The sequence below is a fragment of the Canis aureus genome, chromosome 1 (assembly GCF_053574225.1).
Source record: "Canis aureus isolate CA01 chromosome 1, VMU_Caureus_v.1.0, whole genome shotgun sequence".
NCBI lineage: Eukaryota > Metazoa > Chordata > Mammalia > Carnivora > Canidae > Canis > Canis aureus.
The window spans coordinates 97,432,651-97,493,598 of record NC_135611.1 but is presented as its reverse complement, the minus strand read 5'-3'; the positions used below and the strand labels follow the sequence as shown (position 1 = coordinate 97,493,598).

Here is a 60,948-nt window from a genome sequence, read left to right as displayed (position 1 = left end):
TCACCTTTTCCCCTTTAATCTGGTGTCTGATAACTTAATGAATTACAAGAATTTTAAGCTGATTCTCTTGTTTTAAGTACATTGCTCTGTTACCTTCCAATGGCGATAATTTTATTTCCACCTTTTAAAAAAATTTTACATCTTGCTCCTGTTTTGTTTACTTTTCCATCTTTTGCATTGGCTAAAACTTGCAGGGAAATGTTAATTAATAGGGGCAACAGGCAATTCTGTGCTGTTTCTAATTAAAAGGAGACTCTCTCTGAAGTATGGTTTTGGTTGTTGCTCAAAGGGCGGGAAGATCTTCTTTTTAGATATTTCTAAAAAGGTTTCTCAACTTTTGGCCAGGAGGCATAACATGTTATTAAATTACTTTTGGTGACGTTTTTGCTAGAAACACTTTCTACTAGACCTTTACTAGACGAGAAGAGTCCAGGTCTGTGACTTGTTAGATGCACACGGTTCACCAGATGATGATGATGGGCTAAATGCACGACTGGGCCACTAGGTGGTAGTGTGTCCTCAGTTTTGGATTCCCCAGCGTCGCATTACTGCTGATTCATTGTTAGTTTACACCTTTCAAATTGAATCTGATCCTCCAACTATTGCCCTTCTTTTAACTTTCTCCAAACTGGACTTAAATTAAGAATATATTTGAGGGCTTCCCAACTGGCTCAGTCTGTAAAGCCTGTGACTCTTGATCTGGAGGTGGTGAGTTCAAGCCCTTACGTGGGGCATAGAGATCACTTGAAAAAAAATTAAAAAGATAAAGACTATGCTTAAAAGAATGCTCTTTTCTTCTGATGCTTAAAAGAATGCTCTTTTCTTCTCCTCATTTGGTTGGTTTTATGGGGGTGTAATTAGACATAATGAGATGCACCATTATTTTAAAAGATGTTTATTTTGCAGGGGGAGAGAGAATCTCAAGCAGACTCCCCACGGAATGTGGAGCCGGACACAAGGCTCCATCCCACGATCCTGAAATCGTGATCCGAACCCAAACCAAGAGCGTAACCGGCTGCACCGCTGTGGTGCCCGAGATGGACCAGATTAACCACTCGGTGCAGACAGTTCTGACAAGTGGGTGTAGTCTTGCGACCACCTCGGTTATAAACGGGACATCTGCATCGCCCCAGTCAGTCCCCTCCCGTGAATTCGCCAGCCACGAATCTGCTTTGTCACTCACTTGTCCTTGTCTGTGGGTTCACGGCGCGCAGCGTGCGCACTGTGCGGTCTGTTGCCTCTGGCAAGTGGGTTTAGACATGGTTTCTTTGTTTTGTGGACGGTGGTCCACTGTGGGGACCCTGGGCAGTGTGTGTAACCGTTCACCGGGTGAGGAACGTTTGGGTTGTATCTAACTTTTGGATCTTATGAGTAAATCCAAGCGTCCGCACTCAGTTCTCACGCTGACACGTCACCCGAATCTCTCTCTCTCTCGATGCATGGCACTGGGGTCTCTGAGTCAGCCTGTCAGTATAGGTTTACTTCTAGGAGGTGCTGTGTTCCCAAAGTGGTTGCACCATTTTACATCCCTACTAGCAGCGTCTGAGGGCTCCGGCCCCGCCCCACACGTTCACCAGCACTTAGCATCACATCTTGTCAGCTCTGGTTGGGGAGTAGAGACAGGTCATTGTGACTTTCCTCTGCATTTCTTGCACATCTAATGATGCTGAGCTTCTTTTTGCCGCCCCTTGATTGCTTCTTTCATGAACTGCTTGCTCAAATCTTTTGCTCCTTTAAAATAAAATTGGACTATCTCCTCATTGCTGAGTTGTAACCGCTCTTTATATATTGTGGATAGAAGGCCTTTACATGTGTTACAAATATTTTCCCACAGTCTATGGCTTGCCTTTTCACTTGGCTTAATGGTGTCTTTTGAAGACCGAATGTTCTTAATTTTGTTGAAGACTAAATTACTACATTTTAGAATATGATTTTGGGGCCCAGTTTAAGAAATCTTTGCCTAACTCCAGGCACCCAAGACTTCTCCTATTGTTTATCTCTAAAGGTTCAAACTTTTCACATTTACATGTAGATCTATGACCCAATTCAAGGGGATCTTTTTCATTCTGTGAGGTAGGAGTTGACCTTTTTTCTTTCTCTTTTTTTTTTTAGAATAAGATTTTATTTATTTGAGTGAGAGAGAGAATATGAGCAGGGGGAGGGGAAGAGGGAGAGGGAGAAGCAGACTTTGCACTGAGCAGGGAGCCTGACAGAGGACTGGATCCCAGGATCCTGAGGTCATGACCTGAGCCGAAGGCAGATGCTTCACCCACTGAGTCCCCCAGGAACCCTTAGCAGCTGACTTTAATTGTTTTGTTTTGCGTGTGCATGTGCAACTGTGTCAGTGCCACTGGCTGACAAGATTACCCTTTCAAAAATTCACTGGCTGCTTGGGTGGGTGTGCCTCCCTCCCCTGCTCACTCCCTACCGTCTCGGTGACCACTGATTCACAGCTAATGGTTCCCACTCCAGGTCTCACGCACTGGGGACACACCAGCTGCTGGGTGTCCCCCGATTCAACTCCCTTCTGACACAGCCTAAGGACAGTATTGGATCCTGCAGGGTGCAGGCCAGGGCAGGAACCAGAAGGGCCCGGGGGTCAGTGTGAGTGTGCACTGACCCGATCCCATCCTGGAGCCCTTCCCTGCTTCACTCCTGCACACACTGACCCGATCCTGTCTGCAGCACATGCTCCAAGTGTGCGCCCATCACTGGGGGCTGAATGGCTGGACGCATCTGGGTCAGATGACCACCAATGTGGGGCAGTGAACAAGGAAGGACAGATCAATTAGAGTGGGTGTGACACCTGTCCGGGAGGACATGGCATCTTCCAACATGAGGGCCCTGAATGTGTAAGGTGTCAAAACACGTCCATGTCAGGGCACATGGGTGGCTCAGCGGTTGAGCCTTGGCCTTTGGCTCAGGGCGTGATCCTGTGGTCCTGGGATCGAGTCCCACATCGGGCTCCCTGCATGGAGCCTGCTTCTCTGTCTGCCTGTGTCTCTGCTTCTCTCTCTCTCTCTCTGTCTCTCATGAATAAATAAATAAGATCTTAAGAAATAAAAAATAAAAAAATAAAAAGACCTCCAAACACAGCAGCGGAAGACAGAACTCATGTCACACACCCCACGGAGACAGCCTGGGTAGATGGGCCAGCAGGGCAGCTCTGCCCCACATGGCCAGGTGGGGACCCAGCACTGTCCCCTGGGGCTGTCCTCACCCCTCCTCCACCACTGCAGGGAGGAAAATGTGGGGAGAGTCAGAGTCAAAGCATCCCTAATCTGAAAGGAAGCAGGTGCATGGGCTGCTGGGCTCGCCCCAAGCATGACAGAGCACTGTGGGGGCTGTGTCCCGGGGCAGCTGCTCCGGGGGAGTCCAGGTCCCACCTCCCAGGGGGCAGCATGAATCTGAGGTTTGTGTGAGGTCTGGCAGGGAGTGGCCAGGTCCCCAGCTCCCTCATTAGTTGTATGACCCCGATACCCGCTTTTCCTCTGCTTCACAGGCAAGAGCATCACCACTGACACAAGGTTCCTGGGGGGTGGGTTCTGCTCCCCCGATGTTGGGGTTCACCCCGCCTCTCTACTGTGGACAAACCTTACAGAAGCATCATCCTCTGGGCTGGCCTGACTTCCACTCACAATCTAACCCGTGGACTGCAGGGCAGGGTCGGAGGTCCTTGCTGCTGGGGGGTAGGGAGATGAGGTGCTGCCCCTGCGCATCACAGGTGGCACCTAGCCAGAGCCTGTGGCTCCTGGCTCCCGGGAAGCACCGAAGAGTTTAGATGCCGAGGAAGAGGCTGCTTTTCAGAGCTGGAGGCTGTATTTGCTCTGACCACAAGATGGCACTCTGCAGTCACATACCAGGGACCAGCGCCGCTGGGCGGGGCTCCTCAGGAAAGCCAGGTTTTCGGAAAAAATCTTTTTCCTTAGATAATCTCCTTGTCATTCGTGGACCAAACAGGTGGTCCCAAAGGCTCTAGAAAAGGTTTAACAGAGAAGCGTGTCTCTCCCTTCCCTGCGATGAGCTCCAGGGCCAGTGGCTCTGTGTTCTAAGCCGAGCCCGGCCACCTCCTGGCTGTGCGACCTTGGCTGAGTTGCTTACCCTCTCGGTGCCCACGTTCCCTTATCTGACAATGCTGACAACCGTGCCCACCCAGCGGAGTCACCATGAGGGCTCAGCGATGTTTTTAAAGTGCTCGGACTTGTGCCTGACACAGAATAAGCATTCTAGGAGTCTGGTAAATAAAACCACACCATGAATACCAGTGGTGACCACCTACTAAAGACATGCACGGGTCTTCTTCTTCTTCTTTTTTTAAGGATTTTATTCATTTATTCATGAGACACACACACAGAGAGAGAGAGAGAGAGAGAGAGGGGCAGAGACAGGCAGAGGGAGAGGGAGAGGCAGGCTCCATGCAGGGAGCCCGACGTGGGACTTGATCCCGGGTCTCCAGGATCAGGCCCTGGGCTGAAGGCGGCGCCAAACCACTGCGCCACCCGGGCTGCCCTGTATGGTTCTTCTGGGATGAGAGCAAGTAGGCCCTGAAAAACAGAATTGCACTTGCAAGAGTCTCAAAAATAGATTGAGTACACTCACATATTTTAAATTTCTAGAATTCCTAGTTACATAAACAATGGAAAACAGTTTTCACAATTTATTGCTGTAATTCACACCTGGGAAGTAGACATTTTTACGAAAAGGGGTGGAGGGTGGGAGCATTTGGCCCATTGCTACTTGCTAAAATGTGCATCCTGGTGACCCGCGCGTTTCTGGGAAGGTGTTTGGGGGCTGTGTGTCCGTCCTTCCTGCCTCTACTGCGCCATCTGAGATCTTTATCTCGGTCATTCTAGAGTTAACCTCCCAGGGCGATACAGCCACAGCTCCCCTCGGCCTCCTTCGGCCTCAGCCACAAAAGGACCAGAATCAAATGGCCAGACGAGCAGCTCAGGAGTCAAAGGTCATGCTGGGGCCTCTCCCTCCCTGCAAGCACAGCCCTGCAGCCGTCTGGCTTCTTGATCTGTTACCATATGGCCAACAATCATTCGGCCCAGTGCCCGACGCACGAGTCAGGTGGATGACGTCTGGCACCAAGGCTGTCATTCGGGAGAAGTTTGAATTTGTCTTACCTAAGGTTGAGCTGCAGAAAGTTTGTAGAAAAGCACAAAGAAGGAGAGCAGCGATCCTCTGTCATCACAGCCCTCCCCCCACGGCCATTCAGCTGTGTCATGCGTGCAGTGGGGGTCAGGTGCGCTGAGGCTTACACGTTCCTGGTGTCGCACAGTTAGTGCTCTCTGTCCCTTGCTTCTCCACGTTGTGTCTGGGGCTCTATGGTGCCAAGAGATTCTCTTCAGAATGTCTTTTATGGCCACATATGTTTCTTTTAGGTGCAACCCTCCAGTGTAGCACCCACCTCCCATGGTGGCTTCTGATTTTCATCATTAGGAAGAAATATTGCCGCAAACATTTCCTTATAATACGCACTTTGGAGGACGCACTTCTTTAGAAGAACTCAAGAAGGGTAGAGTAGATGGGTCAGCAAGCCGGGACTGTTTTCACCTTACACTTTAGGTCATGCACTAACTTTTTGCTTGGGGTTGAAGCTAAGTAAGCAGCGTACACCTAGATCCGAGCCCGTGGTGCTAACAGCACCTCCAATGTCATGTTCCCCTTTCTGGGTGTTTATACACTCGCTCTGAATTACCTTTCAGATCGTAAAGGAGGACTTTCGGTTCAGAAATTCTGTGGTTCTAGCACCTATTCTTTATGTACAGTAATGTCTCCAGCAGGGCGACCACAGCTCTCGGCTTCCTGTGTGCCGCTGGAGGAGAGAGAGGGTTACGCGCCAGCTCGAGGGCCCACAGAGGCTGGCTGGGGGGCTTTGGGACACATCTAGGGTGACATGGAAAGTGCCAGCCACCCATTCCCACCTACACAAACAAGTCAGACTCTATTTGCAAGCCATTCTAGAACACTGTCCAGCAAACCAAACTGGAGTGTGGGCCAAATGGTGACCCGCTGTGACCTTTAGAAACTCCCAGTGAGGCCCATGGAAGGCAAAGGGCAGATCTTCTTTTCATGGGATGGGGGGGCGGGGGGAATCCCAGGCTCAGAAGACTTGGCACATGGCCACGCCGGGAAGGACAGCACATCTGTGGCTTCTGGGGGTGGGGGTGGGGGTGAGGCCACAGTGAGAGCCACGGGGTTAATGCCTGTGGCTATGACACGTGTCACACATCATTGCGTACTCATGCTAGGGAAAGTGCCAAGCTCAGGAATGACCTGCCCCCAGCCCATCAGGGGCTTCAGGGGGTTTCACTGAGCCAGGAGTAACTGCTCCTTCCAGAAACTCGTCTTGACACAGAGACTGACTACAGATGTCCGGCCTGTGCTCTGTGGGGATTTCCCTTTCTTGGTTTCCCAATCCTGTCTCGGAAGCCTCCCTACCCACTGACCACACAGCTCCTCGGGGTGGGGTTCCCGCATAGCCCCCCAGGGGTGGCGGTGGGTGGGTTGGTCTCTGTGCTCCTTAGATGCCAGGGCGCATTCGAGAAGCTGCTGCTGGGTTTTAGGTAATAGGTGTGTGTCTTGTACAAAAATTTGGTTTTTATTTATTTATTTTTTGAGTTAATGTAGTATTGCCACCAACTGATGCCCTCACTACCCTCTGTGACTTCTTGGGGGAAAAAACCCAACACTTTTTCTGGAAACCCCGGAGGCCTGTCCTGCCTTGTGGAGAGGCTGAACAAAGGGGTGGGGGCGACGTAAGAGGAGCCATGGGACCCTTTGGAAAGGGGTCCACCCGCACTGCTCCTGGAGCCCCGGGCCAACATTGGAGATACAGTCCTGCACAGTGTGGGACACAGATGGTGCTTACCCTGTTTGAGCTCATCTTTTAAGAACCCGGCCCCTTTTATTTTGCTTTTCAAACTTGTTTCTGTTTGAAGTTTGCAAAAGCCCTGCCGGGGACAAGCAGGTGATGTAAACGAGTGTAGCAGCTGGCTGTCCTCAGAGAGCTGTGGTGAAGTGCAGGGGAGGTGCCAGTCCGGGGGACCCAGTGCGCCTCCCTCCAGTTGATAGTTACTTGGGGTGCGGTTGGGGGTGGGGGACCACAGGCACTTGGTGGCCAAATCTTCCCATTTTCCAAGAGAAGCTGGACATGCAGATTTTCATGTGAGAGCTGCTGGTTTTGAAAGGTGGCTCCGACTCTGCTCTGAGCAGCCCCCTGTGTCCTGCCGGTCTCGGGGTGAGGGGGTGGGGGGCTTGCTATGTCGTGAACACTGTGTTTACTCCAGAAGCAAATGGTTTGAGAAACTGCGCAGGGAATGTCCCTGAGGCTTACTGCTCACGTGAAGCCACTTCTTACCATCCTTCGGTGTTGGGTAATTCCCCACCAACATTTTAGTCAGGCCACGAGAAAGAATGTGTTAGCAAAACAGTTAAATAACATTTCCAAAGGGGCTTGAAAATAGAGCATCCCTGAGAACATGCACTTCATCGAGTCACCACTGCCTGTATTATTAAGGTTCGGGGGGGGTGTTTAGGGGTATAGTCACGGGAAGTTTGGATGACCTCATGGCGTCCTAGGACTTGGGGCTCCAGCAGGCTGAGGCAGTGGCTGAATGCAGTGTGGCAGTGCTGGGGTGACACAGTGGGGCAGCGGGGAGCATGTGGTCTACTTTGGGGTAGGTAACCAGGGTTGGGGTGCAGGCATTGCCTGCTCTTTTCCTGCAGTCTGCCCAGCACATGCGCAGCAGCTTGTGCATTTGTCCAGACCCCAAGATGGTGGTGGGGTCTGGTGGAGCCCAAATTTGCCTCCAGATAAAAAAATGTTTCAGGGTGCCTGGGTGGCTCAGCGGTTGAGCATCTGCCTTCAGCTCAGGTCGTGATCCGGGGATCCTGGGATCGGGTCCTGCATTGGGCTCCCCGCAGGGAGCCTGCTTCTCCCTCTGCCTGTGTCTCTGCCTCTCTGTGTCTGTCATGAATAAATGAATAAAATCTTTAAAAAAAGAAAAGTATTTCTTTCCCAATTGAGATGAAGGCTTTGTGGCGGTTTGGAATGACCTAATAAATCCATGTGAAGCCGTATCTTATGTCAAAAAGGCGGTTTTCCTGAAACTGAATACCTTAAAAATGTGAGTAAAGTAGAACAGCCCCAAGGGGTTGTCAAGCAGCCCTCTTCCTGCAGGTTGGCTCAGTGCCAACTGGAAATGCTACCCCCTCCTCCCCCCCTCCTGGTTCAGGCCTGTCCAGGGGTCTTTCTGTAGGAGGAGGCGCTATGAGTTGGTGAGCCCCCAAGCTTGTACTGTTACAAACAGGAACAGGGGCAGGGGTGGGGCCGGGGTAAGATGTGAAATAAGCCCCATTTGCAACGCTTCCTGGGGACCTGTAGCTGATACATTTTAAGAAAACTTGATACATAAAAAAAGAGCAATAACTAAGCCGCCCTCACGTAAAAATAAACAATTTATCGCATCAAGGCACACTGTCATGTCATAGGCCACCAATAAAGAGAGAAAGGAAACAGCAGCGCGTGAAGGCTGCGGGTGCTGCGGGCACCTGGGATGTCAAGGACACCGGGGAGCGCACCCTCGCTGGGACTCGGGAGGCGGTGGCTGTGCAGCGTCGCCGTCCACTGGAGGGCGCAGGACGCCGGCTCGCGCGCTCCTCACTCGCCCGGAATGTCCTGTCCGGGCCCGGGCCGCGCCCACCACAGGGGGCCACGGAGGGCACCCTCGCGCCAGTGTCCAAGTAGCACGGAGAGATGCAGCCACCCTAGTGATGCTCTCCGTGGGCGCGAGGTCTCCGAGTGCTGGCTTACCTGCCCCAGAGCGGTGACACCGCAGCACTGTTCACCTCCTCTAGGTTTATTACGATATAATTGGAAAACAAGCTTTCATACATGTATGTTTGGGTAATTTCAAACGTTTCAAAACAGCAAGAAATACGGGCTCTGCCTCCATCAGGCCTGGGTCGGAGTGTCCTTTTGCCCTCCCCTCCCCGGGCAGGTTCTGCAGCCCTTGCTGCGGCTTCCCTGAGCGCGCAGGTGGGATGGGGCGCCGCAGACCCGCCAGGGCCGTTGGGTGACCGCAGGGGCCCAGGCTGGCACCCTAGGAGGCAGGGCCGCAGGGCCCCAGGCTAGCACCCTAGGAGGCAATGCAAGTGGGGGCGGGGTGCCCCGTGTTTCTGGACAGCCTGCAGATGGCGCCCCGGGAAAGGGATTGAGAGCTGCGTTCTTCAAGCTGCGTAGACTGTGCGGCAGCCGCTGCGAGGACCCGGGGGGCAGTGGGGGGGGAGGGTGGGGGCGGAATTACATGCACAGGGGCCTGGGGTGCAGCGGCCCCCGTGCCGGGGAGGAGCACCAAGGGGGCGCGGGAGCGACACGTGGCCCGCCCCCCACGCGCCGGGCAGCCCCGCGACCCCCACGCGCGGCGGGGCCCTAGCCACCCCACCCTGCGGCAGGTGGGTAGTGTCGCTATGAAGAGAAAGCCTCGATTGTCCCTCTTGCAAACCGCCACACGCCAGACCTCCGCTATTGTGCTTTCTCCATAGAAATGCAAACGAGCCGCGTGCGCCGGCCGCAATCTGCTCGCGCGTCCCAGCGCCCCGCGGCGCTCGGCTGCGGGCGGGGAGGTGGGCCCGGACCCTCCGGCGCGGCGGGGTCCCGGCGCGGGGCGTGCGGCGAGGCCTCCGGGCGCGCTCCGGTCGTGCGGCGGCTGGAGGGGGCTGTGCCCCTGGGCCTTTGGCTTGCAAGCGGAAAGCCCGCGCTGGCTATTTTTACTTGAAATTCCGGTTGAAAAACAACGGTCTTACAAACTTCCAATTACAAGTAAAGAAAAAAATAGAAACGTAGTCACAAAAATACATGCAAAAAAAAAAAAAAAAAAAGAAATCTTCAGTTTCCCCAAAGGTGCATTTCATAAAGTGCTGCGTCTTATTATATTAGCAAGCTAAGGTTTTTTTTTTTTAACTTTTTCCTTTTAAGGACTTGAAACAACAAAAAGGCGAGTGAAATCTGCAGGCTCCCGTCTGCCTGGTAACACGCCGACAAAAGCGGCAGATTTGAGGCATTGTCATCCCCCGCACCCCTCCCCACGTGGCCTTCTGGCACGAGCCGCGGCGGCCGCCTCATTTGCATCAGAAAGCGGGCGCCGGCCAATGGGCGCGCAGCCTCGGGCCAGCTGGCGGCGCCCGGGCTCGGCCTATATAAGGGGGCGCGGCGCGCCGGGGCGCACTCGCCAGCCGTGCGCTCCCCGCTCCTCGGCCTCCCGCCTCTCCCGCGTCCGCGCCGCTCGCTCCTTGCGTGGATACTAGCTGTTCCCGACCGCACCATGACTCTGGAGGAGATCCGAGGCCAAGACACGGTCCCCGAGAGCACCGCCAGGTGGGTCGGCGCGGGGCGCAGGACGTCTCGGCGCGCGGGGCGCCTGTGCCCGTGCGGGCTGCAGCGGGTCGGGCGGCCGCCGCGGGGGCCCGCCGGGATGGGGAGCTCGCTGGGCGGGGGCTGGGGCACGGACGGGGGTGCGTCCCCGGGGCCGGGTCGCCGCAGGGGCTGGGGATCCCTGGCCGCTCCCCGCGCGCTCACGGCGCTGGCTCGTCCGCAGGATGCAGGGCGCCGGGAAAGCACTCCACGAGCTGCTGCTGTCCGCGCAGCGCCAGGGCTGCCTCACCGCCGGCGTCTATGAGTCCGCCAAAGTCCTGAATGTGTGAGTGTGGACGCGGCCCCGGTGGGGTGACCGGGGGCGGCGGCGGCGGCGGGGGCGCCCCGGGCTCGCCGCCCTGCCCTCACCGCCCCCCCCGCCCGCGCAGGGACCCCGACAACGTGACCTTCTGCGTGCTGGCCGCCGACGCGGAGGACGAGGGCGACATCGCGCTTCAGATCCACTTCACCCTGATCCAGGCGTTCTGCTGCGAGAACGACATAGACATCGTGCGCGTGGGCGACGTGCAGAGGCTGGCGGCGATCGTGGGCGCGGGCGACGAGGCGGCCGCCCCGGGGGACCTGCACTGCATCCTCATCTCGGTGAGTGTGGCCTCGCCCCAGCGCCGCCCGCCCCGCCGCGCCGCGCCAGCGGCCAGCGGCCGGCCAGGCTGACCTCTGCGCCCTCCCCGCAGAACCCCAATGAGGACGCGTGGAAGGACCCCGCCTTGGAGAAGCTCAGCGTGTTCTGCGAGGAGAGCCGCAGCGTCAACGACTGGGTGCCCAGTATCACCCTCCCCGAGTGACAGCGCGGAGGGGGCCTTGGTCTGATCGACGACGTGGTGACACCGGGGCGCCTAGCGCGCGGCTGGCTCTGTGGATGCGCCCTCGGAGCGCGCGGGCCCGCAGTGCTGCGCGGAGAGCGGCGAGGAGGGCGGCCCCTGCAGGAGGGGCCCGGCGGCGGGGGCGCGGGGGCGCGAGGGCGGGCTGGCCCCCAGCCCGGGACTCCGCGAGTGTGGACTCCGCGAGTGTGGGCGGCGGCGGCCTGCCCGGGAAGGCCGGAGGCGGGCCGTGGGCCCCGGGCCGGGAAGGCCGGACCGGCCGGGCGGGCGTGACTCAGCAGCCTGCGCTCTGCGCAGGAAGGAGGGGAGAGGCCAGGCAGGCGAGGCCTGGACTCCGGACTCTGGACTCGGACAGTTACAGGAGCTCTGACCCACTGAGCGGCCTGCACCGCTGCACCAAGCGGACGGGGCGATGCTCCGGTTTCTAAAGGATTCTGCTGCTGCAGCTTTGGAGTTTTGTTTTTTAAACAATAAACTAAGTGAAACAGACTTCTTCTCTTTCTTGAGGGTGGAGGGTCCCTGTCCGAGGGGAGGCGGTGTGCAGGGCCCCAGGCGGTCCCGGAAGGCCCGGCGGGGTGACCCGGCGGGCACCTACTCCGTCCTCCCGCGGGGCTGAGTGCGCGCGGAGTGGGGGAGGGGACGCTGGCGAGAACTTGAGCCCTGCCCCCAGTTCTCTTTTTAGGGAGAGACTTTTGAACTTGCAAGACAGGAGCACGCTTGCGATAAGACATCAGCGCAGGAGCTCAAGGCTGGCCCTCCAGCCCGATAACAGCCGCCTCTGCCTCCCCCCCCCTCCCCCTCCCCCTCCCCGGCCCGCAGCCCCCTCCCTCCCGACAGCTGCTTATCAGAACAGCTTGCAGGATGCAGGCGGCGCCCCCCTTCACAATGGGTCCTGCCTTCTGCAGCGCTGCCCTTTGTGGTCCCAGGGGATGGTGGTGGCTGGCTCTCAGGAACCTTTTCCTCTGAAAGGCGGGCGCTGACGGCAGTGTCACGGCGGTATTAATATCATGTGTGACATGATGACTGGATTTAAGTATGAGTCATCATTTTGTCACGGCTCTGTTAGAACCTTCAGAGATCTGAGCAAAAATGGGAAGACGGCGTCCACACAAAAGGGGTGAGCAATTGTGAGCGAAGCCAGCCTCTGCTGCCCGCGATTCTGAGTGTCCTCTGCCCACGGCCCAGGGAGGAGGACCCTGCGCGGTTCACAGCCCGTTCGCAGACTTCCCACGGAAGCGACAGAATTTACATCTTTCCCACAAAGCCTTTCTTGAGAAACATTTAGGGGGAAGATGTCCTGAGTGAATCAAATTTTTTTTTTTTTAATTAGGCCAGCTCGTCTGGACCCCGCCTCGGTGCTTGACCGGAACCCCGGCCCCCAGGGGAATTCGCAGGGGGGCTGGCGTGCCCTTAGCAGGCTGCCGGGCAGTCCAGGGAGCCTTCTGGGCAAGGGAGGAGGTGCTGTGTTGTTTTTTCTAAGAAGAAAGTTCTACTGATTTACCAGCAGCCCCAGGTGGCTGATTCACCCTGTTGGCTCCACTTTTTAAACTCTCTCCAAATCCCGGAAGCGTTCACAGGAACACAGGACTGTGGGAGCTTAATTTTTCTTCCCAGAATGAAAGCATCCTGTTTCACATTTATCAACCCTTCACGACGTTTTCCCCTTCATGAGGAGGAGGCCCAAGGAAAGAATTCAGCTGTGGTTGTGCGCCTGGTTTCATTAATATCTTACCTGTTTGCTTCTCAGAGGCTTGAGGACTTCCTCCTCAGGGTGGGGTCCCACGGGGTGGGGGGCCACACCAGTCTGCATCCTGGCAAACGGCCATTTGCCACAGCACGCTATAGTGAACACAAATGGGGCATGATCACTTTAGAATGTACCCTTCAATGAATAAATTTAGCAGAACAGGGCAGTGCAGGCAGGCGGACCCTCCTGCTGGCCTACTGACCCCTGTAGGACATTCAGCTGGCAGCTCCTAAGAAATGTGGCTTTCTTGGATTAGAATCTACAGCAAGGGCACCTGTTGGAAGCCCAGGGGCTAGGAGAATTTGCCAGCAAAAAAAATGCATGCTTGGACACAGTGCCAGCCCCAAAGCTGCTGGTTTGTTTGTTTGTTTGTTTGTTTCTTCCATGAAAGGGATTTTATGCAATTAAAATAAAATACTCCAGAGGACAGGTAATAAAATGCACAGTGCTTTTAGACACATTATTGCCTTCATGCTTCCAATAGCCCTCAGTGGCAAGGCATAGATAAGCTAATTATCACACGCATGGTGAAGTGATCCATATGGACCGTTGGACACAATGCCCTGTGTCTAGAAAAGTGCTAGATGGATATTAATGACAACACTCCTTAAAGGTTAATGAAGGCATTTGCTACAGATCACAGAGCTCAAAGTGGACCGGTGGATTTAGGCCCCGGGCATCTGGTTTCAGGGCCCTGCATTTGACCTACTGGGACCCACAGCCAGTCCCAGCATGCTGACTTTGCAAGGAAGCCTACTTTCACAAGATAATTTGTAAGTCGATAAAAGTTTTGTGTGTTCATCGTAGGAAAAATGTAAAATACCAAAAAAAAAAAAAAAACAAAAGGAAGAAGAATGAAAGAAAGAGGTAGAAGGACGGGCATGGGCCATCCCCATACCTCTGAGGGGTACACAACCCATCGTACACAAACCCACACAGCACTTTCTAAGCTGGTGTCTCCCTGCTTGTGCTGCCGCTTCTCTCCTTGGCGTCTTGTTGCGTATCCCCATGTCCCTCAGCAGCCTCCGGGACTGGGGTCTTTTCACACTGCAGCCGCATGCACCCTGAAGCAAGGTATCCAGGCACGGCACCTTCTTTCCCCTGGAAGGCCAATCTCTCCAGCCGAGGCCTCCATCCTTTCCCTGGTGGGACTGAGGCTGAATACATCTGTGAGGCTCTCGAGCATTTACAGCCTGCGGTCCTGTGGGTTCTGTGTTTTATGAAACTGTTAGGAGAAGCAGCACAGGGAACATCACTGCTCCTGTTGCTTGCAGAAAGCCACTTGAGGCAAAGGTGATAAAAAGAAATTTTCAGGGGGAGCAAACAGGTTGGCAGATAGAGTGACACTGTGGGGTCCATGAAGGGGGCAGATATGCGTTTTTGATTTTTAAAAAGTTCCACTGGGTGTTATGCTATATGTTGGCAAATTGAACTCCAATAAAAAAATTTAAAAATAAAAAAATAAAAAAAAATAAAAAGTTCTTGAGCTTAGATGTTGGGTCTTCTGAGCTCTGAGCTCCTGTCTTCATTTGGGTGTATCCTCCCTCCCCCAAAGGTCAAAGAGAATTATTCCTCCCCAGCCACTGCGGAGAGACTTTGGCTTCAGTTGATTGGGAGGCATGGGGGAGGGGGTTGGGAGGTTGGGGATAGGGGTGGGGAGGGCAGTGGGACATGATTCCCCACGGCGCCCAAGTCCTGCTGGTGATAGCTACATGCCTTCAATTTCTCTTTGAGGGCAGAGTTACCCTTGGTCTTTGTAAGCAGTCCTGTTTCCTGGTCTAGCTCAAGCTTTCTAGAAAATAATTGGTAGAGAATTTCACTTCTGAGAAGTGAGGTATATTCAAAGATCCCCTGAAGACCTCTCTTCCAGGTAGAGAGGTGGGCATGCCTGGCGGCATCGGCAAAGGGCCAGGATTGGATTCTGGGAGGAGGTACATGCTAGAAGCTGCCAGAAACTGCTGGAAGCTGCTAGAAGCACCTCCAGGGTTGCACCGCTCAGCCCAAAAGGCGGCAAAGATCTTCTGAGGCATGTGAGCAGGACCTGAAAGGGAAGGCCTTCAGAGGCCTGTGAGCAGGCCCTTCCTCATGGTGGGGAGGAAGGCAGTGCTCTCAGCTGCTGGGTGGGGAGACGGGCTGTTGATTCATTCCCTCATGCATTCAGCTGGTGCTTACTGTGTGGGGCACAGACTCATGCCGGGGTTCTTTCCACCTGGACTCTTGCTCCAGCAGAAAACAGGCTAACTCTGTCAGGCTGCAAATCGGAGAAGATCACAGAAAGAGTTGCTCTCTGTTGGGGAGCGAGAGGGCCTCACAAAACACTCTCTGAGCGGAGCAGCTTTATATTGGCAGGAATTCTGTAACTCTCTCAGGAGGACCTGGGACGCCCTGTGTCCCTCCCCATCCTGACCCGGGACAGGCGGCTGCCTCTGAGCAGGGCCAGCCCACCACTGGGCATCTCACCTGGAAGCCCGGCTGAGGAGGAAGCTGGCGTGTGCTGTGCCCCTCTGCGGCTTCCCAGAAGCTGGCATGTCCAGCATGTCCTGCCCCCGTGCAGGTTCCTCCCAGGTGGAAGGCGGGATTCCACCTTGGTCCCCTGACCTCCACCCTCTGAGGTCACTCCCCCGAGGATGGGATTAAGGGATTCTGCAGATGCAATCAAGGTTGCAGATTTTGCAGATGCAATCAAGGTTGCTAATCAGTTGACCCCAAAACAGGGAGATGCTCTGCGTGGGCCGAGCCTAATTCCCGTGAAGCAGAGGGTTTTCTCTGATTGGTCGCAGAAGAGGAAGCCAGCCTTCCCCCCACCCCTCTCCCCTGACACCAAACGTTTGGTGTTTTTCACACCAGTTCTCCAAATATCTGATGCCAACAGGGTGTCCGACAATTCAATTCACTTCTGACCACCCAGAGGTCATAGCATCAGAACTGACAGGTGACAACTTTCCCCACTTTGGACACCAGCCACAAACAGAGTGCCCAGACTACCCCCATCTCTGCCTGGCCAAGTACAAATTCGGGGGTTCCCACGATGCCTCCCAGGTTTGATAATTGGCTGGATCGATTTACAGAGCCCAGGAAAAACAGTTTATGTAATAAATTACCAGCTTATCATGAAGGATACAACTCCAGAATAGCCAGTGAAAGAGATCCACAGCACAGGGGGGCATGGAGACCCATGGCCCCTTGGGCTCCCCTTGGGCACCCCACCCTCCTGACACCTGGGTGCACTCACCATCCCACCAGCTCTGCAAACACAGCGAGGGAATGGACTGAATGAATCATTGGCCGTTGGTGCTGGAGCTCAATCTCCAGCTCCTCTCCTCTCCCTGGAGGTAAAAGTGGGGCTGAATGTTCCAACTTGCTAGTCACAGCTTGGTCTTTCTGGTGACAGGCCCCGTCCCAAAGTCCCAAAGCTGTGAAGGGTCCTCCAACAGCCGCATCTTCCTCCTCAATTCAGGTGTGGCCTAACGGGGTCAGTTATGGGTAACAGAGGAAGCTCTGCTCACTCCTGCCAAGAGGGATCCTACAAGCTCTGTGCCAGGAATTAGGAAACAAAGACTGAATATAATTTCCTAGTACCGTTGACCCTTTTACAACGAGGGCTTGAGCGGCCTGGGTCCGCTTCTATGAGGATCTTTTCGGGTAAATACAGGACAGTCCTGCAAATATATTTTCTCTTTGTTATGATTTTCCTAACGATGTTTTCTTTTCTCCAGCTTCCTCTATCGTAAAAATATAGCAAATAGTACAGGTAACATGCAAAATACTTGTAAATCAATCATTGTTATCTTCTGTCCGAAGTAGGCTCTTTGCGTTTCGGGGGTAAAGAGTTACACATGGATTTTTGATGCAGGTGCAGAGGGTGGGTGCCCCCAATCCCTGCATCATTCAGGGTCAACTGTATACCGCAGGATGCAAGAAGTCCTGAGCTGAGAGCCAGTTCTGGCCCCCTCGCTGTCCCTTACCTTCTCCAGGGGAGTCAACACCGGAGGACCGTTGACATTTGGTTTTTACCCCATCCTCTCTCCTTACAGGAAATCTTCAAGTGCCTCTGAGTTACACATTCTCAGTGTGGGAAGTCTAGTTCATGTTTATTCCTCATTCTGCAGATGGGAAACCGGCCCGAGGCAAATGAAGGGCTGTTGCAGGTCAGCTATTGGGAGGCCCCAGCCATGTTCCAGTGCCCAGGAGACCCGCGTGCTCAAGGCTGGCCAAGGGCCGCGTGGCCCTGCACGCCTGCCCCCACAGGGGCCGGTCTGTCCCAGGCCCAGCTGATGTGCCCCATGGCGGCACCTCAGAGTCCTCCAGCAAGAAGAAAGCGGCTGGGAGCACATGGTTGAAGCCACAAGGGTCCTACCTGCCCATGACCTTTGGAGCCCGGGCTGATTGTCTGGAAATGCAGTCTTTTGGTGAAAGCCAAGCTTTTTCTTACTATTGCTTGTGGTTTCCTGTTCCTCAGAGTAGACACACAGGTCTGTCTCTCTGGCCTCTGCTTGCGGGGACAGCAGGTCAGTGACAAACGGGAAAGTCGACTGTGGTCTGCAAGTCAAGGCCTCGAGAGAAAGTCAGTTAGGGCAACATCGTCAATATGATGTAGAAGCTTTTTTGGTTTCTTTTCTTCCACTGAAGCAGGCTCTGATCCTACAACCACTGGCCATTTTTTTATCTCCAACCACGCAGTTGATGTGGTTTTACTTCCTCACCTCAAGGGGAGGTGGGATTCGCAGCTGGGTTTCATGATTCATTTTTTTTTTCAGGCTTCTAGGTTGGCCTTGGAATGAAGTCACGAGCCCCGCGGTCATGCGGCAAAGGGGTGGAATTGATTCAGCTCTTTGGCGGGGTCTGGGTCTGATGGGCCATCCCCAGTCTTTGTGACGGTGGCCCCGGGCCGCATTTGCATACATTCAACCTTCCCCAGATGGGAATCATTCAGGAGGAAGGTCTAATCATCCAGGAAGACCCACCGAAAACTGTTGTGCATTCAGTTTCTGCCCTGGGATTTCTGCAAATCTCGAGTGTTCTGGTTCCATAGGGGCCCCCGAGGACAATAAGGGGGAAGCCCAGCGAATGGAGCCTTGGTGTTTCGGGTCCCTCCAGGCAGCCTCGGAGCTGAGGCTCAGGCCCCCCGGGGGCCAGGGTGAGAGCTAGCTGATTTGGCCCCCAGGCCAGCCTCAACAAGGGCCCCAAGAGACTTGGTGGGGGGAACCACACTACCCCCGTAGGTGCAGCTGAGGGGCCAGAGACACATGGGGTGGAGGGCGAAACTCCACGTCTTTGCTGTAGCCAGGAGCCTTGGCCATGCAGAGCTGGTCTGTCTGGTCCTTTGCCCTGAATCTTGGTTATGTTGATGGAGAAGCAACCCCGCCCCCCACCCCAATGGGCCATTCCAGGACTTGGGGCATCCCATCCTCAGAGTTGCATGTCATGTCCAGCAGCTGGGCTCGGGTCTGGGCTGGGACCCCTGCTGGCTCCTGCTCGGGTCACAGGCCACCAGCAGCACCCACACACGTTCAACAGCAGCAGCAGCCCAGTGGTGGGAGAAAGATGGGGACCAGAGGCCCCTTTCGGAGCAGGGGATGCAGGCCCGCACCCTCATCCTGCCCGTGACTGTCATCACCCACAGGACACTGCAGCCCAGAGGACAACGTGGGAGCCTGTTGGAGAAGGGGCTTGCATGCAGAGGTTGGGGGGACCTGAGGCAGGTAGGAGTGACCTGGGGCTTTAAAAGTGGAGCCTGACTCAGGCAGGTGGAGCTCAGGGCACAGCCCCAGGACTGTCATTGCCCTGGGCTGTGCTCTGAATTCGCCTCGAAGTGCCTCCCAGAGCAACCACTGGGCTTCCCCATTCAGGGCGCTGCACTCAGGAGTTCTTGGGACAGGAGAGGTTCAAGGGGCAAATCTAGGGCTGAATGGAGAGAGAGGGAGGAAGGGACAGGGCAGGGGGAGAGGTTCCCAGGCTGTCTGAAGGCAGCATCTCCCCTCCTTATGATTGGACCTGCTCTTTCTGCAGAATGTCTCTCTCCCCGTCCCTGTCTCTCTCCCCCACACCTTCTGTGCAGCTGCCCTCCCAGATCTACGACCTTGACCTTCCCTCCGTCCCACCTTCCACACCGCTGGCTGCCAGTTACCAGCCTGTGCCACTGGCATCTCCCTTGCTCTGTGGACAACCAGACTGAGTATTGCCACGGCTCCAAGGGCCCCGGGGTGGGACCCTCCTACTTTACAGGCCTCCTCCTCCCCCGTGCAAGGCTCTCCTTCATACTATGGACATCTGTCCGCGAGCCTGGGGGTTCCTCACAGAGAGGGACAGGGTTTCACCTGAAACATCTCGACTTGATGCGATGCCCGGGGACATGCTCAGTAAGGATGGCACCTTGAATGCTCAACAAAAGAGGTTGAAGCAGAGCCACCCAGGCGGGGACACTCGTGTGGTGTGTGTTGTGGGACTGGCGCAGGGTGTGCCCCTTTGTCCTGCTGGTTGGCGTGATCATCATCAGCCTCCAACCCATTTGCCAAGTACCCGTCTGGGATTGGAATCTAAGTGCTGGACAACTGGAAGATCAACACAGGTTTTTTCATCACTGGCAGAAGCACCAATTCCATGGGGGACAGAGGACTGGAGAGGGAGCCAGAGGCGAGCCTCTGAGCTGGGAGGGAGGGTCTTGGCTCCCTTCTGTGGGAAGCTGGGGAGCAGTGCATTCCAGGGAGGGGGTGGCGGCCAGCTGTTGACGAGTACCTGTGAAGGTCAGCCTGTATGTGAGGGTTCAAGGATGGGCAGTGGGCTCTGCAGGGGTACACCCCAGCATGCCCTAGATGGCTAGGGCCTGGGCAGGCCTGACAGCAGGTATTGGAGGGAAGGCATGGCCGGGATGCTCAGATCCAGGGCTCTGGCTCCCCACGTGCCTCCCCCAGAGTAGCCTTATGGCTCTCTGCCGGCTAGCTGGAGCCCCTGACCCGCAGTAGACCCGGGAGCTGGGAGGGTAGTCCTGGGCGCGATGTTTGCAGCACATTTCAGAGCCAGGTTGAGGCAGCGAGCCGCCTGCAGCTGTATTGAGGTTATAGAACTCACTTTGCAAGAGAGACCCTGGGAAGTACAAGCTGAGGGTGTCTGTGATGCTGCTGGTGGAGGGCCTCCCCGTGGGATGTCCACAGACATTAGAAACCACCAAGAGAAACCCCACAGAGGACACCCCACCAGCTTAGTGCAGGGGGTGCTCAGTGGCTGAGTGTTAGGGCACTCGTGGTCTCAACACCCAGGACCCAGGGCACCAGACCGTGTACCAGGCCAATGCTATGCCACCCCCCTCCCCGGCTCCAGCCCTCCCAGCAGCCCCTGTTCCAGGAAGCAGAGCCCCCACTCCTGGCCCAGTCCCCGTCAGGTACCCCCCCCCCCCCAATGGAGCATATGGTTTTAAATTTCCAAAAGACAAATCCCTTATCTGAAACATCTGCATAGTCTGAGCATCTGTCAGACAAACGGTGAGCTGGCTTGTGGCTGGGGCGGTGGTGACACTGGGCAGAGGGGCCACCCCCAGGTCCAAGCGACCCGCACCCCTGGGGAGCCCGCCAGCTCAGGGCGGGGGTGAGGGTGGGGGCACTGGTGCCAGCGAGGAAGGGGCTTCTAAGGGCATCTGGCCTTCTCTGCTCATGCCGGGGTCTGCCCTTTCAGGTGGGAAAATGATACAGTTTCATACAAAGATTTAGGTTTGAGTAAAAAAGTATTGATTAATAGGCTAAGTTTTAGGATGTGGAATCTGGTCGAAGGCCCAGCTGTGCTCCCCATTCCTGGCTCCACCTAGGTCTGTGTCTGCAGGGCGGCTGGTACGCTCCCGGGAGGGCATGGCCTGGGCTTCTCCTTGGATTTGGCCCAGGGAGGGGTGTGGGGAGAGAGATTTCTTCCCTCTCCCTCTTGCTGTGGGGCCCTGTCCCTGATGGCCCCTTCTCCCCCACACCCCTGCCAGGACCCCCTCCCCACTGTGGTATGGGGTACTTCCTGTGGTCTGAGGTCCTACCTCCTCCCTTGGCCCTGCAGCCCCTGGGCTCAGGCCACCTGCAGGGAGAAGCCCAGGCCTTGGCCATTGCAGCTTGGACCAGAGGGTGGGGGGAGTAAATCTGAGGTCCACATCAGCTGCCTCCCGGGGCCTGTGGAGGAATGTGCCCTGGAGGAAGACCGGGGCACCCCAGGGTCATTCTTGCTTATTTCCTCCAGGTCTGGAGGGTCTCTCTGGAACAGAGAAGAGCAGGCGTCTGAGCCTCTGAGCACCTGCCCATCTCCGGGGTCTCGTGTGAATTGGGAGGTCTGGGGCCTGGAGACTTCCTCTCCCTCAAGTCTCTAGTAGCATGACACCTGCAGGCCTGTGGGACACATCTGGGCCCTGAGGGCACCCTACGGGGCTGGAGGTCATCCTGAAGTCCCCTCCAATGGGAGTTTCCTTTTGCATCCAACACACTGTGGCCACTTTGCTCCAGTTCCTGCTGACCGTTGGTGGCAGGGGGCTCTGACCCCCCACTCCCTGCGGATTGGAGACCGTGGAGGTGACCATGGAGAAAGGGGCAGGGTGTGAGCCCCATGACCGGACAGGAGCTGGTCTTGGCCTCTGCCCCTCCAAGGCATGGGGCTAGAACTCTGGGTGGGAGGGACTGTGGGGCTGCTTTTGAATTTCTGCCCCTTGGCCACTTCCTAGCTCTGACCTCAGGAACCTCTGTGCCTCTCTGAGTGTTACTGCCCATTTCTGAAAGAACGTGACCTCACACACAGTCCCCGGGGGCTCGGAGGGAACCAGAGCACAAGTGACCATGGCTCTGGAGCTGGGGTGGCTGTCGGTGGCCCTTCAGTGACTGCAGGAGCTGGAGGCCCCTTTGCTCTTCAACAAACCATTGAACCCAAGAGGCTCTTACAACAGCCTAGTTATAGGATTCCAGCTTTCTGTGACCCCATAACAACTTGTTCTATTAGGAGCTTCCTCTGACACCCACGCACACACCTAAGCGCATATGTGTGCACGCAACACCCAGGACCCATGCATGCACACCTCCCACACGTGTGTGCACAATACATATAACACACACAGTACATGTGTGCACAAGTACACACACAATGCACACACACAGGTGCACACGTGTTTCCATGGTCATCTGTTGTGAGGCTCAACCTCTGTCTTGCTAGACTCCCCAGCTGTTAGCTAGGTCAGCTGCACACAATCCCCAGTGCTCGCCATCCTTTCTCTTGCTTCTGCTTCTTCCCATGGAGGCTGACCTCTGTCCCATAGAAATGCAAGGAGACCGTCCCGTGTCAAAGCTGAAGGGTCCCAAAGGCCTGCCTTTTCCCACAGGGTAGCTATTAAACAAAGCTCCTTCCCTTACAGGCAGTCTCTGTCCCTTAAATAATAAAGCACTTGCTTTATTATTTTTTTTCAGGGCTTCAAATTACTCCAAATAAACAGCTAGTACAGAAAAAGTAATGACCAGAACGCTTGGTTTCCACTAAACGATTATATTATGGGAACATTGCGCCTTCTGGAATACGAGGTAAGATGATGGATGGACAGCCGGTGAACAGTATGTTCTGTTCCCAGCTGCAGGTTGGTGGCTTTCATTCTCGTGCTCACTCTTGCACAGGTTAGCAATTAGTGAAGGAGAACTTGAGCTCTCCGGGCTCTCGGGGAGCCTGTCTTATTTGCCCTGGACCAGCATCTGGTGCCAAGAGCAGATTCCAGAGCCTGCGAGGCCTGGCTGACAAGCCCTGGCCTCAGCAAGACCTCACTGCCCTAGCAGAGCTGCAGAGAGCAGGGGCAGCTCTGCAGGGTGGCTGGGCAGGGCCGGAGACCTCTGTAGCTGGTGGTCTGCTCCACCTGGGCCCCTGGGAGCACCTGCTGGAAGGCAGATCTCTGGCACGAGCACCTCCACTCCCCGCGCCTGCCTGGGGCCCACCCAGCAACGGATCCCAGTCCCAGCCTCTCCCTGCTCCTCTTCCATCTGAGAAGCCCACTCAGATACTTGTCGTGGGGTCACTGCAGACATTGACCAGCGGAGGTGTGAAGGGCAGTACAGTGGCCCAGCCCAGGAACGGCTGGCTCCGTCTCCCCACCCTGGAATGGGGGCGATGCTGATCTTCTAGGATGCGTGGGACTGGCAGCTGCCCTTCCTCAAAAGGACCCCTGCCCTCTGGGGGTTGTGCTGTGTGGCCGTTAGTCTGACACCCCCAAGAAGGCTCACCCTGGCCTGCCTTTCCTATCTGTGCCTTCTGACCATACGGGGTCTGCTTTTCGGGGGGTTGGGGCTCTGGGAAGCTGCTCTGTGCATGTCCGTGTCTTATCATCCAGGGCACCGAGCATTTCTTCACACGCCTCCCAAAGCTGCCGTGTCATCATCAGCCAGAGGGGGACCAAAATGAGTATTTGCGTCCATATTTGTTTTGTTGAAATGTGAAAAGGCCACTCCTGTGCCCCTGATGGACTCTCCCCGCTGGAAGGACAGCTGGCTGTGCAGCGGGCCGGCTGGGCCTGGTGGCCTCACACTGCTCCAGAAGCTCCTGGTGTCCCCGGGCCTCACACCCTTCGCTCCTCGGTGAGCAAAGCACTTCTCATTGGAAGTGCTTCCGATGGGGTGCGCCTCACTGTGACCCCAGAGCGTGCCACGCCCCTCGGCCCTCCTGGGAACGCAAGGCCGCAGAGGCGCCCCAGTGTCCTGCTGATGGAGGACTCCAGCATCCCCGGGGAGATGCCTGGGGCACCTGCCCTTCAGAGCTGGGCCAGGAATTGTTTATAAGACCTAGTAAATCCTGTGAGTCGTGTGCTGCAAGAGGACGGCTCAGATGTCGTTGGGAGGCAAGAAGCCAGCCGAGAGGGGGGGATGAGAGCCGAGCCAGCCTCACTGGGTGACTCGGGGCCGCCGGCCTGTGGCCTGGGGCTGGGCGGCCTCGGGGTGCTGCAGGTGTAGCTCTCCGCGGGCAGGACCTCCTGCACTGGTTTATTTTCATCTTTGTGTCGAGTTCCCCTTTGTTACTCTGGCCTCCCTGAGACACAGTGTGCGGTGCTCCCTGCTTTCGCTCTTGGCACTTACGATGCACACCTGCCCGCATTTCCCATCCTTCTGGCAGGGGGCCGGGCACCAAGCGAAGGGTGACAGGCTGTGGCAGGACCTGTGGGCCGAGCTGAGGAAACGAGGGACGAGCCCACCGCCATCAGGGACTCCGTGGGGACTCCACAGTGACTCGCCCCAGGCCCGGTCGCTGTGCCTGGTCTGGGGGTGCATGCACACCATCCACGCGCTGCAGGCCACGGGGCAGGGAAGGCCTGGGAGCACCCCTCCCCCGGCGACCAGGGAAGTGGCTGCCCACGTAAGAGGCACTGGGCGCCCCATGGGCCAGCTGGTCGGCGGCCAGGCGGCACTGAGCACCCTTTGTTTCTTGCTGCAATGACTTCCCTCTTTGGGTCAATTATGCAGCCTAATAGCTGTTATTACGTCTGAACAAAGTGTGCCGCAGCAGCCTGTGGCGGTCCCAAGGGCAGCTCACCCTTGTCCCAGCGTCCTGCCACACTCCAAGACCGGGCACCGGCTGCTACTTGGCTGGCCCTCCACGGGCCACCTCCCCCAGGATAGCCGGTACAGACTTTAGGGGGAGCCCAAGGAGGGCTGTGGAAGAGGGGACGGCGTGGACAGGCGCCCCGTGGACCTCAGCCTGTTTCCTGGAGGTTCTGGTCTGGATGCATCTGCAGGCCAGCCATGTGCTTTTAGAGTTGCCAGATTAAAGTCTCGGCAAGGTGAGCTGGCGTTTTGCTTAGCCTCTCATGGAACGTTCTAGAAGGAATGGAAGAGGCCCCACTGGTCTCGCTGCAGCTTCCGTTGGCATTTGTTTTCTCTCAAGGATGACTCAGACTTCTTTCCTGGGAATCCCTCTGCCAGATGCAGAGGTGGTACCGTCCCTGTGCACACGAGCCAGGAGCTCCCCTTCCAGGTCAGGGACTGGGCTGGGCAGTGTGGGGCTCTGAGGTCGGTCAGCCCAGCTCCTGCCCTCGGGGAGTCAAGGGTCTGACTTGTCCACCAGTAGCTCTGGTCCAGGGTGGAGGGCCTGGCCTCGGGGTCGCCAGTCATAGCAGAGGGATGTGGATGCTGTGGTCAGTGGTCGCCTCCACCAGGCCTCCGGGTGAGCGGTGATGCACCTGTTGCAATGGACGGGGACATAGTTCCTTCATCATCACAACCTTGGTCATTGCTGCCAAGAAGGCCAAGTGGCCATGACAGCAGCCAGGGCTGCCGATAGGGAAGCCCGTGGTTCCCTAGGTGTGGAAGCTGGGGTGAGGAGGACAGTGAGGTGGGGCCCTCCACCCTTGGTCCCGGGGTTGACTGGGGAGCTCTAAGCACCAGGGATTCTATGTGGGTCTCTGCCTTCTTTGTGTGTTTCCCAGTTTTTGCAACAGGGCATCCAACATTGGGTGATAAATTGACTTTTTATAGGGTTGTTGATGATGATTGTGGTTTCAGCTTAAAGCAAAACGTTAGCTTTTCCGTCCAATCCCCTCTCTTATTGCTGGGGTTCTATCCCCCGATAGGCAGAGCAAGGCTTTCTGCTAGCAAGTACCTGTGAAGCGTGCACTGTGGCCCTCGTTGGGCGCCAGGACCCGAGCTCAGTTCAGAGCGAGGGGGAGGGGAGGCCCTAGACCAAGGCAGAAGTGGGTCCTGGGTGGGGACTGCAGAGGGGTGAAGGGCCCTGGGAGGAGGTGTAGACACTACCCCTTCCAGGAAGCAGTGTGGACAGGCCAGTCGCATCAGGGGTGTTCTGGAAAGTTCCTGAGGGCTGGCAGCATGAAGCAGGGCTGAGAGCTGCCGGAGGCCCCCCGGAACTCTGCCCTGCTGGATCCCTGGGATCTGCTGGCTTGCAGACGCAGGCTCTCATGGGGCAGGTGGGCCTGGGGCCTGAGCCTGCCTCTCCAGCCCGTGCCGTGGAGCAGAGAGCAAGCCTGGCATGGTCCCTATGGGTTCCCAGCCCTCTAGATGCATGTCTGTTTCCTCTAAATCTCACTTTGGCATTCCTGATGGACCTTCCTTATCCATGGGCTAGTCAAGGGGGCCCCAAACTAGCCAATGTGAATGAGGCAGCGGGGTGCCCGCAGGTGGGGATTCCTCTGGGCTGCTTGTGTTCCAAGTGCCCTGGGCCACCTCCTGGCATGCCAAGGGACCTATGGAGTCACCAGGGTCCTCAGTTGCTGTGATGCTCTGCCCCTGCCACCCTGTGCTTCGTATGGCCAAGCCGGGGCTGTGGTCTCCCTGTGAGCGGCCCTGCTTTGCTGATGGCTACACAGAGCTGTGCCCTCCTCTGGGGCCGAGCGGTCGGCAGAGGTGCATCCCTTGGTGGTAGAGGCAGGACCCAATCCTGGGGCAGTGTTCCCAGCCATACCTGTGCTTGGCCTTGTGCCCGTCTGTCTGGCAATGATGGAGTTGCTGGGCCAGACCTGGAAGTCCCCTCCACTCCATCATGTGGCCTCCAGCCTGGAGCAGTGTGTCCCTAGCAGTGTGTCTGCTCATAGGCCCTCTGCCCCTGAAGCATCTACGTGGCTCCTAGAAGGGCAGGGCCATCCCAGCTCCCCCGTCCTTGGCAGATGCCGGGTCCCCCAGGGGACATTTGGCAAGTGTCGGCTGAAAGCCCCACTCTGTCCCTGGCCTCAGAGCACTGAGTCCACATCCCGTAGCTCAAGGGGACCCGAGACAGGAGCCAGGGACCCCGGAGGCCCCACTTGCCCAAGGTCACCTCATTCTGCACCCCTTACACCCTCCATTTGCTGCATTTCCTCAAGGCTCTGTCTCCACAGGGATTCCTGGGGAGCGGCGGGCGGGGCTGGGGGCTCACAGTCCACTCAGGACTCTGGGGAAGGCTGATCGAGGCTGCCGCTGCCAGAGGCAATGTTCCAGGGAGTTCACGTTCCTTCCAGAAGTCAGGGAACGCTCCGTGCTCACACGTGTGTGGAAATGCCCGTGGGGACAGGCCATGACCCAGGACCCAACAGAAGCGCTCTGAGAGGTGGGGAGTGCGTCCTTGTGACACAGCTCCGGGTTGGGGTCTGAGGAGCCGGCATGATGTCAGACTGACAGGGGGACAGAGAGAACTGTGTGTGACAAGGTCAAGTTCCAATCTCAGGATCCTGAAAGGGAAACTGCTCTCCTTCCATCGCCTCATGGAGTGGACGGGAAGTCCCATGGGCACCCAGACACTGTTGGGCCTGGACTTTGGGGACGTTGGGGGTAGTGGGGAGTGGCCGGGCATTGCTGTGATGCGATCCACCCCCCATCGTGTTTTGCACGTCTACTATGTGCCAGGTGCTGTGCTAGTGGTCACAAACGTGTTGGGTGTGGGTCCCGCCCTTGGACTAACCAAATCGCATCCCAGTCAGGTAGGTGGTCACAGAAGTCAGCAGTAACTACAGTGTGAGGAGTCACTGAGTGCAGGAACCCATGTGCTGACAGCTGTAGGGATCTAGGTGATGTGTGCATATGGACTTAGCCCAGACAGAAGGAACAGCATGTGCAAAGGCCCTGTGATCAGTGGGGTGGAAAGTGGGGTGGGGGTCTCTGTGGTCCCTTTTGGCTGAGAAGGGGGTGGAAGTGACATTACATGAGCACCTTCAGGTCCAGCCACTGGGTGGGGGGGTGGGAATCCTTGAGTTCTGGGCCAGCGACCCAGGAGAAATGAGTCAGGTGTTCCAGGAGAGCTGCAGGTGCACTCAGGCCACTATCTCCGGGCTGTGCCTGTGCACTGGGAGCGGGGAGGAGCCAGCTCTGCTGCAGGCCCTGCCCCCTCAGGCCTCACAGGCCCTCAGGTCCCACCCCTCAGCCCCTGCCCCAGGCCCCTCCCGTCAGGACCCATCCCCAGGACCCACCCACCCCCAGGCTGCTGGAGGAGGCCTGTGGCCAGGTACCTGTCCCCTACTGCCATAGCTTCCCAGCCCTGCAGCCTCAGGGTCGCCTCTCTTCCTGCGCTGGCCTGGAGCACTTCTTGATCTGCCCTGAGCAACTGGGCCAGGGGCTGTGCGTCCTAGAGTTGTAAGCTGTGGCAGAGGTTTGTGGCCTATGGGGTGGTGTGGGGTTCTGAGGGGAATGGGATATGGGTCCAGGGGAGTGTGGGGTTCTGGAGATGTAGGTTCTGGGGGGTTTAGGCTCTAGAGGGTCAGGCCTGGTGGTGTGAGTCCTGCAGGTACAGGTCCTGGGGGGTGTAGGGCCTGAAGGGCTGTGGGGTCCTGGGGGTGTGGGTCCAGAATATGAATTTGGGGGGCTGTGATCCTGTAGCTGGGCACCAGGACTCTGATATTAGGGAATACTCGAGGTCTCTCAGTCACCCTGCTCACCAGCAGGTGAATTCACTAACCTTGCTCTCTCATGTCTGTGATCGAGATGTGTCAGGTTGTTCTAGGATCGGCATAGCCGAGCCGGTGGTGTCTCTCACACAGATCTGGCTGGAGTGAGCTGCGTCCATATGGACGTCTGTTCTGCTCCTCTTCTCCTGCCCCCTTCCTCCCCATCTAGGCTGTCCTGGGGTCCCCGGGGCCAGGTGCGGGACCCCGATGCCCATGTGTCAAGCTACTTGGGCCAGCGCATGGACTCCCACAGATGCCCAGAAAGATCTCCAAGACCATCCCTCGGAGCAGAATGTTCCCAGGCATAGCTTGTCCCTTTCAGGCCATTTCTTTCTGGAAAACACGGAAATGTGCCAGAAATAAGAGAGGCATCCCTGAGAATCTTTAGACCCAGATGGACGCATTCCCAGAGCACGATTCCCACTGCTGATAATTAGGACTAGGGACGAGGAGAACCCAACACCCACCGTGGGCGCCCCAACAGAGTCTGCTTCCAGAATCAGGGCGGTGCAGGCCGGGTGTGGGGCCAGCTGGCTTCCCCACTGTTGACTGTTTTTCCATTCCCAAGCAACACCCCCCCACACCCCCTCCACAGCCTCTGCTGCGCTTCTGAGGCTGTAGCTCCACCTCTGTCTGCCTCCCTCCGGCTCCCGATTCTGCAGAAACCACGGACCGACCGTCTAGGAAATATAGACGTCTCCTTCCAGAAGGACATCCTTTATAGTCTGAATTCTAAAGACGATCGCCCCCCATCTGGCAGGAGCCCAGTGCCCGTCAGGGGCGGCTAGTACTGAATCTCATCGTTGAACCCCTCCTTTCTTTGTTGCAGGAGCACAACTCTTCAAAGCCAGCACGGAGACGACAGGAATTCTTTCCACGTTGGCGAAGGAGAACACGCCCTCTCGCACGTGTGCTCTCCTCTGTTGGTGGCATCCACACTGGGGCTGCCAGGACAAGCGTGTGACATCAGGAAGAGCTTCCGGTCCCACCCACAGCCTCGGGGAGGGACGAGGGGCTGGCGTTGGATCAGTCGCCAATGGCCCGTGATTTATCAACGTGCCCAGGGAATGAAGCCTCCATAAAACCCCCAAAGGACGGGGTTCAGAGAGCTCTGGGTTGGTGAACCACAATGTGTCCGCATGCCACCATGCCAAGGGGACCTTGCCCTGTGTATCTCTTCATCTGGCTGTTGATTCGTATTCTTTAACGTCCTCTATAATACACCAGTAATCCAGCAGGTAGACACTGAGCTCTGTGAGCCGAGCGAGCGAGTGAATGGAACCCCCGGAGCGGGTGGGGGAGCTGTGATCTGCAGCCCGTGGGCCAGGAGCAGGGGTGAGTCCCTGCACCTGCAGCTGGAGGGTGAAGGGAAGGGGGTGGGCGCAGCCTGTGGGGCGCAGCCTCTACTCTCTGGGGACTGTCTCTGTCTTCCAGTGGACGGTGTCAGAACTGAGCTCAAGTGTAGGACGCTGGTCAGCATCTGCTGGGAATCGGAGAAGCACTTGGTGTAGGACGAGCCACGGAGAGGGTTCCAGGTGGACGGACAGACTCCACGGTCGGGCTGGGCAGCGGCTGGAATCACTGGCGTGAGGACGGCGTGAAGTGGTGTCTTGGTGACTCCCTTTCTAGTGCGGGGCAGTTTCGAGGCCGTGGATGCTTGTTTCGCTGATCTGTGTATTCAGCGTGTGCACCGGCCTCCTGGGGCGCCCAGGAGAAGCTCTAACTCGCTGGTTCCTGACTCCAGTCTACAGAGGTGGCTGCTTGGTGGCAGCATCCTGGCACCATCAGGAAAAGGTCTCTGAGGTCCTGGCAAATGCCGGCTGTTCTGAAGATGCTGCTCTGGGTCAGTCTGGCGGACGGGGAGCCTCTCCCAGCGCACGGGATCCCTGGGACAGTGCTGCTGTGGTCCACTAGGACCCGGCTGCTCTCCTGACTTAGCCTGAGAGGACCAACCGCCCAGGCCCTGCATTGGCAGGGAGGAGGAGCGTGTGCCGCCCCCCCCCCCCCCGCCACGTTCTCAGGCCTCCCAGTGAGCGTCCTGTTCGGCAGCTCCGAGTGTCTCCTGGGTGGGTCTCCGGGATCTGGGGACTGAGCCACGGGCGCCAGGTCGTGGGGAAGAGGAGTGAGTGGCTCCTTCTGGATGCTGATGGTGCTGCTGGGTCACCAGGTGATGCCAGACCAGGTGTGGGCAGTGTCAGCACCCTTGCCACGGGTGTGATGGGCCACAGACTTGATGGGCCGCGGGCAGGGTCCCTTGGAGCCCCCTCCCCCCCTGCATATCTATAGATGTTAACAGCTTTGTAGGCGTGGGGAACGTTCACCCCAATTGGATGAGAAAGAATTGCAAAAATCACGGCCCTGGGGGAGGGTCTCCCTGGCAGGGCTGGACCCCCTCTATGTGCTCCTGACCTTTTCAGGGAGGTTCTGCTAAGACCCTGTAGGTGTGACTGAGCTAGAGGAATGAGAGTCGTTTCCTCTGAGCTGCCATGGGCCACCCTTCATCCGTGAGCACATACCCAGCAGGCACAGCCAGCAGCCCCGGGTCTTGCCCTGGCCAGCCCCCTGGTCCACGCCCCCCCCCCCCCAGAGTCAGGGGGGCACAGTCCATGCACTAGAATCTTGCAGTGCAGGAGAGGGGCAGCTGGGGTGAGGGCAGCAGATGTCCTGGGGAAGCCTGACCCCCCTGGATGTGTCCCCAGCACGCCTTCCTCCTGCCCTCCGAAGGCACCGACGTGTCTGGGAATGCATCTGGCTGGTTCTCCGACTTGAGGCCTCAGACACCCCAGTCTCGGTCCTCGGGGGTGTGAGCCCTGGCTTGTAACGGGACAGCACGACAGCAGCGGCAGGACGAGCCCACGCTTGGGAAGGGGCGCAGAGTTTCAGAGGCCCCCGCTTGCTGGGGGCCGGGGTTGCAGAGCAAGGCTGCTCTGGTTTGCTGACATCCACGGCTGCATGTACTTATTAGTAGCTCGTAGAAAGAGAAATCTTTCTGTTTTACAAGAAAATGGGATGTTTTCTGCTAGAGCCTTTCGGGACTGGCAAGAAGAATGCTGGCGAACGTTGAGAGAGTTTAGTCCATGTGGATTCCACGCGGTGTTTGATTAAAGGCAGCTTTTGTAAACTTCTGTCTCCAGAAGGGCCGGGGCCTGGCTGGCGGGGCTCTGGCTCTTATCAGAGATCAATAGTGGGAATGCCTGGGGACACCTGGCTTGGAGGGCAGCACACAGCTGTACCCCTAGGTCTCATCCTGGGGATGCCCTGCTCTGGGGAGGGGTTTCCGGAGTGCTTGAGGGAGCAACACCCACCTGTAGGAGGGCGTGGGGGGCTGCAGGGCTGGCCCAAGGTGGGGTGGAGACGACGCAGGCCCACTTGGGCTGACCATGCTGGGCACAAGAGGCAGGCCGGCTGAGGGGACAGGGTGGCTCGCTTCAGGGCCGGGTGCAGAGCACGGTGAAGCCCACGATGAGGTGGGATCCCTGGCCTGCACCTCCCGGGCACCCATCTGCAGCCCTGTTGACCCCCTGGGGCCCGTGACAGTATTTAGGCCTGGTGACAGCAGATTGCATTCCATGGCAGCTGGGTGCTGGAGGGTGTCCCAGCCCCTTCCTGGAGCCCTGCACTGTGGTGTCTCTGCGCCCCCAGAGCTCCCAATGGGACGAGCTCCACTGCCTGTGTGTGGTTTGCTGGGCAACACGCTCCTCACTGGCTCTCATCCTCCCTGCCACCCCGTCCCTCCCTGCCACCCCATCACTCCCTGCCACCCTGTCCCCTGCCCGCAGGTGACCTGCATTGGGTGCCCTCTCCAGGGCACTTCTAGAGGACCTGCAGAGAGGTGCCCTGAGGACCACGACCGGTGTTTCCAGGCCTGAACAAAGCCCACCCGGTGAGGAGGCGTGTCCAGACGCCCAGTCCAGCCCAGCAGAGTGTGGCCCCTGTAGACCTCACCCATCAGTGTGGAGGCCCCCCAGATAGCCTGAGCATCTCCAGGCAGATCTCATGGGAGCCCCCGCCCGACCAGGTGAGGGGGTCTTGGAGGGTCTCCTTCTCTGCAGCAGCCGCCTCACGGGCATGGCTGGAGGAGGGACCCTTTGGGGTGACACACGGCCACCCCTGTCTCATCTGCGGGAGTCTTTGTCCTCTGGCTGGGGTGGAGTCCCTGCCAGCTGGAGGGTGTGGGAGGCCAGGGGGCTCTTTGGACAATCAGCTCCAGGGTTGCTTGGGTTGAACTGTGTCCCCTTGCCCGCAGAAAGATCGAGGACATTGAGGCCATAGCTTCTGATGCTCGTGGCTGTAACCTTGGAAATAGAGTCTTCGCAGAGGTGATCAGGATAAGGCGAGGGCATTAGGGGGGCTGTGTCCAATATGACCTGAGTCCTTGTCAGAAAAGATGCCAAGAGGACAGCTTCTGGGGAGAGAGGCGGAGGTGGGGGCTGTGCATCCAGAAGCCAGGGAGGGCCAGGGAGAAGCCGGAGACACAAGGAGGGATCCCACCCCGAATCCTGCAGGGAGTGAGGTGCTGCCGATGCCTCGATCCCTGGCGTGTGGCCTCCAGGACCAGGAGACAGCAAACGTCTGTTGTTCAGTCCTGTTTTGTGGTGCTTTGTTACGGCTGTCCCCAAACTGAGACGCGGTGCTAGGCTGTGCCTTCATGCCGGGGCTGGGGGTCCACGGGTGTCACGGCCACCGCCTCAGTGACTCTCTTCCGACCTCAGAGGTCCCGGATATAGGTCGACACACCTGCTGAGCTTCAGTGAACCCAGCGTGGCCATGTGCATCCCTCACCACCCAGCCTGTGGGGCGTCATCATACCCATCTTGCAGAGGGGGGAGCTGAGGCCCAGGGAGGACTCAGTCCTGGGTTCAGAGCACTGCCCGCCCGGTGGGAGGCGGGCTAGTAGCCACGAGACTCCAGGTTTTTTGCTGGCATTTCATGGCCACTGGACAGGCTTCCAAACTGGAAACCCAGAGGGGCACAAGGTGTTGGGCTAACAAGGGAGCGTCTCACGGTGGAGGAGTGACCACATCCAGAGTAATGGCTGTCTCTTTGGCTTCGTGTCTGGAGTCAGCTGGGTCACCCTGACCGGGTGGCCTGTGCCCTGGGATTCCATCGGCTCGCCTGTAAAATGGGTATGATGAGGAGCAGCCCCAGCAAGTAACTGATGAAGGACTGGGGTGGCCTCGTGAGCCTGGTTTTCCCGGAAGGCCCAGCATCTGCACCTGTGCTTTCTGTTTGCCACACTCATGGGCAGGGCGACTGTGAGTGCTGCCAGCTGTGCTTGGTGGCCCCTCTATACACCGAGCCCCCCGAGGTGACAGCCGGTGGTGGTCGGGACCTCGAGGCTTCAGGGGAGCTGGGGCCCACAGGACCTCAAGTGTCAGCCCCTCCTGCCCACTCAGCCTGCGGGGGTGGGGGTGGCACCCCCTACCTCCTATTCCTGTGCTGAGCTCACACTTGGTGACAGGTGTGTCGGGAGGAGGAGGTGCCCGTGGGACCCTGATCGCCTGGGGACTCTAGTAAATGCTGTTTCATGAAGGCAGGGGTGAGCACGGGTGGATGTGGAGGTGCCAACGACCCTCCTGCCTCCCGTCCTCACGGCCAAGTCCCCCTGGGCAGAGAGACCTGCTGACTCCTCCTGCTTTTCTGCCCTCCTCGTTTGCGCTGTGGATGTGGTGACAGCTAAATGCTACCATGTCCAGGTTTTGGGATCCTGCTCTCTGCTCGTCAAGGTAAGGGCGCATGGCGATGGTATTCCACATTTCCAGGAAGAAAAAGTGGGTCAAATCATGAGGTAAAATGTACCAGCAGCAAAATGATGACTCTATTTTCATCTATCTAATCTATCATCTATGTATCAATCACCTATCTCTATCAATAATCTATCATCTATCTTTATCAATCTTTTATCTCTCATCTCTATCAATTATCATGTATCTATCTATATCTATCCATCTATCTATCCTATCATCTATATATCAATCACCTATCTCTATCAATTATCTATCATCTATCAATCAACTATCATCTCTATCAATTATCTATCATGTATCTATCTCTATTATCTATCATCTATCTATCATCTATCTATCTATCTATCTATCTCTCTATCAGTCATCTATCACCTCTCTCTCTCTCTCTCTCTCTCATTTATCCGTTGCTTGTCTCTGTATCGACGGAAAAAATGTGCAACTGTTTGGCCAGCCCACGTGGAGCAAAGACAGAGCCTAAAGCTGAGCAGAACGTTTGATGGGCTTCGAACTCAGGAGCAAAGTGTCCTTGGAACACATGCTTACGCGTGGTGGAGTGTTCTTGGGCACGTTTTGGGAATCATTGTCACCGCTGCTGCCCGGCAGGCCCCACGGTGGAAGCCAGGCCACTGGCTTGTCAGCCGCTTCCCCAGGGAGCAGCAAGCGTTCCAGCACCGTGTTTACTCTGGAAGCCGTAAAGGAGCCAGATCCTGCCTCCATCTGCCCCGGGGCCAGGCCCTCTGCCGTCCCGTCTGTCCCCTGGTCTGTCCCGAGGGGAGGCGTCGGTCCGTTCGCACCAGCTCCCTCGTCCGTCCCCTGCCCAGAGGGGACCGCTTCCTTCCCTACTGGCTATGGGGGAAGGCGGTGATGGGCTCACGTGCTGTGGAGGCCGAGAAGGCCCCCGGCGGCCAGCTGTGAGCAGGAGACGTGGGAGAGCCAGTGCTGTCGTCCAGTGTGAGGCCGAAGGACTGAGAAGCGGCAGCAGCCCCGTCTGGGGGCTGGAGAGGCTGGAGTCCCAGCTCTCGACAAGAGTGCAAATTTGCCCTTCTCTTGCCGCTGACTGGGGGCTGCCCATCCCCACTGGTGAGGGTGGGGCTCTTCATTCAGTTTCTGAATTATTTCAGTTTCTGACACAAAGTGAACCATCATCAGGAAACCCTGAGCGGGGCCCTGTCAGGTCAGCCACGCATGGAGAAGCACGGCTCCACTGGGAGCGCCTTCCTGCAGCCTTCTGCCCCCAGCACGCTTCCGCGCTGACTCCAGGGGCTTTCGGGCTGCCATCACGCCGGCCATTGCCTCCCCACACGCCACCCTTGGAAGTCATGCTCTCCCGCTTTGTTCTCTCGATGTAGGACTCTCCTTCCCAGGGAGCCTGCTTTCCAAGCAGCCCTGGTGCCAGCAGCTGCAGGCTTTTTTTAGGGATGAGCTGACGTCTTACCGAGTGTTCTCAGTTGGCCTGGCCCCCCACTGCAGGTCACCCGGAGGAAGCCATGTGATGGGAAACGGAAAACAGAGCGGCTCCTCAGCCCCGAGCTCCTGACATTCCCTCCGGCTGCCTGGGCCTCCCTCAAGCTCCATTCCAGGAGCAGCTGTGGGCTGGGGTCCACCTGTTCTTCCTCCTCTGAGACTTACCTGTGGTCCTCCCTCTTGACCCATCCTGGCTCCTGCTCCCAGGGACCCCTGCTCTTTGAGGCCCCCCTGCCCCCTGAGGCCCCTCCTGCTCCCCCAGTCTCCTCCTGCCCTCTGAGATCCCCCTCCCCCACCCCCGTCCCCTCCTGCCTGGCCATCCCCACCCCGGGGGGTGTGGGGGAGCAGAGAGGCATCTGCCCACCTTCCCACTCATGGCACGCACCCCGCTGCGCGGCCGCTGCCCGGTGCCTTCCCTGGCCCTACACCCGGCGGCCCCATCCTAGCATTTCCTAGCATCCTAGCCCAGTGGAGTGGGAGCTGGAGAGAGAGAGCTTGGGCTGAGGGCGGTCACCCCGCGGTCTTCACAGACCTCAGAGAGGCTGCACGGAATCCTTGTGGCCTGGAGCACGTCCCCGCCGGGGCAGGGCCAGGGGTCTCTGGCCACCGTGTTCCCGGAGTCCTGAGTCCACTGTTCACCACCCCTGGAGGCCTGTCAGAGGTCAGAGACCTACTTGCAGCAAGATTTCTCCCTCTTGACTCCAGGTGGGCCCAGCAAGGGCAGGGCCTGAGGTTCGAGAGCGCAGAGGTCAGGAGCCCGTGTCCCTAGGCAGGAAGGCCTGGGGCCCCAGTGCTGGTTGCTCAGACGTTGAAAACAGACTTCCCTTCAACCTGCCACCGTCTTGCAGCCTCGGCAGGAAAGCCTCTAAAGCCAAGCATCTGCGTCCCTTTTAAGACACCCAGTGTTCTGCTGCAGGCCCAGGGAGGGAGGGTGTGGGCTGGGTCCTGGAAGAGGAGGGGTCGGGAGCAGCCCCTCCCTCGGGCGGAGAGCTTAGTAGCAGGATGCCCTGTCCCCATCCCTCCCTGTCCTGGCTGTGGGAGCCCAGCTGGGTGATGTCACCGCCCCCAGTGAAGCTCTGGGAGCAGGATTTGCACATGAGGCCAGGGCAGATTGCATTTTCCAAAGAAATCACACCAGCATCCATCTGCACCCCACACTCTTGTCTTGCAGTGTGACTGGTGTTCTTCCCCGAGAGGCAGGGGTCCCTGCTTGCCACCCCCTTGCCACCCCTAGCTGCCTGTCATGGGACCCCGAGCCAGAGACGCTCTCCTGCAGCTCCTGTCCCCCAGAAACCAGGACAGACCTCAGCGACGGCTGTTGTTTGCAGCCCGTGTGCTCTGAGGTCTGTTGCTTAGTCGTCGCACGGGAACAGGTGCGCGGCACTCGGGAAGGCAGGCGCACATCCCCAGACCTCAGAGAGCCAGCGGATGGGCCTTCCAAGCTGCGAGAAGCACCTTCCAGAAATGTGTGCCATAGGCCTCGTGTTATGAGTAAAATATCTGCTGCTTCCCCTGACCGTTTGGGTATCGATTTCCACGGGTTAGGGAATCGGCTCTTTGGCCTCCCATAAACCTGAAAGCAGGTGCCACAGCACATCCTTCCTGGGCCGCCTCACCGGTGCTCCGTATTTACAGGCACCTGGGCTCTCGTTGGTGCCTTTATCCAAACAGAAAGCCCTGGAAATAACGAGAAAAGGGCTGGGGATCTGCTTATTTGCCCAGACATCTGGAAAACAATTTTAAATATTTATGTGAGATCTGCAGGCATTACACGTTTGCTGTGGGGAGCTTCCGTGGCTGCGTGGTGCAGTAGAGGAGGAAAAAAAAAAAGACATTCTCTGTAGAGAAAGCAAGCATTTTGTATTCCTGCTTGAAACGTTGGTTGCCCTGTTCTTCTTAAATGTATCTGAAAAAAATAAATTGGACTCGCAAAGGGAAGTTGTCCGGGAAAAGCAAGTTGTTGACAGGGAAGGATGCTTGCGGGCTTGGCCTCTAATGGGAGAGGGTCAGGATCACCTGCTGTGGACGCCGTCGCCTCAGGTCCCGCTGCGAGCAACTGTCAGGGTGGCGTGACCACTGTTGGCTGGTGGGGGCCGGGCAGGCTACGGCGACGGGGACGTGTGTGCTCACCCTTCCCCTCTCCCTCCGGGGACTGACCGGTCCGCTGCAAGTAGGCGCGACCTCCGTCTGCGTCTTGGTGCACCCTCTGCCAGCGGATGCGAGGGCCCGGAAGGTGCCTGCGGGGCGCACCCCCCTCCGCCTGCACTGGCCTGGGGTGCGGAAGCACAGTCCTTCCGGGAAGCCGCTAAGGCCTCTCGCCGGGCGTGTACACCTGGGGACACCTGGGGGACAGGTGCACGCCTAGGTTTTCCCTCCTTCGCGGGGTGTGGCGGGTGGTGTTGGCCGAACCAGTGAGAAGACGCAGGCCCGCCTTTCTCGGGGCAGCGAGTGGCTCTGTTTCCACAGATGCAGGAGCGGGAACAGGCTGGGCGCAGGGCCTGGGAGGGCGCGTGGGCAGCGCCAGGCTCTCGGCGTCGCCCCGGGAGGAAAGGCTCTCTTGGGAGGCCCGCGCCGTGGGACGGTGATCAGGCCCGGCCGTCTGCGGGTCCTGCGGGCTTGCGTTTCCCCAGGCCTGCTCCACGCAGTGGCCTGGCGGGCGGTGTGAGGAAGTGCCGTGTGATCCGAGCCCGTAGGTGACCGTGCTCCGGGAAGTCTGGCTGCCTGCGGCGGTGGACAGAAGCCGAGGCACCCAGGAGAGGACAGGGGTCCAAACGGGCTTGTGCAGGAGCGTCAGACTTGCCGTCGGCAGGCGGGGACAGATGCGCCGTCGGCTGGTGTGTGCACAGGGGGTTGATTTAGAGTTTTTATTGCACAAACATCACGGCCCAAATGCCTGGGTCTGCAAGGATCGGGCCACAGCACATTACTTTGTGCAGCTGAGCACTGGGGGGGTTGGGCTTTCACGTGGCCCAGAGTTACGGTTCCCTTTGGAGCCTCCAACCTGTGGGACGGTTCCTCGGTGCCTCTTCCGAGTGGGGGTGGGGCTCCTGTCCCTCTCCCTCGATTCCAGAGGGACTGGGCCACCCCATGCCGATGCCTCATGTCCTGGGAGTAGCTGGCTTCTGAGTCCTGGCAGCTTTGCCCCGTCTTTTGGGGACACCTGCTCTCAGGTTGTCCCCTCCCAGCCTGGTGACACACTGTGCAGCCCAAGCCTCATGGACACGGCACATGTGAGCATTCCCAGGGTCGCCAGTCCATGACCCCTGGCCCAAGAGGGCTCGGGGCCCCTGCCATCCTGGGGCCCTGGCTAGGATGCAGACACAGGGAGCCTGAATCCTGACCCATGGCACCGGGAGCACAGCCGGGGGTCTGTCCCACAGTAAGGATGTCCAGGACCCAGGCAGGGGCCCAGGGGTCCTGACGGATGTGGGGTCTGGGGCTGAGGTTGCAGACACACTGCCGGCGGGTGTGGGCCCTTCCAGATGTGTCGCCTCTGCTCAGCCGTCAGCTGCTGTCCCTCGCCGCAGTGGGGACAGAGAGGGGAGCCCGGCTGCTGCGGTGAGCAGCTCTCACTCTCGATGGCGCTCGTTGGCCACGGCGTCCTGGGTGAAACCCCGTCCCACTGGGAGGCTGGGTTCTGTCGTCAGGGGCAGGAGGCTCAGGGCGGCTGTTGGATGAGGGAAGCCAGAGTCCACCCGACAGGGATGGGAGCCAGGAGCAACGCGGCGGCCCCCAGACCCAGTGGACAGGGAGTCCTTGTCCCGGGAACCGCCAGACACTGCCATGCCAGCCTGTCACCTGCGCATCCACAGCCGCTCCTTGCTCAGCCCCACTGTGTGGGGAGGAGGCCCCACATGCGCCCATTGCTCGGGACTCACTGTGACTCCTCGCTCGTGATGTGAGCACATGTGGTGGCCGGGAGACGTGGCGGGGCCAGGGCCCCGGGCTGCCTTCCAGGGAAAAGGAGGGCACCCAGTTCAGCAGCCCATGGGAGCTCCCAGCTCTGTCTCTACTCCTTTTTAAAAAATTAAAACTCTACTTATTTATTTATTTATACTTATTTATTTTAAAGATTTTATTCATTTATTCATGAGAGACAGAGAGAGAGGCAGAGACACAGGCAGAGGGAGAAGCAGGCTCCCTGTGAGGAGCCGATGTGGGACTCGATCCCGGGACCCCAGGATCACGACCTGAGCCAGAGGCAGATGCTCAACCACTGAGCCACTTAGACATCCCATTATTTATTTATTTATTTATTTTTAGAGCGGTTTTAGGTTCGCAGCAAAATCGAACGAAAGGAACAGAGATTTCCCACATGCCCCTGCCCCGCCCCACGCAGAGCCTCCTCCACCATCAGCACCCCCACCAGACTGCGGCATTTCCAATAACCCGCAAGCCTGTGTGGACACATGGTCATCGCCCGAAGGCCGTGGCTTCCCCTGGGATTTACTCTGGGTGTCGTGCACCGTTGCCAGGGCTGGTGGGGAGAGGGATGAGCAGGGGGGTGAACAGGGGATTTTTAGGGCAGTGGGTCTACTCTGTCGTGATGGATGCCCATCATTATGCCCTTGTGCACACTGCCCATCACCCTGCACAGCTTCTCAAGGCCAGGCCTGCAGCTCTGAGATGGGAGGAGGTTCCAGGTAGGGTGTGGAGGTGGGGAGGCCAGGCCTTTCCAGGGAGCCAGGGAAGATGGGACGTTTCTCCCATGGCCTCTCAGTGTGTCCCTACATCGGCTGGGGCTGCCCAGAAGCAGCACCTGCGGTGGGATCTGAGGGCCACAGTGTGTCCAGGGGTGGTGGTCATGGACCGTGGATCTGTTAGCCTCCGGTTTCCTGCCCACTCCTCCGCTTGGGCTGCAGGCTCCTCTGACTACCCCGTGCAGGCCCCGGGTCTTGGCCCGGCCCATGGCGCCCTCCCTCCCTGGTGCTCAGACCCTTCCCCAGAAGCCTCATCCCTTCTCCATCCTCCTCCTGCCGCTGCCCCCGTGGATGCCCATAGACCTTCCTCAGTAGCGCTGAGAGACCCCGGGTGATGTCTGCCTCTCACAGGCCGTCAGGGCAGGTGTCCTGCCTCCTAACCTTGCTGAGTGTCAGCCTCTGGCCTCCCCAGGCCCGCGGAGGCACCGGACCGACCTCAGCCTGACCTGTCACACCTGCATGCGGTCTGCCTGGCCTGCCCTGCCCCCACCCCTTGAGACCGGAGTCCAATGCCCCTCTCTTTCGGGTGCTCCTTCCCCTCACTGTGGCCCTGGTCTCCGTGCCTTGCGATGCCCATCACTTTCTCTCGTGTTCAAGGACCTCACGTGGGGCGGGCTCTCGATGGGGTTTCTCTGGGAGCGCCGCCTGCAGCGGGATTGGTAGGAAGCTGGCTGCACTGGGAGCGCTGCCCAAGGTGGTGCCGTGTCGCTGCGGCCAGGAGGTCAGGCCGCCCCGCACAGCCCTGCATGTTCAGCTGGAGGAGGCACCCGGGAAACCCTGTGTGCAGCTTCTTTGTAAAAAATAAAAACCAAAAAACAACAAAACCACCCATATTTTGTTCTCCAATCCCCAAACTATCATGTGATCCTGAAAACACATGGGGTTGGGGCAGCCTTGCTGGGAGGGGGCCGCCCGTCTCCCGCGCGGGTGTGACACGTGTGCCTGCTTGGACTACACGCCCCACGGCAGCGCCGTGCCTGGACCCCTGGCATGAGGACAATGGGAAGGCGGCCCCATTCCCCTCGGCAACAGGATTTTATTTCTGGCTCCTGGAGGGTGCGGGGTGACCGCAGGGCTGGCCGGGCCGCCGGAGTGCTCGCCCTGGCCTGGGTGGAGATCCGGGTCAGGGGCCTGTAGGACCAGAGTGAGTGAGGTCACCGTGCACCAGAGTGAGGAAGACCAGCTGCGTTGAGCCTCAAGTGCCAGGCAGCACCACGGCGGAGGAACCACGTGGGCTCTGGGACCTTCCTGTAACGTGTCCGGGGGTCCGTCTGTGAGCCTTGCCCCACAAGGGGTCGTCTATAAACCTGGGATGGCAGGGCACCGCCCCGGAGCCGCCTCCTCTCCTGGCCCCTCCTCGGCATGGGCACGCTGCGGTTACGAGCTGTCTCGGGATACAGCCCTGATTCCTCTCGACACTTGCTAACAACACCATTCCAGACCTTTGGTGAACATTCTAGATGGCCTGCATGCCCAGGCCAGTGAGGAGGCATCCTGCGAGCCAACACATGCCCGCTGCCATGCCATTCCTGGAGACACTGGCACCTGAGGTCAGGTGACTTGTCCAGGATCCCTGGCCTGTGTGACTTGTCCAGGATCCCTGAACCTGTGTGACTTGTCTAGGGATCCCTGGCCTGTGCAACTTTCCCGGGGATCTCTGGCCTGTACGACTTGTCCAGAATCCCTGGCCTGTGTGACTTGTCCAGGATCCCTGGCTGGCAGATGCAGGACAGGATCAGGGCCAGCTCCTCTGTTCTTGTCTATGAGAACTTCTCTAAGGAGAGTCAATTCTTGGTCTCTTCGAATCTATTTTGTCCTTCAGAGACATGTCCCCTTGTTAGGAAAAAACCTCACACTCTCAAGACCACGGCTGAGGCCGCTGAGCTTCATGGTCAGGAATGAAGGTACAGGAATGAAGACAGAGCCTCTTGCTGCAGTGGAAAATCGCTTTCCCCTCAGAGCAACCAGTTAAAGCCTCAGAAGGTGTTCCTTAAAATTCCACTGATTCTGGTTAGATTCCCCTCTTTGCTAATAATACCTCATTGCTCAAGCAAATGTCTGTTGCTTGAGCCTTGCGCGCCTACATTGTGTACGTATAGACCCCAGACTTGTCACTGCAGCAGGCGGCTCTGCTGTCCTGGTGCCACAGGGCCTTGGCTTGTCCCCTCCTCGACCAGGCCTGGTGCCACTGGCAGATGGGGACGAGCTCGGGGAGGCAGTGGGGAGCGTGACAGAGGGTCTGTCCCGAGAGTCTGCTGCTGCTCACCCGTCACCCCACATTTAGAGGTTTAGAGGGACAATCATTTAATTGCATGCCCTGATTTGTGGGTCAGGAATTCAAGCAGAGTTGGGCTTGACTGGTCCCCTGCTCCTCCTGGAACTGACAGAGGTCATTTGGTGACACCCTTTGGTGGGTGGGCTGGCCTGGCGGGCCCGGGACCTCACTGGGGGTGGCTGGCCTCTCCCAGGGTGAGAGGCTTCCAAGGGAGGACGGGGCAGCTGCAAAACTCTGCCATCTGGTCCCAGATTTACCACACGTTCCCTTCTGCTGTGTCCTGGCCAGGAGTGTCCTGGAGGCCCGGACCCCACAGAGAGAAGTCGGTCATCCTTTGCAAAGGCAGGGGGTCAGCAGTAGAGACTTTGGAGCCACCTATCATCCCCATGGAACATGTTCAGCCACCTGGAGTGCGGGGCAGCGGGGGCGCTCGGGGTCCTGTGAACCACCCCCCGCACTTTGTACCTGGAGTCTGGGCTCTGGAGAGTCAGCTTGCTGTGCTTCTCCCGCGTGGCCCTGGGTTGGCTCTCTGCCCTTCCCGGGCCCTGAGAGCCCTGGCTCAGCATCTGCCCAGGCCCTCCCTGCCCCATTGTGGTTCACGGGTACTTTGTTCCTCTCTGTTCCCCACCCCCTCCTTCCCTCCCCTCAGCAGCCATTCCACTGCCCCTGTCATCCCCCCATCTCCCTGGTCACCCCTGTGGTGCAGACTTGCACGCTGCACCCTCCATGCTGACTCTCACTGGCTCCCTTGGGCCATGTCCCCCATGGGTCCCTCTCTCCTTAGCTCTTTGCATTACCCTGTTTCCCCACAGGGGCCTGACCCATAGGGCACTTTGAAAAATGATGAACTTGATCATATTTTCATAATAAAAGAATATGACAATTTTATGATCTGTTAGTAGCAAAACAAAGAATCTAACACATCACTGGAGAGATCTGCCTCTTTGGGGATGCCTCAGAGGTTGGCCGGGACCTCTTAGAGGCAGACCGTGGACACAGGTGGCTGCTCAGCTCACAAACACTGCCACGGCTCATGCCCGAAGCTTCTGACCGCCTTCCCAGCTGTGGCCCTTCTCCCCTCTCGAGACAAGAGCAGGGCTGAGTCCCACGTTAGGAGAGGCAGGGGCTCTGAGGCTGGGCCACACGGAGTGCCCTTCTCTCTGACAGCAGCAGGGCTGCATGGCTGTTGCCACCTCTTGCTCCCAAATGTGGCAACCGAGACATGGGCCTGAATCTTCTTGGCCAGAGCCTGGAGGCCGGTATGTAGGTCCTCAGTGCCCCCCAGGCTGAGCCCACCTTCCTCCTGCTGTCCCCATCACTTGGAGATGCTGGCAGCCTCAGGCTGGGTTACCTTGAAATCAGGAGACACCAGGGGTCAAGGTCAAATGTTTGCAGAGTCGTCCTCCCCAAAAGAGGGTGAGCTTTATGCCTCCCACCCCCTCCCTGGCAGCAGGAACCTCCATAGGCACCCTCCTGGGGCTCACCCAGAGCCGAGTGTGGCTGCCCACTCAGCACTCATCGGCGTGGCTGGCCTCTCCCCAGCACTAACACCGACCTCTGGTGACCTGGTCAGCCCGTGTCTGGTGGCGTACAAAGGGAGGAGGGCCCCACGGCCAGTGGTTCTAAGATGCTGGGGAGCAGAGAAACTTCTCTGGGTGCAAGCGGTTGCAGAATGGCCTCCTCTGGGACAACTGGAGGCCTCCTTCTTGCAAGTGGATGAATTGGCCATCTTGGTGCGTGCCACGGGGCTGGCCCAGGCTCTGGTCCACCTGGAGGGCCGCCTTGTCTTGCGAGTGTGCTACACCGAGGCACCTGACCCGGGAGCCGGGGCATCGCTGGCTGGTCCTGCTGTATCCAGGAGAGTCACCTGCCTTCCAGCATCTGTGTCTTTGGTTCCTATCTTAGCTGGGCTGCCTCTGCTTCTCCCATATAATATGTGACAGAGGAAGGTTCGTCCCACCCCAGAGGCCCCTGGCCATGCAAGCAGCTCCAGGGAACTCATCCAGCTTGGAGAAGATGTCTGGGAGAAGGCTTGGCCCCTGCAGGTTGGTCACCATGAGAGCCATGTGCCTGCACCGGCCTCCCCAGCTCTGCTCTTATCAAGCTCCTTGCCCACTCGCTTCTCCTCTGCCAGGATGCCCAAAGTTGTAACACAGGCCCCGGGGCCCTGTCCCCTTGCGGCCAACAAATAATACCTTTATGTCTGTGGTGGGGCCATGGCCGGGCCTTAGGGCCCCACCCGTGGTCAGGGACAGGAGTCCTTCTGTGGTGTCACCCAAGCAATCGGGATGTGTCTGCGCCCAGGGTGTCGGGAAGAGAAACAGGCTGCAGGCGGGATTCTGAAGATAAAGGACACTTGAGAGGGGCTGAGGTCAGTTAGGATGTCAAGACGAGGTACCCAGGACCCCACACACAGCCCGACCCAGCACCCCAAGTGTCTTAAGAAAATAGGTCAAAGGATCCTCAGAATAACTTGGCTTTCATGGCACACTCTCTGCTCCCCTGGGACGCTGCACTCTCTGCTGTTCACCCTGCTGGGGCTTCTGTGGGCCATGTGGATGTCCCGGGGTCCCTATCACCACCCCGTTCTGGTCACCAGGTGAGGCTGGACAGAGACAAATGAGCCGGCTTTCTCGGGTCCCCAGGGCTGACAGGGAGCTGCTTGCATGTGTGCTGGGCCCCTCCTGAGGGGGTGTTGGCTCCGTGGGGTCTCCTGCCCCGCACAGCACACAGCCCTGCAGTGTCAGTTTCCAGAACAAGAGCATCCCTTGAAGTCCATGGCCCTCTGGTGAAGGCCCGACCTGGCACCCGGTGGGCGGGAGCCCGGACCCCTGCTCTGCTGCAGACCTTGGGCAAATGAGCTTCTCTGGGCAGAGAACACCGCCTCTGACCACAGGGTGTTCTGAGCCGCACACGGGACAGCTGGTGGGGAGGCCCCACACAGTGGATTTCAATTGGTGCCGCTGCATCCCTGAGCGTGTGGGCGCCGACCTGAACACCTTTCCCAGAAGCCTGCGCTGGCTCCTTTCAGGAAGGTTCCAGGTTGGGCCAACTTTCCGAGGGCGGGTGTTGTGCAGGGTGTGGGTGCTACTCACGGGGCCTGGACATCCGGTGATGTGACGGGGGCGTGAGAGGGGTCGCCCGGGGAAGCCGCTCAGAGCAAAGGCTTGGGAAGCCACAGCATGTCCGCCTGCTGCAGTTCTGCTCTAGGACTTGGTTGGATTTTAATGGTAAATGGCCAAGGGCCAAGCTTGTGATGATGGGGATCTTTCAAGAGTCCCGAGGCTTTTTTCCACCCACACTGTGTACGTGGGGGGCTAGGATGCCTGGGGGCTCCGAGGGCCTCAGCCTCAGAACCAGTGGGCACCTCTGGGGGTCCCCTGCTGACCTAGTTGGGCCGGAGTGGGGCCCAGGCATCTGCAGTGAAACCCACTGATGTAGACAACTAGGGGAAAAAGGGGCGAGACAGTCCCGGGGGAGCCTTGGGGGTGTCAGGAGCCGTGTCCAGTCCGTCTAACCCCCCCCCCCCTCCCCGCAGGGGCATGCGGGGCAGACACTGTCCTTCTGGGAAGCTGCACAAAGAAGAGCTTCAGGCCTTTCTCTCCACGTATCTTCTCTTTCTTTTAAAACTCTAGCGGGTTCAGCCTTCTCGGAGGTGGATTTTTCCCTCCCGTGGCTTCCTCCAGGTCACGCTTAGGGACGCGTGAAGGGACGACACCCCCCCACACCTTTGTCACGTTCTGATCACACACGGAGTCGGGATGGAGAAGGCGGCCCTCCAGGGCAGCGCTGGGAACGGGCTGTTCCGGCCTGGCGCTCGCTGCCACCCGGGGAACCTGTCTGGCCGCTCCGGGGAGGTCAGCAGCCGCAGGGAGGGCTCCGCAGGTGAGCCCCAGCTGGGCGGCCTCTGTGATGTGGCGCCCGTGGGTGTCTGCCAGCCTGAGGAGGCTCCCGGAGCCGAGCCGCCTCCCCTTCCTGGGCTGCCCGCACAGGCTGGGAAGTCGGGTCTCCAGGGGCAGAGAGGGGAGTTTGCTCCCTCAGGGTGGGGACCGCCGTCCGCAGGGTTGGAGCAGGGTCCCAGCCAGTGAGCCACTAGGCCAAGCGCTTCGGCCAGGGGACCAGAAAACATGCACGGGGGGGATTTTATGACCCATTCCGATTTGTCTTGGTTTACATGTGCCTCTATGGTCTCTGCTCGGCCTGACTCCTGCTGCAAATATTAAAGTCATGAGCAGAGCAAAGGTGGGCGCCTTCTCCTTACATTTGGTGGGAGAACCACGTTGTTCCCAGAACCTGCGGTTTCTGTCCACGGACTGACCTAACTGGTAAGTGATTTGACTAAGTTAAGAGATGCCTGTAAATCTGGTTTTGAACCCTAGCTGACAAAGACACCGAGTTTAGTTTTTTTTCATAGCTGTGAGGACATAGGCCCTACGGCTCCACCTTCATCCTGCACAGTGTCCATCTTCATCTGCTGGACGTGGGACCAGCCTTAGCCTCGGGTTTGTCCATGATGGGCTGTGCTGCATGGCAGAGGCCACCAGCAAATGTGGATTGGTTATTCTCAATGGGGCGCACAGACCTTATCTGGTCTACATTGCCATATTTGGGACCTCAAGGGGTCCTTCCTGTATCTTTGGGGTCTGACACCCATGCTTAGGCCCAATGGATGAAGTCCACAGAGCGCCGCTAGAGGAAGGTCAACCAGAAGGCCCAGCCCTTGTGTCTGGCTCTGCCTCAGGATTTCTCTTCTCCCCACCCAAGGACTGCTGATGAACAAGGGCTGGGGAGACCCAGGGAGCATGAAGAGCAGGAGACATTTCTGTCTGTCCTGACTTGGCTGACTCCTGCTTGTGGGGTGTGGGCTCTGTCCCCTTGCTCTGCTCAGACCGCTTCATTGCCTGTGGCGGGAGGTGATGTCACCTCCCATTTGTCAGAGGTCTGCCCCCTGGGCCTCAAACTCCATCCAAACAGCAGACCAGAGAGCTGGGCATCATCTCCAGCTCCCACACAGGGCATGTGTGTCTCCCAGCGGCTGGGAGAGCTGTCCATGCTCTGTGCCTAGGCCATCACAGACGTGGCCTGTCATCTGTGGCCAGCTCCCATTGCTGCTCCATGGGGCCCCGCCCCACACCTGGCTCTGGCATGAGGTACAAAGCGATGACCCGGGAACAGATGTGAAGCTCAGGCTGCCTGATTCAGAGCCCTGGCATTCAATGGGTAAACCTCTAGAATCAACAAATGTAGCCCGGGACTGACAGGTGATTTACAGACTCTTGGCCTATGTGTGAGGGATCCTGGTGCATCTGGGCTTGCCACGGGGCTTCCAGGATGCTGTAGGCAGGGGCTCACAGGCTGCCCCATTGGACCCCACGCACCCAGCTGACCTTTCATGGACAGGCTTCACTGCCTCAGAACATATGATGGGACTCACGGAAGGCAGGGTCGGGCCAGGCCCCACGTGGGCTATGTTGCTTCTGGCATTGGCACTGGCCAAGGCAAGGGTGCACAGTGGGTCTCCGAGGGGCAAATGCCCCCCACTCTGTGGGGCATTTCTTCGGGGAAACAAGATCATCGAGATGCTTGGTATTTTGTGGGCAGGGTTAGGCCCAAGGGGGAGCAAGTCCCAGGCAAACAGAATGACGCCATGGCCCAAAACATCCTGCCAGCTGCTGGACTGTGTGAAACATGATGTTGATGGTCTGTATGTCATACTCAACTTGCGTGTGTCCTAAACCATGCCTTTCTCACACGGCGGAGATTCACGGCGAGCTTCCCAGAAGCACTGCTGGGACCCTCCGGGGACATGCAGGCTTGGTTCGGCCCGGCGCTGGTCCACAGTCTCAGGAGATGTTGCCCGCGGGGCTGGGGTCCTGAAGCCGCACCCGCCGTGTCCTCAGGGATCCTGAGTGAGGAGGATGTCGGAGGACCACCGACCACGTGATCTCCGCGGCGGCCACCTGAACGCTTACTGCTCCAGGAGACGTTACTTTTCCTTCACTTCCTTTTATGCTGCCATTTGGGCACTTGATACTCCGTCTGCACGTTGTCGGAGGGACAAGGAGGCTCCTGCGGGATAGCGCAGGACAGCGAAGAGGGGCTGCGAGGACGGAGGCTGATGGGCAGGTGCTCACGCGCCCTGAGCCCCGGGGAGCCTGCACCTGCACCTGGGCTGCTCTGCCCTCCTGGCCCTGCCCTGCAGGGGGCCCTGACCCGACCTGGGGGGTGGGTGGCTCTGGCCTGTCCCTCCCCGCTACATCAGGTGCACAAGGAAGATTAGGAGCCGAATCTGGGGGGAGGGGCCAGCCCCACACCAGGGCTGACACATCGGCTCCCTGGGAGAGACTGCTCACCTCCGGGACTCCCTGCAGGTGCTCGGACTGTGTGTCCCTGCGGGGCGATTAGACGGACGACGGGAGGTGGGAGCGGTGGGCTGCTGGTCCCTGGGCTCTCTTTATGTTTCGGAAGAAAATAGAAAGGCACCAGAGCCACTTCCTGTCCGGCCTGGGGTCCCTCTGCAGAGAGGAGGGCTTTCCCGAGTGACCTGGAGCCGCCCGGTCTGGAAAAACCACTTCACCTCCAGCGGCTCCTGTCTCCTCCAAGCAGGCGCGGCCCAGCCCGGTTTCTCTGTTGATTCCCAACCGGCCTTGCAAGCAGCTCCAGGAGCGGGTTCCAACACTATTTGGAATAAGATCCTGGAAGTCAGCACAGGGGGCTCCCAGGAGACGTCGTCGCCAGACATCCTGCCTCTGCTTGTGGACTTTCTGGCAGATTCAGGGAGGCAAGAGAGAAGCAGCCAGACTCGTTCACACATTCACACTGTGTTCACATTCCAGATGATTCCCAGTTGAGCAGTGTGAGTGCATGCTACTTCTGGTCACTCCAGACGCTGGCAGTTTTCCCCGGAGAGACCTGATATGGAGGGGTGTGTGTGTGTGTAAATGTGTGCACGTGTGCATGCATGTGTGGGTGCAAACCAGTGCATGCTTGTGCATCCTTTCGGCCATCTGGGCCCCTGACAGCATGTGGGGAGTCAGCAGGATTCACGGGACCCGGCTGCGTCCCCAAGAGGCATTGGGAGGCTTCCATCCTGGACAAGCCCATGGGCATGAATCTGGCTCCTCTTTGAAAGACAGATTGGAGCAAATGTGACGTGAGCTATCCCCGGGGCCCAGCAGTCCCTGCACCTGCCCAGTGACCAGCCTGTCCGGAGAGGGTGGCAGTGCAGCCAGGCCCTGTTGAGACCCCTGCCTTCTCAGGTGTGGGGCCCTTCTCTCTGCACTCAAGCTGGGATTCAGAACCGAGGCTTTCTGGACGTGCATGTGCCGTGAACAGCCACCGCCCCGTGAGCTGATGTGTTACTATTTTGTCTTGAAACTAAGTGACGTAAATAAAGCCTCATGTCCATCTGTTCCGGTTGGACTTTGCCTGCAAATGAATTACAGAAAGACTTTTTGGATTTCGAGTGAACGATAAAGAGCTATAGCCCTATAAACATAAACCAAGCTGGTAGACGCAACCAGGCCTCACAGGCACACAGGCTGTACGTGCACACGCACGCTCGCTGGAGGCCTGAGGGTAGCGGGAAGGTCAAAAGTCAGCCATAGATGAGCCCCTCCCCAGGGCCCTGCTAAAGGGGGCCAGCTGCCGCCCACGCTTCTGGCAGCAGATGGCCCCCTGCCCTGGGGGGAGGTCAGGTGGGGGCAGGGAGGCCAGCGCCGAGCTGTCAGCTCTTGGGCTGCCAGCCCCCTCCCCTCCCACCCGCGCTCTCCCCTTGGCCAGGAGAGCCTGAGATGTCTGTAGCTACTGACAGGGGCCTGCCCCCCCTTCAAACCCCAGGCAGACAGGTGGGACGTGAGGCGGGGACAGGGATGTGTAGCTGCTCTCAGGGAAGCAGAGTAAGGAGCCCTGTGGCCAGTGGCCATGGGGGATCACCCCACTGATAATCTGGAGGCAGGCTTGGGAGAGGCTGAGTGGCCCCGAGACGACAAAGGGCAGTGGTCAGAGGTGACCCTGTGCCTGGTGCATTTAGCTGAACATGAGGCCCAGAGAATCTGAGACTGGGTATTCTACCCTCGCAGACCGACCGGGCCTAGAGTTGGCTTTAAGTCACTTTAAGCAAAAATAATGAGCTGTGGTATGTTTGCACAAACTGAGATGCACAGAAAGCAGAAATCTGTGGATGGTTTTTCCCATTTAGTGGCGATGGGGTGCCCTGGGGAGGAAGGTCAACTCTGTGGCCTGCAGTTGAGAGCACAGGAGAAATTTTGAGGATGGTGCAATGGGAAAGAGCCACTGGCCCTGAGCAGACATCTGGAACTCTGTCACCTTGTCTTTTCTTCTCTGTTGAGAATCAAAAAGAAGCTTTAAAATAATTCTGAAATACGCTATGCACACTGATGAGTGGATCTAACTTATGTGCCTATTAGAAAGAACAGTAACAAGGATGCCTGGGAGGCTCAGCAGTTGAGCATCTGCCTTCGGCTCAGGGCATGATCCTGGAGTCCCAGGATCGAGTCCTATATCGGGCTCCCTGCAAGGAGCCTCCTTCTCCCTCTGCCTGTGTCTCTGCCTCTCTCTGTGTGTCTCTCATGAATAAATAAATAAATTTTTTTTTTTAAAGAAAGAACATAATAGAGACCCCCACAAAGCTCCCATGGGGGTTACCACTAGAGCATGACCATACCTCCAAGCACTCCCAGCACAGCATCCTCCCTTCTCTTACTGCGGCTTCCATGACCACTGGCCTGAAAGCTGCATTAATAGTTAACTTCTCTTGTTTGAAATGTTACTGTATACAGATATGTTGCTAAGCAAGAGATTGCTAAATTTTGCCAGTTTTTGAACTTTCACAAATAGAGTCATACTGTAAAGCGTGTGACTTGAATTTTCCTGCTCATGAGATGTATGCCCCGTGAGGCATAGACTTATCCACCAATTGTTTTCACCATTGCAGAGTACTTCACTGTAGGAACTGTTGCCAGGTTTTGCCCTGGCAAACGATGCTTATCTGTTTATCTCTGAAAGCTGCAGATCTGAGAGTGGTTCAGATCCTAGCTACCCTGTCCCTGCTTGTGCGACCTTGAGCAAGTCAACATGTTCTAGGTCCTGTACCTATAAAACGAGATAATAATAGTGCATGGCTTAGAAGGCTGCAGGGAGAATAAAGGGAGCTAGTCTAGTAGATATAGCACTTAAATTGCCATCTGGCATGAGGTCAGTTTAAATATTAGATATAACAATGATGATGATGATGATGGTGGTGGTAGTGGTGATGGTGGTGATAGCAATGGTGGTGGTGGTGATGATAGTGGTTGGTGATTGTGATAGTGGTAATGGTGGTGATGGTGATAACAATGGTGGTGGTGGTGATGGTGGTGGTGATAGTGCTGATGGTGGTGATGGTGATGGTGCTGGTGATAGTGATGATGGTGGTGATGGTGATGGTGGTGATGGTGGTGATGGTGATGGTGGTGATGGTGGTGATGGTGGTAGTGGTGATGATGGTGCTGGTGATAGTGATGATGGTGGTGATGGTGATGGTGGTGATGGTGATGGTGATGGCTATGATGATGAAGATAGTGGTGATAGCAATAGTGATGGTGGTGATGACGATGACAGCGGTGGTGATGATGGTGACGGTGATGGTGGTGATGGTGGTGACAGTGATGTTGATGGTGGGAGACATGATGGCGACGATGATCCTCTCCAGTGTGCACATGCTTGTGTGCTCATCCCCGGTGTGCTCAGACTTCAGTGTCTGTGTCCTTGTTTGTGAGCCTCTGTGTGCACAGCCCCATTGCACGTTGTATACCCCTTTGCCAACATCTTCCGAGGGTTCTCAGCAGGCTCTGCCTCCTGTCCACGTGTCTCTGTTGAGTTGAGAGCTATTTGTGTGGAGGTGGACACGGAACTGAGGACAGAAGGGAGGGATGCACACCCCCTCAGGCATCCTTGTCCCTGGGTCAGGGGGTCTCAGGTGCCTGAAGATGCCCACGATCCATAGAGGCTCCTGGGGGCAAGTGAGGGGGTGCTGGGGGCATGGTTCCCTCAGTGGTGGTTCTTCAGGAGGAAAGGCAGCCGCTGTGCAGGGAGGGGTCCTCGGGGCCTGCGGTCAGCTCCCGCCTCCCCTGCCGGCAGCCGGGACTCTACCCAGCAACCCGGCCACCCTCCATCTGCTGTCTGGAATAATGAGCTCACCCCTCCGCTGCTGGCACAAGCCAGCTTTCCTTCTTCTAGTCACTGGATTATCCTTTCAGTTTCCCATTGTGTCGGCTAATGGCCTCACAAGGCGCCTGCCTGTTACCTTTCCTCCCCCGCTGGCGGCTCTGGAGGAGGGCCGCAGTCCCGCAGACCTCAAGGCTGGGCGTGTGCTGGCAGGAATGTGGCCCAGAGGAGCTCGGGGACCTGCATCACCCTGAGGCCTTCAGGGCGGCCATCAGCCCGGCCTCCAGTGTCACAACATTGTATGGGGAGCCCTCCCCTCCTCCGCGACAAGGCTCATCATCTGTGTCTTTTTAAGCCCTACCCCAATTAAGCACATGGCCATCCCTTGGCGGTGACAGATGGCCTGGGTGCCCGAGGTGGGTTGGAGCCTGCGGAGGGGCCCTTGGATCACTGTTGATGCCTCGGTACCCCGAGAGGAGAAGCGACGGGGCTCTGAGGCCAACATTCTGCCCCTTTGGGCTCTAGGCCGGGTGCTGCAGGAGAGAAGCTGTCAGGGTGACCCTGTCCCTTTGGCCGCCTCCCACCGTCCCCCTGTGCAGCCGAGGGTGCAGACGGGCATAAAGGGCCCCACGAGGCCTCCTGTGGCAGCAAGAGAGCTCACATGCTCAGGGGGAGTTGGGAAACTCAGCTGTCACCGCCATCAGGAAGGAGTGACCTGTGATAACGTGACCAGCCAGTGCTTGCTGTCCTCTTAGCTTTGCTTAGGGACGGATCTGGAAGAGAGGGTTGTTTATCTAAAAAGGAGATGTCACAGAACAGAAACCATGGGGCCTGTCCTGACGAGGGCAGACATTGGTGGCACCCGGATTTCCTGGGGTGGGGGGGCTGCAGGAGCCTGGCCTCAGCACCCGGGGCAGCCCAGCTCTGACCTCTGCAGGTCCCCACCCCAGGCATGCAGGCGGTGGGCGGTGGCTCCCGTGGCTGCCCCCGTGAAGGCCCGAGCACACGTCCCTGCCGGCTGTGGCTTTGTTCTCTGAGGCACAGCTTTCTCCAGATTTGCTGATCTTAAAAGCGGTGACATGCCGTGTCAGATCTGCCTGAAGTCCAGGCACGTGGCCACGGCATCGAGCATGCAAATGAGTCGGACGCTTGCCCGTGGCCCCAGGGCAGCGGAGCCCGCCGCCCCACACCCCTGGGAGGCCCAGCAGGTGCCGCGCAGGGCAGGTGTGCGGCTCGCCATATGCTCTGGCCCGGGTCGGGTTTCTGCCGGCGTCTTTCAATTACCCGCCAGGTGAGATACAGCGGGCGGGGAGGAGCCCACACGGGCCTGCGGCTGCGTGAGTCACCTTGGGGCGCCCATGTGCCGGCACTGACAGCTGGTTTTTGTTTGTAGCTTTGGAGCTAGGACAGCCTCGAAACCCTGGCCACAGCCTGCGGGAAGGGCCAGGAGTGGGGGGCGGGGCAGGGGGCTACGGCCCACTGTTGGGAGCTTCGGACCCCGGGTGGCTCTTGCTAAAATCCTCTGCATTTTGGAGAGCTCTGCTGTACCCCTAGGAATGACATTGGACCCTCAGGGAAACAGGACCCCAAACATCTGTGTCCTCCGTTTCTGTGATACCAGGTTTGAGGGCCGACAGTGCAGTGGTTCACTGTCCAACCCAGAGGCCACTGGCCACCCGAGGCCACTTGAATGTCAGTTAATGGAAATAAAACCGAACCCTTAGTGTCTTGACATTGGTCATGGTAACCGACAGTGCGGAGAGCGAGCACGCCTGTGGCTGCAGACGTTGGAGCGGGCAATGCCCTGTGGACAGGCCCTCCGGCGACTGGCGGTGGCCTGGGGCTGAGGGCAGAGGCCTGGTCTGCTGAATCCTCATTCCTCAGCGCCAACTGGGGTGCAGCAATGCTCAGAGAGAAGCCTCCAGAAAATCCAGTGTGCAAGGACGGGGCGGGGGCCCCCTTGGGAGTGGAGGCTATCCTTGGTTGGCCCAGGAGGTCCTCCTCTCCTCTGGCCACAAGGCTGAAAGAACCCTTGCCCCACATCAGACTTACTGCGGCGACTCCCGAAAAGCTGCATTAACGCGGCTCGGCAGCTGCCTCCGAGGACGCCAGCCTGGGGCTTGTGCCAGGAGCGTGCAGCCTCTCTGAGCGGCTCTGGGTCCCCCCTGTAATTTAACAGATGATCATTTTTGCAGCAGAGGGATAATGACCCACGCCAGGAGCTCTAAGACCCAAGGTTTGGTTCTTTTACACGCTCAAGTGCACACCCAACAGCGTGCGGCAGAGAAGGGGTTCGGACAAACACAGAGTTTCGGTGGGGGGGGGGCGGGGGGTGCTTTGCTAGCCGGGCAGCATTTCACAGCACGTGCTGCCAACTGTTGCAAAAGGAAAGGCATCCCCCCGAAGAAAGAGGGGAGATCCGTGCATGATCGCAGGCCACGGCCCCTCCCGCTGCCTTATTCTGGGGCAGCAGGCCCGCGACAGCTGGGTGTCACTGACAGCTGCTTTTTCCTGGGGAGAAATTAAAAGATTAGGGGACGTAGGCACGTGCTGGCCTCAGGAGCCCAAACAATGCTTAATTTAGGGGGAACTTGTCTGGGGAGGCTGACAAAGGAGGAGGCTCCGAGTTGGCCAGGGGTCAGAGGGGGCTGGCTCTGCCTGAGACAAAAGAGCCGAGGCGGGGAGGGGGCCGAGGGCCAGGGGGGAGCCGCCCAATGAAAAGGGGCCTCGGCAGCAGCTGCTCCAGCTCCAGAAATTTGAGACGGGTCTTTTCACAAACACAAATGCGGAGAAGAATGGGGGGCCACGCTGAGCTGAAATGGCTCGTTTGCAAATGAAAGGCAGATTGAGAGCCCGTCCACTTTCCAAGTTGTCACCTAAGAGGGTGGAAAATAGTTAGGGCAGGGAAAGCACGCGCTGGGCCAGAAGTGTGCCGAGCAGATGGGCCCTCCGCCCGCCCCCCCCCCCCAGCCCGGCTCCATGTTTACATCACAATCACGGGCCCTGCCGCGGTGCAGAGGCTCGCCCCCCGCCCCAGCAACCCCCCCATGATGTCTGAGTGGACTCCCTGCTAAAGTAGACGCGCTCACAGCCAAGAAGGCACAGCAGCTTATGGGCAGGCAGGCCTGGGAGCGGGGCACGCGCGGTGCCCCCAGGTGGGATGCCCGACTTCCCGGGGCGCCGTTCCCTCCAGGAGACTGGTGCTGGTCAGGACTGTGCATCGCAGGGGCGCCGGGCCCTCGCCAGCTGCTGCTAAGGTTGCACAAGGCCCGTCGCCAGAGTCGGGAGCCTGAGGGCAGGGGTTTGCACCCCTGCTCCGCTTCTGGAGTATTTCTGCCAAGGAGGCGCAGTGTACTCAGCTGGACGGAGCCTGGGGCAGGGCCTTCCACTCTCTTCGACTCAGGAGGCAGGGAAGGGTCATGCTGAGGGGGGGTCGGCTGTATCAGCCCACCCTCCTGCTGCTCTGTGCCGTGGGTGGTGATGTTGAAGCCTGCAGAGTCCCAGGGAGGCCTGCCCTGCACGTTTGTGTGACTGCACCGTGGCGGCCGGGAGGACGGCCCTGAGATTTTAGGATACATGTGGTATTTAGTGGAAAAGGCACCATCCCAACAAGGGACTCCCATGAGCTCAGCTTGGAGCTGACGCGCATGCGTGTGTATGTGCAGGTATGTTAGGGACCAAGGGTGCTCTGGGGATGGCGCCGTGGCAGCTTCCCTGGACGACTGAGATTCTGCAAATACAGGGGTCGAAAGGAGAAGTCGGAGCAATGCGCCTGGAATCCCACAGCTCTGAGACATCTGCACAGCACCCAGCAGCTATCGGGGCCTAGAGTTACTTGGGGGATGGCCCGAGGTCCTTCTCAGCCCCCAGGACACCCCATGAGCACACCATTCCTGCAGCCTGACATCCCATGGGCCCACGAGTGACACCCACTGCTGCCCCCGCGTCAGCCTGGAGGATGGGTGATGGTGGGAATGGGGGGACTTGTAGATCTGGGGGGACGGTCTCTGCCTGGAGGACCTTCTGGTAGCCGTATGGACAGCAGGGGCTCAGCAGGAACCAGGTGGCAGGCACCTCTGAGATGCTCCCACTCGGCATCCCCAGAGTCTTTATGATGTCATCCTTGCCAAGTCCGCATCACTGTTTTTACTCTTCTGGTTCTGCCTTCGCACCTGGACCATTGGGAGAGGTTGTGAAGAAAGGCCCGGGCCCCATCCCAGAACGCCTGCATTAGGATCCCCAGGTTGGGGGAAGCCCGGCACTGCTGTGCTTTACGAAGTTCCTTTAGGGGCTTCTGAAGGGACACAGAGTCGGCCTCGATGACCCTGCTGAGTTCCTGAAATGAGTGGGGGTGGGATAAGCGCAGGAGGGACCCTGACGCAGGGCCAGGTGTGGGGTCCAGGACACATTGGCTCATGTTGCTGGCCTGGCATCCTTCAAATCCCTGCCCCACGCCCCGCTCAGAGGCTGCGCGGGTGCAGAACGGTGGGGGCCGTGGCAGAGGCACATGCCCTCGGACGCTACGGTCGGAGGACTGAGCATCTCTGCGGTGCCTGGAACCCCATGGTGCAGAAGGCAGAGGTGTCCCCATGGAGCCCACCCAGCAGGGCCTGTGGTTCGTGCCTTGCAGAGTGAAACCCCGCCCCAGGCCTCACGGACACTTCCTCTCCCCGGAGGTACGGATCCTGGATGCTGGCAACTGGGCTTTAATCCCCTAGTTCCCCAGAATTTCTGGGGCAAACACGGACTCTCTTTGCTTTCTGCTCAGAATGTGGAGGGCTGCACAACACCATCGTTTGCGGTGTGTGTTTTTGTATGAGGTCAGATGCAGAGCGATTGTTGCCAGGGCACGGAAGTTGGGGGAATTTAGTTGTCCTGGTGGTGCTGGTGGCCTGAGAGGGGCGGGTGCCCGGCTCCGTGGAGAGGGTGGAGACGTCCGGGCCCACGCGGAGGAACCAAGAGGACGCTGCCTGGAAGCGGGTTATGTGGGCTTGAGCATCTACACGGGCTCCCTGCTCTCTGGGAGCTGCCGCCTGGCCCCGAAATCACAGAAATGGGCTTTGTCGGCAGGGAGGCTGCGGGAGGAAGTGCCTGGATGGGACCTCAGGGCTTTGGTCCCTCCTCAGCCCCACGGCAGATGGGGGCTTAAACAGCAAATGCCTGCCTCAGGCTCTGCAGGCAGCGTCCATCAGGCGCAGGCAGGGGGGTCAGGCTCTGGACAGAGCCTTCCGTGCTCATAGACGGAGGATGGAGAGCGCTCTGGCCTCTGATCTCATCATGGGTCCACCCTCACCCTCATGACCTCCTCTAACCCTCATCACCCCCCAAAGGCCTGCCTCCAAATGCTGTCCCCCGGGGGTCAGGCCTGCGACTTCCAGATGGGAGCCACCACCTTCGTCCCTGCGGTCCAGACGGGGTAAGAGAGCCTACCCGGCAAAGTGTCACCTCCCATGTAAATGACAGGCCCCGGGAAGGGTCTGTGGGGTCGTCAGGTCCAGAAGCTGCAGGGCAGGGTTTCCTGAAACCTCAGTGACTGAGCTGGAAAAAAAGTTAAGAAAAGTTCTCCACAAGGGGAAGTTGTTTCGCTTCTCTTTGATAAGCAGTATTTTTGGTGCAAACATTTTCATTTCTTTTGTGAGACGTCAAGCCCTCTGTTCTCAGAGTCACAAAATGGGTGGTGGGTGTGTGGGTGGTTCCACGCCCGTCGTGGCCTCTCTGCAATTCCCTTCTGGCTGAGACTCGGCCTGCATCACCGCGATGGTCCCCGTGTCCTTGGCAACCTTAAGAACAGGGAAGAATCAGCACAGAAAACACCGTACCGTACTTCATTCTGTGTCCAGGAATGGGTGGCTTTGGTGATAAGCAGGTTTCGGGGGCTGGCAGGGCCGTTCTGGGTAGCTTGGCGCTGGCGTCCCTCTCAGAGGCTGGGGGAGGGCTGCAGGGTATTGGGGCCCTTCCTGAGGGTCACAGGATGACCCGGCACAAAGGCCCAGCTGCTGGTGCCATCGGCTGGAGCGAGGTGTCAGCATCTGGTGTCCCTGGAGGCTCAGCTGACCCTATGCTCACAGCAGGGAGCCCCAGTGCGGGGCCGGGGGCAGCGCACCTGCTCTGTGACGGTTCCTCAGGGGGACACCACGCACGTCATTGCCTGTCTGATGATATCAGGTGATCACAGTGTAGCCTGATGTTGGTTGCTGTAGCTCTGGAGTCGGTCTGGTGCTCAGTAAGCCACAAAGGACAGAAATCAGCCTGTGACCAGGTGGGCGGCCAGGTGGGACAAGACGTGGCTGCCCTAGAGTCCTGGGGTCACTTCCATCTCAGCCCAGAGCCCTCATCCGTGAGCTGGGGACGGGGACAGCCCATTGCTATGCTGGGGCCAGAAGCCCATGAGCCAGCTGCATGCTGGGTGCTTGGAACCACACGTAGCTCCCAGAGGCCATGACGCCTGTCCCCAGTGAGCATGAGAGGAGGAGCCCATGGGAAGAGGTGCTGCCGAGACGGTCCTCACCAGTGCATCCTGAGGCTCCAGGGAGCTGCACGTGTGGTTTCCGTGTGTGTGTGTGTGTGTGTGTGTGAATGCCGGTGCCCAGGGCCCGGGTGGATTGCAGACCCGACTTGGCAGTGGCCCCTGCAGAGGTGGTGCGTAGAGATGGCAAGGGCTGCCGCCCGCTTTGCTCTGCTCCTGGGTTTACCACTGGCTTTCAGGATTCAGAGCTGGAAAAGCGGAGGTCTTTGCTGTGGGCCTCGGGCGTGGGGCGGTGCTGGGGGTGGCCTGGCCCCCACAGCCTGGGACGCAGGAGCTTGGAGGCCCTGAGAGAGGCCCCAGGGATGTGTGACGTGGACAGAGTCCTGAGCAGAGGCCCAGGCACCCCCAGAGGAGACAGGGGCCCCTGGAGCCTCTCAGCCAGGCTCCCGAGGACCCGCACTCTCACCTTTTGTGTGGCGCCTTCCCCGAGGCCCTCATGGCACGCAGATGCCTTCATCCACCTTCATCCATCGCGGGACATCAGCGTCCCCGCAGACCAGCACGGCCGCCAGGGCTAATGTTTCCAGCTGATTCAGCAGAAGGCATGGCTTTGAGAGAAGGAGCTTGGCGCCTATGCCGTTTTTTTTTCTTTTCCCTTTTAATGAGAAAGCACATATTGTGCTGTCCTCTCCACCTCAGAGCCAGGGGCTAATTAGACTCTAGTTTTCCATTGTTCCCAGGCAAGCACAAGCTAAACATGCTCCTGGTGGAGGCAGGAGGCAGCAGTCCCGTGGGCAGCCCAGTTTCCCTGGCTCAGAGTTTCCAGCCAGCAGCTGGCATATGTTTGGCCAGGGCCAGGGGCTGGCACGGTGCTGGTGGGTGGCACGGGGTCCTCTGGCTCTGCCCGTCCATGGTGGTGCGCTCAGGTGGGCCATGGGGTTGCCATTGCCAGCGTGTCTGCCTGCCGTCCGGCTCTGGTCGGGCCACAGGACCTTTGCACGCCATGGTGTCAGCATGGTCGGTGGCTTTTAGATATGGCTGTGTGTTCTGGGGCACCCCTCCCATGTAGTCACGGGGGGAGAGGGGAAGGGGGTGGTCTCTGTCCTTCTCCTTGGTACTGGGCCACCTGGAGGGCTGGAGCCCTGAACCTACCACCTGCCATGCTGTGGGGAAGCACCGCTAGGGCCTGCGAGCCAGCACAGGTACCGACGGCTGGACAGCTCGCCCTGGGACACCGCCCCCGCCCCCGGGGGCAGCCACCACCACTGCAGCTGCCACTGCTGCTGCTGGGCTACAACCATATCGCCCTCCCCAGGGCTTCCAGCTGAGCCCTTCCCCGAACCCCCAGAAATCAGAAAGTGAGTGTGGTTCCTTTAAGACACTCATCTTGGGCTGATTTATTCCAGACCCTGGACAGCGGGGCCTCCCCAGAAACCCGGCCCTTTCGTGGGTGCGTGTGGCCGCTCCCCTCTCCCGCTGCCCGCTGTGGCTCACTCATCTGTCCCTGCTCTCAGAGGCATTGCCCGGGGCCTGGCAGCTCACAGAAGTTAAAATAAAGTCAAGAGAGTCGGGCAATGTGAGTAGCAGCGTGAGAAAGCAGGACAAACACACCAGGGAGCCCCAGGGAACGGGACGTTGGGACCGAGTTAACATTTAACTCTGATTTCTCGGCAGCTAAGGAGTTTTGAAAGCGCGGTTCTTAATTAAAAAAAAAAAAAAAAAAAAGGCAGGGCTGTTCTCCAGGAGAGACAAGGTATTTTCCTGGCACTTATAT

The 60,948-nt window shown here is 58.2% G+C and overlaps 1 protein-coding gene and 4 long non-coding RNA genes across 6 annotated transcripts; 4 read left to right on the top strand and 1 right to left on the bottom strand.

The window, feature by feature from the left end:
• Nucleotides 1-10,217: 10,217 nt before the first annotated feature.
• On the top strand, nt 10,218-11,751 carry GADD45G (growth arrest and DNA damage inducible gamma). The gene is made up of 4 exons (XM_077910310.1): nt 10,218-10,384; nt 10,605-10,706; nt 10,810-11,023; nt 11,116-11,751. The coding sequence occupies exons 1-4, from the start codon at nt 10,332-10,334 to the stop codon at nt 11,224-11,226; spliced, it is 480 nt and encodes a 159-aa protein (XP_077766436.1). The 5' UTR covers nt 10,218-10,331; the 3' UTR covers nt 11,227-11,751.
• Nucleotides 11,752-22,379: 10,628 nt separating this feature from the next.
• Nucleotides 22,380-26,924, bottom strand: LOC144321011 (uncharacterized). Its single transcript, XR_013386703.1, has 2 exons — nt 26,405-26,924; nt 22,380-25,169 (listed from the first exon to the last, which is right to left on the bottom strand). It is a non-coding gene; the product is annotated as an uncharacterized LOC144321011 (long non-coding RNA).
• A 968-nt stretch (nt 26,925-27,892) lies between these two features.
• LOC144321016 (uncharacterized) lies at nt 27,893-30,360 on the top strand. 2 transcript variants are annotated; one of them, XR_013386708.1, is made up of 3 exons: nt 27,893-28,044; nt 29,185-29,593; nt 29,790-30,360. It is a non-coding gene; the product is annotated as an uncharacterized LOC144321016 (long non-coding RNA). The 2 variants fall into 2 exon arrangements; XR_013386705.1 differs by having other exon boundaries at nt 29,185-29,690.
• An 11-nt stretch (nt 30,361-30,371) lies between these two features.
• Nucleotides 30,372-37,504, top strand: LOC144321019 (uncharacterized). The gene is made up of 2 exons (XR_013386709.1): nt 30,372-36,271; nt 36,738-37,504. It is a non-coding gene; the product is annotated as an uncharacterized LOC144321019 (long non-coding RNA).
• Nucleotides 37,505-46,342: 8,838 nt separating this feature from the next.
• On the top strand, nt 46,343-49,976 carry LOC144321007 (uncharacterized). The gene is made up of 2 exons (XR_013386699.1): nt 46,343-46,866; nt 48,302-49,976. It is a non-coding gene; the product is annotated as an uncharacterized LOC144321007 (long non-coding RNA).
• Nucleotides 49,977-60,948: the final 10,972 nt, after the last annotated feature.

Excerpts from the sequence above, each read along its gene's own strand:
- GADD45G (XM_077910310.1), top strand. The coding sequence starts at position 10,332 with ATGACTCTGGAGGAGATCCGAGGCCAAGACACGGTCCCCGAGAGCACC. Across the intron at positions 10,385-10,604 it reads GTCCCCGAGAGCACCGCCAG|GATGCAGGGCGCCGGGAAAG; the intron begins GTGGGTCGGCGC and ends GCTCGTCCGCAG. Across the intron at positions 11,024-11,115 it reads TGCACTGCATCCTCATCTCG|AACCCCAATGAGGACGCGTG; the intron begins GTGAGTGTGGCC and ends CCCTCCCCGCAG.